Consider the following 53,542-nt stretch of genomic DNA (forward strand, 5'->3'; position numbering starts at 1 on the left):
CATGCCAAGTTCACCAGAATATGTATAATTGGTCTACGATGATGCTGTGTTCTTAACTCAAGTGACATGCCAAAAATGACGGCTTACTTTGGAAAACTGCAACATCCAATACATGCAGTACTGACCATGTTCATTTCATTAAAAAATAATCCATCTGTTGTCAATTACATGTCAAACTCTCTTTTCAAATCTTTGCAAGAGAAGTTTTTTTCCTCAAAGCTATACAATCTAAATTACTTTTAGTTTCATGGTGGATTTTTAAGGAATTGTTTCCTGCCCACAGTTGAGTGGAGCAGAGAGTTTCCTCACAATTCTATTCATCTGCTGAAGCTTGGCAATAACTCCATATCAAGAGTGGTTGAGCAGAGAGGCTGTTCACACTGCGTGCTTTTGTTAACATCAGTTTTGAGATCTATAGATGATCTGAATACAGGCTTTTGCTTCAGAAGCCACCAGTTTCTGGTTAGTCTAAATGCTACTCACAGTGCCCCAAGGCTTGAGTTCGTCCTGGACCAGAGTTGGCCCATGGGGACCTGAAATCCACTCAGGCTCACTGAGATGTGGAAAGAAGTGCCCCCGTGACAGAGGTAAGGCTTTAAAACCTTTTCCTGTATGCTCTTTGTAGCCAGAATTAAGTGCCACTTTCAGTAGTGGTGAGAGAGGCAGCCTGCTATTCTCCTCCAAAAACTAAATACTAAAGACTGATTGGTTCCCTCAGTATTCTTCTCTTAAGATAATCCCAACTTCCGTAACCACAAAGTTGTGTTTTCTGGCCTTAATTAGCTTTGTTGCTGTAAGATAACCCCCTCCAGTCCATCTTGAGTCTCTCTGATTATAGAGCATACAGGATGGTGCTTGGAGAAAGAATGGACCAGACCCAGGGCTGAACCCTTCCCTTGAGCCCTCTAAGGATGCCACCTTGGGCCAGTCACCTCTCTCTGGCCCCCAGTTTATCCCTCTAAATTGTGGGGATTGAATGAGATAATTTTGTTACAGAAACCATCCACCACTGTGTTTGAAATACAACTCTCAAAAATGCTACTTTCTTTCCCCAAATCATTACTGTAGTGAAAGTCAGTTGTCTATAACTGTGTGTCTAAAGTGATCATCACCAGCCACTAGTGACTATGCATATTTAAATCAATCAAAATTAAATATCCTTTAAAATTCAGTTCTTCAACTACACTACCCCCATTTCAAGCACTAAATAGTCACCTGTAGCTTGTGGCTACCATACTGGATTGTGTAAACATAGAACATTTTCATCAGAAAATTCTATTGGATAGTGTCAGTTTTATTCATTTGGATTTCAAGGCTTCCAAACATCCACATCAGTCTTTACCTAAACTACATCATGGGAAATCTTTCCTTTGGTAACAGGAATAAATGCAAGCCCTTTGTTTCCTATCACATCTCTTTTAGAAGAAAACTAGTCTCCAGTTGTGTATCTCAAAGAACTCAGCCTCACTGGATTCAGGCTAGAAATGCTCTCTCCTTATCCTCAGAGATTCAGAAAACAACTATTAGCTGTCCCACCACAGCCTAGACCTATATCTAGGGTCATGGGCACTGTAGCCTCTGCATTGTCCTTGAGAGTCTGGGGGGGTGTGGGCACAACATGGAAAGCTCCAACCCTTCTCTTGTTCCCAAAGCAAAATGCCCTCTCTGGGGACTCACTGCAGCCAGTATGAACCTCAGGTAGCTTATGAGCCCCTGTGTAGGACATGGTGAGTCCCCCACAAGTCCCTGGCACCCTCAAGGGAGAAATGAGGAAGCCACAAGTCTAGGACAGCAGATGGAGTGACCCAAGGCTCTGTTCTTTCCACCACCAGCAAAGCATCTCCCTCCAGGGGTCTCAGGAGAGACACTGTGGACCACCGACACAGCATGGAAAATGTGGAGGTTTGCAGGGTGAACCCAAACAGAAGTGAAGAGGTCACTTGGAGCATACAAGATCGAACCCAAAGAACCAGGTGAGCTGAATTTTCTCCACAAGCGTTCCTAGTTCCAGGGCTGCAGATAGGAGCATCTCAGTCACACCTGAATTGAACTGAACTATGATGAAGCAGCTTTCAGTAGCCAAGGATTGATTATGCATATTCTTCCAATTCCACCAACATTCACTGATACCAGGGAGAAGAATAAAAAAGGAATATAGACTCAATGTCAGTAGCTCCAATAAAAGATAAGAAAAAGGAGGCCAAAAGTAATAGCTGAAATTTTATTTAATGACCCAGCAGTTTTTAGACCCTGCTATTGCTAAAGCTGCAACTCCAGTACTTTGGCCACCTCATGCGAAGAGTTGACTCATTGGAAAATACTCTGATGCTGGGAGGGATTGGGGGCAGGAGGAGAAGGGGATGACAGAGCATGAGATGCCTGGATGGCATCATTGACTCGATGGACGTGAGTCTGAGTGAACTCCGGGAGTTGGTGATGGACAGGGAGGACTGGCGTGTTGCGATTCATGAGTTCACAAAGAGTCGGACACGACTGAGCGACTGATCTGATCTGATCTCTCTACATCATTTGTGAAAATTTCACAGCTGATTGCATTAGTTTCAAGATTACACCTCAATTTTTAAAGTAAATAATAATCACAATCACAGCCATTACTGTGAAATGCCTTACGTGTGTGTAGATATTAGTGCCCAGGAGCCTCACTGACAACCCTGTGAGGGAGGTCATACCCCCAAGGCCTGGGGTCGGGGTGAAACAATTGGCCTCAGCTCACACTGGTGCAGCTGCTCCTCACACCGGGCAGCCTAGCTCCAAGTCTGAGCTCTGAGCCTCTGTGCTGTCTGCAAATGGAATAGAAACGAACCAAAGACGTACAGTTTGAATACGCCCCTCTTTCCCCAAGCTCCCTTCTACTGTTAGCAGCTTCTGACTGTCCTAGAGACGGTCTGGGCGAATGTCAGGATCCAGAAAGGAGCAGTTGGGGTTTTACATCATGTGTGTGTGTGAGCTAAGTCGCTTCAGTCATGTGCAATTCTTTGCGACCCCATAGCTCCCCAAAACCTGCCAGGCTCCTCTGTCCATGGGATTTCCTAGGCAAGAATACTGGAGTGGGTTGCCATTTCCTACTCCAGGAGATCTTCCCAACTCAGGGATCCAACCCGTATATTTACAGCTCCTGCATTGGCAGGCGGGTCACTTGTGTATAAATTGATAAATTGGGGGTTTTCATCTTTACTGTCCCTGAAGTCAACTTTGCTCCCCAGGCCTCCACGGGGAAGAAAACATTATCATTAAGGATACTCGAGATACCCCATCTGCCCCAGCAGTGCTCATGGATCCTACTCTGAGCCACAGCCTGGATTCCAGTCTCTATCTTAGGGGTTCCTTCTCTTCCCCAGGGTCTTTCCTCCCTCCCATTCCTCCTGAGCCTGCTCTTCTTAGAGGAGAGCCTGAGGCAGTGCAGCTGACTGCTGTCCAGCCTAGGAACAGTCACTTCTCCTCCCGGCTCAAAGCCTGGCCTGGCTCCCATAGCTGGAGAGGTAGGGAGTTGTTGGGGGAGAGGGTCTCCCTTCACCACCTGGTTTATCCCAGTGTTGGTGGAATCTGCCAATACTGTCTTCTCAGGTCGGAGGGAGGTCAGGTGTTCCCTGGCCTGGCATGAGCAGACCCCCATGGGGCAGCCTTAGAGCTCTTTGGTTCCTGCCAGTAGTACCTGCCTCAGCAATCCATTAGAAATTTTTCAACTGGGACAGCAAAATCATGCTTCAGTTAGCTTAAACAATAAAGTTGACTCACTGGTTCCTATAACTGAAAGGTCTGGATAGGGCAGGCTTCAGGAAGATCACGAGCCAGCAGGTCAGTAATGTCTCAAGGACCTGGCTTCTTTCTATGCCTCCTCTCTGCCTTCATCCTGACTCCCACTCTCCTGAGGATGGCAAGATGGCACCAACAGCTTCCGGGGCCATGGCTTCTTCTCAAAGTCACAGCAAGAGAGGGAAGAACATGGTGTCTTAGAAGAGCACAAGAGCTCCTCTCCAAGACCCCATCAGCAGCTCTTCATGATTCACTCTGTGTGGTCAGGCTGTTCAAGATGGCTGCTCTCCTGCTCTCTGTCCATCCCCTGCTTGACCAGTTCCTGCTTCTCTCATATCACTATCTAGTCTCTTTAATCATAAGGCCCAATCAATAACTGTCTGCGTGCTTGCCCCTTGTCCCAGCCACTGGTTTCCCTGGTAACTGATGAGCCAACTTGATGTTAATTCCCCATGTAAGCGTCAACCTCTTTTTTTTCCTCTTCCCCATAGCAAGACTACAGCCGTGTCCTGTCTGCCGTATGGGGTAGGGGGTGTCTCTCCAGGACATAAGGCTTCAGACTTAGATAAGCTCTGCTATCTGATAACCCCTGATGTCTTGCTCTCTGTATTCAGGCTCTTTCTTCCGTCTCATGGCTGGGCAGCTCCAAGGCTTGCAGGCCTGCAGGATGCAGCCCAGCACATGCCCAAATAGGTCCCCGAGTCTATGCCGAAACCCACACACGCCCAGGGGTGTGAAGGTGGAGTGAAGCATGTTCAGCAGCATTGGGGAAGGGCAGGGAATGACGAAGATCAGAGCAGCATCACCCAGAGGAAGAGGAGTCCCTGCTGGGAGACCCCAGCCTTTTTTGTCCTTTTGCTTTTCTTAGCTACAAAAGATGTTTTCCTCCATTTTATTTGATGACATTTTCACAGAAACATGTTAGTATTTACTAATAAGTCAGTAAGAGACTGCTGGTCAAAAGTCAAACTGAAAGTTTCATTAACAATTAATTTACAAACCCCCCATTGTCCTAGGGATCCCAGGGTGGAGAATCTGGACAGTATTCTGGGCTGGATCTGTAGAGAAACAGAGCTCTTCCAGCTTCTGTAACCTCAGGTGACAGCTCCTCTGGCTGAATGCCCACCTGACTCCACCTGTTCTTAGGTGTATTCTTGGGGCTTGGATAAAGAACGGGGGGCCTGTAGCTCGTGGAACTGGCTCCTGAGTCCTCATACACACCCTCTACAAGCTGGGAGAGCTGGGGATGGCCATGGCAGTAGGGTCACCTTGCTCTTCTCTGCACATCACAGCCCAGGCCCCTCAGGCTGCTGTAAAGGCACTTCAGCAAGCCTGTGTTTAGCTACCCGCAGGGAAGGCACATCCCAGCTCCTCCTTCCTGGAAGAGGGGAATCAACAGTTAATGCCTCTCAAAGCCCTCCCACTTAGCTCTCTTGCCTCTTACCACTCAAAGGGACAGGAAGGGGCAGGGCAGGTGCCCAGGGCTGCTGAATACCTCGACTTGGACAATGAACAGCTGCCCATCCTGCAGTCTGTTCAATCAGAACTCGGGTCTCCTGGCTCAAGACTCTGCCCCTATTAAAATGGCAAAACCCCTGAAAGAAGCAAGGCAGTGAACTGTGGCAGTCATTTACACCACAGTATGAATTAGCTCTTTGGCTCCTGTCCTGGATAGTCTAATGAGGGGAAACGTGACTGGGCCAAAGACAGAAGAGTGTTGAAAGGTGAGGTGCAGATGGAGGAAGACAAGTGCAAACTGCATCTATAAGCTGAGGTCATGCTTGCTCTGGCTGTGCTGAGTGATATTAATAGAATTGTAATGTCCCTGTAGGAATGGTGATGAAGGAACTGATAGGAAAGGCACTCATACACAGAATTTCATTTATTTACTTAGAATGGGTAATACATGTTAAAAAACACTGCAAAAGATTATATAGTAAAGAGTTTCTCACACTCTTGTCCCCCATCCCGTTATTGCTATTTTCTTATAAACTTGTTCAGACATCTTTGCCTGTATCCACATTTCTGTATATACTCATATCATGGCAACCCACTCCAGTATTCTTGCTTGGAGAATCCCTTGGACAGAGGAGCCTAGCAGGCTACAGTCCATGGGGTCACAAAGAGTTGGACATGACTGAAGCGACTTAGCAAACATGCATGCTTATGTTTATATAGTTTGTTTCTTTTTTTTTTTCAGGTTGATAATAAAAATTTAACAGTAACATCATAAAATAAACAAACATATAAAAATCAAATATTTAGTTCTGGATGTTAGAAATAATATGAATCATGTAGTAGGATAACTTCGACTTTCAGCAGATGTCTTTGAGTTGGAAGAATTACTTCCGTTTTGAAAAACCTACCAACAGTTTTTTATTTATGCATTTAAACATGACTCTTTTTTTCTGTCTACTTGTCATGTCCAGCAATTCTGGGTTAAATAACCTTTTCAAGGGCTATATTTAAATCTTTATTTTTCAAAGATGGACCTTCCAACCTTAAAACATGTTTTCTCAATCCTTTTTCAACCAGTGTGTCTCCTGAACTAGCTCAACCAAAACAGGATACCAAAAGAGTCTTAGAAATCATTGAAAGATTTGATTATGAATGAATAGCTAACATGTATTTCCTGATAATTATGAAGTTGGTTCATTAGTTCCATTTTTACTAGAGGACCAGAACCAGGAAGTTTACCTTTAAACGTAGTCTGTGGACTTGAGCACTGACCTAACATATAGCATAAAGTTGCCCTTTTTGTTTTCAACTTTCTCTCATGCATGTGCTTTTTAATTGAAATGCAAAAGGAGAAAGGAATCATTTTTACTTTAACACTGTGACAGTTTTGGTAACTAGTATTCCAAAGTGGGAAAATGTTCACCTCTTTTAATTACATTATGAGGAGATTTAGTTAGATCATTAAGACAGTGGTTACACAGCTTCAGTGGCAGTATGCCAGGTAATACATCATTAGAGACGTCTGAAGTTCAGATGCTTTTTGTAATAAAAGCAGAATATTGGAAACCCTGAGAACAAAACAGTCTGATTGACATAATATATAATTTGAACCATAAAATCTTATCTTGCAGCACTATCAGTACTCTGCTGAATTTATTATGTATATTATTTTAAACAAACAGTAGCATACAATTTGCCCTACCCTACACCTTGCTGTCTGTTAACATTATACCTTAGAGATCTACACGCCTGGATCTCATTCCTTAATGGTGGTAGAGTATCCCACTAGATGGAGGTACCATAATTATTCAGCCATGAGACTTAGATTTTTCCAGCTTTTACTCTTCATTCTTTCCTAAAATTTGTACTGATGCTTATGGTATGCCAGACATTGTTCTGGGGTGGAGAGCAGAAAATGAGACATCTGTAAAATGAATTTACAACCTACATAAGAGAGAAACATTCTCATACATCTCTGTGTACAGTGTGGATATATCATTTCTATAAGCTATAGAGGTAGGTTTGCTGGGTCAGTGGGTACATGAATTGCTAATTTTGATTGACATTACAAATAGCCTGGAAAAATATTATATCAATTTTCCTTCTGAATCTTTTCATAAAATTATATCTAAGTACATATATGATGATTTATACCAATATATTTCTTAAACACAAGCCAAATTCTCCATTATAAAAATGCTCACAATCACCTGAGCAATGATTAAGGAACTAGAAGAAGAAAATAGCAACCCACTCCAAGATTCTTGCCTGGAGAATTCCATGGACAGAGAAGCCTGGAGGGCTACTGTCCTTAGGGTTGCAAAGAGTTGGCCATGATTGAGCTAACACACACACACAAACATGACATAGGGGACATTCTTGGCGGGGGGTGGGGGGAGGTGGGGTGGCCAGTCCCACTGGCTAAGACTTTCCTCCCTGCCTGCAGGGCAGTCCTCCCACAACACCAGGGAGGCCGGGGGGGGGGATCAGCCCTGCGACACAAGTTCAGGCCCTTTGGCACACATAGTGCGCCGTTAACATTGCCCGCGCACATGGCATCTGGCAACAAGGAACAACACACACACAGTGTAGAAACTTAGGGGAAAAAATATTAGTGATTCTTGTGACACATCTTGGCCTGCAAGTGAAAATCGCTCAATTAAAAAATTGCTTAATTATGTCTGACTCTTTGCGACCCTGTGGACTTAGCTCTCCAGTCTCCTCTGTCCATAAGATTCTCCAGGCAAGAGTACTGGAGTGGGTAGCCATTCCCTTCTCCAGGAGATCTTCCCAACCCAGGGATCAAACCTGAGTCTCCTGCATTTCAAGCAGATTCTTTACCATCTGAGCCACCAGGGAAGCCCCATTCCTTAGTGTTTAAAGAACTTCTATAAATCAATTAGAAATTCAACAATCTCACAGATAAATGGACAAAGGACACACACACATTTCTCAATCAAGGGAATCTTCTGTTCTAGAAAATCTGTTAATAAAGTGAATAGTGTAATTAACTTTTGAAATGTGTGTTCCTGACCAATCTGGCCCGAGTGTAGTTACTACCACTATTATAAACAGCTGACCTTGGAAGAGTTCTCTGTACTCAGGCAGCTATGCTTGTTCCCTCGTGTGACTATTTCTTCTTAGGCAAGAATATTAGAGTAGGTTGCCATTCCCTTCTCCAGGGGATCTTCCCAGTGCAGGGATCAAGCCTGGAGCTGTGTCTGGAGCTGTGACAGCCATTCGATAATCATGGAGCTACAGGTGAGTCTATGGACAAAAAGCCAAACAGCTGAGGAGAGCTGTGCAGAAGGATGGAGAAAGGCTGAATCCTTCAAACCATCAGGGAGACACCCGACTCCACACCACTGCAGAGTCCACAACGTTGATGAGTTTTCCCGCAGTTGAAAGCTGCCCAGCACCCACTGGGGGTGAAGCACTGAAATAAAATAAGGAAAATTTAGTCTTTATAAAACCTGGAAGTGATAACTTCTCAAGAAACCTACCATGATAACCCCTTGGAGAAGATGTTCTAAGAAGATAATTATTTGTGTTAGGCTGCCTCTGAAGGCAAGAAACGGAACCTCCAGCTTCAGTGAACATAAGAAATGAGCTCCAGGATCAGCCGATTTGGGTGCTCAACGTCATCAGGAACCCGGGCTCCTCATCTCTCCTCTGCTCAGCCATTCTTCAGATGGGCTTCATCGCGAGACTGTTGGCAAGATAGGGGCGCACTTACATGGGGCACACCCAGACACAATATACATGCTCTGCCCGTCTTCCCATTGTCCCTCAGACCTGGCGTTCAGTTGTCTTCTCCTTGTCCTCTCCCTCCAGCTGCATCTGCTCGCACTTCTTCACACATCCAGTGGACTCTGGCCTCGGGGCCTCTGCACTTGCGGTCCCCTCGACCTCCAGTGTCCACCTGGCTCTCTCATCTCTCCTTCAGGTCCTTACTTAAACATTACTTTCTCAGTGAGGTCTGCTTTGACTACGCTATTTTAAATTATAACCAACTCCCCATCCTCTTTCAGGTTTACTTTTTCTCCACAGCGTGTAACTGCACGCAACAAAGGGTTCATTCCCTTGCCTCTTGGTCTCCGCCTGCCTAGAAGGTGTGCTCCAGGAGCATGGAGACTTACAGATTGCCCCCTCCTCACTTCCCTCAGGCCTAGCAGGATGAGTGTTCCATGAATACCTTGGAGAAAAGACGGGCCGAGACGGACAACATCCAAACGAAGAAGTCGGGGAGGAAAGATGTTTTCAAAGATGGCGTCCCCATGTCGCGCACCCCCACCCAAGCCTTCCCCCACGCATATCTTATCCAGATTCTTTTTATGTGGGGCTTCAACCAGTAACCAGCAAGGAGAAGGGACTTTCTTCGGCTCCTCGGTAGGGATGGGGTCAGCGAGTGTTGGGGAGGGGCAGACCCCTGAACAAACTCAAGACAGGTGGGAGAACGGGTGCTGGGAGTGCCTCTAATTCCGAGTTCTCCTGGGCTTTCTGTCTGTGGCTTAAGAACAATGGCCATCTCTTCCTTCACTGCCATGTGTCTAAAAAGAGTCGTCAACCCTTGCTGCCTCCACAGAACTACAGCCCAATCCATGCCTCACTTCGCCGGACTCTGGTTTCCACGCCCATCTGCGCTCCACCACGGTTATCAACGTTTCCAAGTCCAGTGGGGCCTCTAGGTTCTTATCAGCTTACCACCGCAGCCCCCTCTCCAGCCCCAATTCTCTGGGTATCTGGCTCACTTCAAAGTCATTGTACTATAAGGACCCCCATCAATGCCAGCGTCACGTCCTGTTCTCCACCCGTTTCCAATTTCTTCTTCTGGGAAATAAGCTCCAAGCCTTGAACAACTGAAGCAGGTTTGCTGTGAAACCCTGAGGGCTTCGAAATCACACCAACCGCAGCCAGAAACCAGGTCCCCGAGCTAGGTTGTGGGCGCGGGGTGGCGCCGACCTGGCCGCGCTCCCTGGAGAGAGAAGTCTCCACTGCCCCTTGTCCCCCTGCCCGCGCGGCCCCGGCCAGACATCCCCGCCCCGCGCCGCGGAGGCGCCGCCGCGTCCGGGTACCGAGCCGGGGCAGCTGGAGCTCGGGCGGAGTGGGGCGGGGCGGAGGGGCCCAGGGGTTGCGGGAAAAGCCGAGAGGGACCCGGACGCCCTCCAGCGGGCCGCCCTGGGGGCGGGGGGGAGGGGCCCGCCCGGCCTTATTTCCTCAAGCGCCGGCGCCGCCTACCCGAAGCTCGCACCGGTCGAGCGCCGCGCCAACCCGCGTCCATGCAGCTCCGCAGGCAACCGCTTTCCGCTCCCCGGCCGGGGGACACGCGCCCCGCAGCCCAGCGGCTCGCGGTTCCGCTGCTACTGCTGCTCGCCCTCCAGGGGGCGGCGGCGTCCGGGGGCCCCGAGGACTCCGGGTGGCTCCAGGACGCGGAGCCCTCGAGCCGGCTCCTCTCGCAGGCGGCGCGCGCGGCGCTGCACTTCTTCAACTTCCGCGCCGCCTCGCCCAGCGCCCTTCAGGTGCTGGCGAATGTGCTGGACGGCCGCTCGTGGGTGAGTACCCGAGCAGCACGGGGGGCGCGCGCGGGGACCGGCCGCCAGCCGCGTGGGCGGTGACTGCCGTATGCGCGCGCCCGTGCTGGGGCTCGCCGGCGAGAACGGTATGCGCCAGGTGCGGAGACAGCCCGGAACAGCTCCCGCGCTTGGAAGGGCCCGTCGGGGCGCAGAATCCGCGGAAAGCGGACTTGTTCTTTGTGACATTTACAAGGACCTAAAGAATTTTCACAGGGTAGCTCCCATACCTGGGAAACAGGTCCACAGGAACAGGCCCTAAAGGCCAGGCTTGGTCTTTCCAGAGTTGGTTGCTATGAGGTGGTCGCCGAATGCACGACCCACCAGTGGCTTGAGAGTCAGTTCTGGACAGGGTTTTTCAAAATCCAAGCCAGTTCCCACGCCGAACCGTGGACGTTCCCTTGTCAAATGGGTTTAGGATAATATTGCAGTTTACGCGTTGGCCTGGCCAGGAACCTTCTTAATCCTGGCGTCTGCTTTAATCTAATAAGAGTGAATGACCCAGGGCTGTTGTGTTTGTAAACGGAATGAATGAGAATTTGGCAGCTCGTTGTTTGGTTGCTGATTTCAAGGCTGTAGGTATCATTTTGTGTCCGTGGAGCTACGTTGCTTTTTCAAGTAGAAGATGACTACGAAAGTTACAGAACTACACTTTGTCCCCAAAGTAACGATGCTCTTTCCAGCAACCCCCAATATTCCACAAAGCCTGTAGACTCATCATTGAAGAAGCTAGAGTTTAATGAAGAGGATAAAGAGAAAATTTTAAGGAGTGGCAGTTGAACTTTTAAGATAGTTCTAGACGTGGTGTTGGGGGTGTGAGAACGCCATTTGGAAGAGAACGCCTTGGTTCTTCAAAGACTTAACCCTGCACCCAGTTTGGCTAGATTTATTGACTGGTGAAAGCATTTTTTTTTCCCCTAGAAAAAGGCAACCTGCGCTTGTCACTTGTAACAGACTTTGCTATCTCAAGGAGGTTCAGTTTAACTCCCCCCCGCCCCCCACTTCCCAGCAGACAAGTGAGGGAATAGAACTTGAGAACTTTCTATCAAAGTGGAGAGTAGCCACGTCCCAGAGCCCGAACAGCAGCCCCCCCACACCCCCACTCCCCGCCTGGAGATTTGCTCCCTGTTTATCAGTGGGAAGGTTTCTCTACAGAAAGCCAAGCTCAGATTTCTAAAGTGCACCAGGAATTTTTCAGCCTCAGAAAAGTTTTTCTTCCTTCTGACCATTAAATAATTGAATAATAAAATAATTTGCATTTTCATGCATTTAGTTATCCCCTTATTTTTTATTTATATAATTTTAAAATCTTTTTATTTTAGATTGGAGTGCTGATTAACAAAGCTGTGATAGTTTCAGGTGAACAGCAGAGGGACTCAGCCATACACGTACATACATGTATGGCATCCATGTACATGTATGGCATCCTCCCATCCAGGATGCCATATAACATTGAGCAGAGGTCCCTGTGCTATACAGTAGGACTTTGCTGGATACCCCCTTTTAAAAAAAAATAAAATTTGTGGCATTTTTCACAAAATAAACTAGCTCTCAAAATCCAAGTGAGTGAAGAAAATTTTTCCTTTCTTATCCAGAGAGCTCAGTTACTCTTTTCATCTGTAATAATATAGTCCTGAAGTTTAAAGGGATGCTCCTTTTTGGCCTAAAAAATCCCAGGGGATAATCAATAAATTAGATATGCATGAAAGGGAGGAGGAGTTAAGTAGAAGAACACAGAGCAATGACCCTAAGAAAGGATACATTGCTGTGATCTTCTGGTTTACCTTTACATTTCCTCCCAAAATGATTATAAATGTTTTAACATCAGGGAGCCAAGGAAGAGAACTTAGTGACTTTCAGGGCCAAGACTCACAAGAGACTAAAGTGGTTTCAGTTTCTATGGAAATTCAATGAAATTGCTTGATTGAAATCACTTGATTGATTGAAACTACTTGAATGAGAAGAGACCTTTAATGCAAAGAATTTCTGCTTCAATTACATGAGCAGTTGTATCATTGACAAGAGGTGGAAAATGATAGACTCTCAACTACTTTATCCAGTCAGTGCATTGGTAGAATAAGTGCTGAGTTCCTCCAGGACTGACTCTGAGTTTAGCAGGTGGCTGGGTGAGTGAGAGAAGTATAGCTGGTAGCATCCTTCTCCATCCTCTGGGTTATTGTGTCCCTTAGTAGATGAGAGACTGGGACCAAATCAGGGTTTTTCAAGCTAATGGCACACTGGTGGGTTATGACATCTGTTTAGTGGTTTCAGTTGTTTTTTGTTTGTGTTTAATGAAACAATTGGGAATACAAATTGTTTAGTGTGCATTGCAGAGTAAAGGTAAGTAGTGCCTCAAAAGATTGCGAACATACATGTAGGAAATGGTTCATTATGAAGTATGCAGTTCTTGTGCATTTCAGTTGAAAAAAAATTGAAAGCCTGTGAACCAGATGATTTTTAAGACCTCTTCCAGCTCTGAAATTTCTTAATTCTAAGTGATTTTTTGGTTCTGGTCGAATCCCTTATTTTAGGAACACTATTGCCCTCTAGTGGTAAAATGCAGTAACAGCTATGGTAGTGAAAGTGTTAGTCACCAGTCTGTCCCACTCTTTGCCTCCACATGGCTGTCCGTGGAATTCTCCAGGTAAGAATAATGGAGTGGGTTGCCATTCCCTTCTCCAGGGGATCTTCCTGACCCAGGGATCAAACCTGGGTCTCCTGCATTGCAGGCAGATTCTTTACTGTCTGGCCACCCGCGATGGTAGTAAATGCAAAGAAGTATTGAGATTCTCAAGTCAGAACTAGCTGGTGAAACCACTTGTGAGTATTCTGTTTTGTTTACTGATTATAAGGAGAGATTGTAAGGAGAGAGTCATAGTGAGGGACACAGGCATCCCTCACTGCCCCTGTCTGATGACCTCTCTTTCCCAACCGTACACTACCCTTCCATGACCAGAAGGCTCCTGTTTCTCTGATGCCGCAGGCCCCAGAGCATGGAAGGTTGTGGTGTTGAGAGCTCCTGTGCTACCCAGGGTACCCTGGATAAGCCTACTTCTGACCACCTGGGGCTGTCCCCTACAGTGAGGCAAGCACGCTCAGGACACTTGTAAGACCTACGACCACTAGTCCCTGCCCCAGGCAGCTGGTGAGAAGCCAGCCTTTCCCTGGCATTTAGGAAGACTGGTGAGATCTTTGTGTGCACAGACTTAAGAACAAAGGCAACCCATTTGAAATCAGCCTTTATTTGAGGATTGCTCAGAGGACCAGGCCACGACCTGATTGGAAACATTAATCAAAACATTTGACCAGAGGTAAGGCGGGGGGAATTATGCCCAAACCTTAACTGCTTCAATTTAAATGAAAATCAGCAAATATAAAACTATCATCTGTCTTTTGGTGTAGCGTGAAGGACATTAATGGACACTCCTTGCAGTCTTTCAAGCAAGAAGATCCACCCATAATGGGCATCTGTGACTTTCACTTTTGTTTATGTATGATGGCAGAAGCACTTGCAAAGAATACAGTTCACAATCCTCTCCTTTTACTTCTGACTTTTCTTGCCTAACCCTGATTCACTCATACCCAGTTAACCAGCAAGAGTTTTTAGAGGCTTTATCAATTCTTTTTACAGTATTTAACTTGGATTTTGTGGACTTACGTTTTTTCCTGCCTACTCTTCACAAGTTTACTTAACAATTTTGCAGCTAGGTAATGGGTACACCTGACACAGGCAAGTTTCAGAGCAAACCAGCTAGCTGACTTCTGTTGATCATCCCTCCCCCTCCCCACAGGTGGACTGGCTGCTGTGTGCCCCCACCAACCCCAGTGTATGGGCAGAACAAAGCCTGTCCATTGAGCCGACAAGACAGCTGGGAGAGCGCCTAGTATACTAAGAAAAAGCTTCTTCCTTTATCCCTTTTCAATCTATAAAGCACTTTAATACAGCATAATTCATCTAATTACTGTTCTCCTTGAAGTCTTCTCTCCATTAATGTCAATAATTCAGAGGTGATAGTTCACAAGAATAGAAAAGCAATGCATCAAGCAGACCATAGAAAAGAAAAACTGGAGAATGAAGAAGGCTGCAATGAATATGGAGGGGAAAGATATGTAATAAAACCCTAAAGTGAAAAAATCTCTCCTTTCACACAAGGAAGGCTTCTCAGTGCTTTTACAGCCCCCGTGAAAGAACCACAGGGGGATAGCTATTGGCAGGGTGAAGGTGGTGCTCCTCAGCGCCCTCTGCTGTGTTAATGAAACATAACAATCCAGAAAGCACAGAACAGAGACCTTCCAGGGCACTGCACCTGCTGAGATGGCACCAGTGCCCCCCATGTCTCTGCCCTCCTTCCCCCACCCCCCGCCCACAGCGCCCACCTAGCCTGCAGGCTCTGACTGCAGAGTTTGGGTCCAGCACCGAAGTGAAAAAGGCCCTGAGGTTAAATCTAGCCTTGGCCTTCCCGGCCTCGTCCTTCAGTCATCTGAGCCAGCTACAAGTGAGCTGGCAAGTAAGAATGCTTTTAACCAGCTTGTAAGAAGTTGCTTTTGAATCACACACTTTTTTTTTACCAGCCCACAACATTTCCACTCATCTTGCCACACAGGGTGTCAGAGCCAAGGATGCGTGTGATCACAGAGAGTTAGTCTTGGCCCCAAATAAAGATCACTGTCATGAATTTAACCACCAGGAGTCTGGCTTGGTGGCATGCTCTTCCTGAACAACCTAGGTGGTTCTGCTGGAGACAGAATGTAAATAGCCCTAAAGTGACTGATCTTAAAGAGACACAGAATGTTGAATACACACACACACACACACACACACACACACACACACACACAGTCTCCCAAATCCCACCCGACCCTTGATCTCAGAGCATCAGCATGAATCACCTAGAAATTCTTTCGCACTTCTGCAGGCTTGGCGTTTATTCGCCTTTGTGATGGTCCCCAGTTTAAGAGGTTTGCACAGAGTTAGTCCCATAGTAGCAGTAGCACTTCTCCACTTTGGGTTACTTCTTAGAATCGTTCAGGACGCCTCTGGCCAGTCAAGTTGAGTTGGAAAAGAGCCTTGTACCGTAGTTGTGTAGATGATGTGTCCCAATCTGGATGGCCCCAAGGGAGGTGTCCACACAGAACACTAGGAAGGATCACAAGTAATTTTGTATCTATTGATTTCACTGCTGTGACAAATGACCACAATCTTTGTAGGAAAAAACAACTCCCACAAATTCATTCTCTTACGATTCTGGAGGTCAGAAGACTGAAATCAGTCTTCTGGGCTAAGATCTAGGTGTTGAAAGGGCTGTGTTTCCTCTGGAAATTCTAGGGAAGAATCCATTTCCTTGCTTTTTCCAGCTTCTGAAGGTTGCCTTCACTCTTTGGCTCACTGTCCATCCTCCATCTTCATAGCCAGCAGGCAGCAGCTGATGATAACACTTGTAAGGACCCATGTGAGTACACTGGGCCCACCTGGATCAGCCAGGATACTCTGTCCAGCTCAGGGTCCTTAACCTGATCGTACTGGCCACGTCCCCTCTGCCTTGTAACATGTTCAGAGGTTCAAGAGATTAGGATGTGGACCTCTTTGGGGGCCACTCCTCAGCCCACCACACCCAGCTTCTGGGTGACTGTGAGCTGATGCAAGTACTTGCCACACTGCCAGACACGTGACTCTGCTCAAGAAAGGGCAGCTCTGGCTGATCTCTGCAGCCCCAGTAACAACCTCACCCCCCAGTACGCCTGCCCTTCATACTCTGTCTTGACTGGCACCTGACTGTAGGCTGCTTTGTGCTCCTGCCCTGCACATGTGTCAGCTTCTACAGGGTGGAGGGCATCCCTTCTCTTTATCTCTTCCCCTGTACTGACGAAGGGACCTGCTAAAGACAATAGAAAGAAGTGCCCTGCTGCTGCTAAGTCAGTTCAGTCGTGTCCGACTCTTAGCGACCCCATGGACTGCAGCCTACCAGGCTCCTCCATCCATGGGATTTTCCAGGCAAGAGTACTGGAGTAGGGTGCCATCACCTTCTCTGAAGAAGTGCCTTAGGAGGTGCTGATTTCCCCATCTTCAGCCAAATGCTGAATAATCAAGTGTCAGTCAATTCTGTGTTGGCAAGAAGTTGAAAGTCTCCAAGTCTAATATTTAATGATTATATCCTTGAAGTTTTCTGACTACAAACCCCAAAAGAAAAATATTTAAATATGTAAAACATAGTAATTAAGATATTAAAATTAGATGAAAACAAAGGCAGCTGGAGGGGTGTTGGGACCACTGGGCACCTGGAACAGGAGGAGGCCAGGCCAGGACCCAACCCATTCCCAACCTGCCTACAACAACTCGAATCCCTCTCACAATCAGCCTTTCCTGAGGAGCCCCATCCTAGGCCAGAGGGGAACACTGCCTCTGACCACTCCCCAGCTCTTTGGGGAGGGTCAAGAACTCATACCCAGAGCTGACCAAACAGATTAACACAACAGTAGTCTTCCTGTCTCTCTCCACTACCCCTTAGCCTGAGAGTGTCCAAGGCAGAGATCTCCTTCATCCCCACAGGAGGATAGGGCCTGATCTGAAGGTCACTGACTTTTGCTCCATATGTTGCATTCACCTTATCAGGCATTGCCCGAGAGAAGGAAAATGCAATGAAATAACTCCAGGGTATAATGTAATACACTAATGTTCTCCCTGTCCAGAACATAAGTGCAGCGCAGCAATTTTTATCCACAAATGAGTTGTTTACTTGTCTCCAACTAAGCCTGACTCATAAAACTAACCTTATAAAATGAAGAAGTTTGCTTTTCCTGGAATGGCATGACATTTATGTTTTCTTACCAAACGTGAAGGCTGGAGGGGACATTTAGAAGCTGAGTCTGTTAGGTCACTGAAGCTCACTGTGCTCCCGAGGGGAGATCAGCATCAGCTTTGAGCTCTCAACAACTGGCCTGTCCCCGCCGCCCACCCCCTCGGTGTGGGACATGAAGTTTAAGGCTATCACTGCCGGCTCTAAGGCCGCATGAAGGGACTGTGCCTGGAAACCAATGGCAGAGGGGAAAAACATGAGACAGTCTTTCCCTGAAACGTAGAGTTTTCTTTTTCTTTCTTCTTTTTTTTGGCCACACCGCATGGCATGTAGGATCTTAGTTCCCCAACTAGGGGTCGAACCCACACCCCCTTCAGTGGAAGTGGGGATTCCTAACCATTGGACAGCCAGGCAGTTCCTAAGAGTTTTCTTTGTAGAGGTGAGTTTTGGGCAGAATTGTGTCTTTGGAGACTCCCAGAGTCACGGCATTTTTGCAGCCCCTACAGCAGCTGGCAGCAAGATTTCTCTGGGTACCTGCCCTGCTCCTCAGTTTGCCCAGGTTTTTGTTGGATTTGATTGAGTTTAAAGGGGATGTTAGGTTTTTAAAATGTGCTCTTAGAATAATAAACACCTATTCTCCATCCCTTATTAGGTTCCTCAGTTTTACATTCAATACTCACATCCCATATTTCAGTGACTTTTAAGCAAGCAAGCATTGTATAGTATCTAATATAATGATAGTGTGGACATGTGCTGGAGGAAACATCTTTGATCCCACTGACATGAAAACAAAAGCTTTGTGTTTTACAGAAACAGCTTTTTACTGAGAAATGAGACACAACTTAGTGGAGTTGCTTTTGGAATGTGTGATTTTTAACTTCTGAATATAAATTGTATTACATGGCCAAGTAGCTACCCGTGCAGCAGGAAGCAAAGGAGTGAATTTTCTTCAAAAACAATTTTAGGGACTTGCCTGGTGGTCTAGGGACTCCCCAGGTGGTGCTAGTGGTAAAGAACCCACCTGCCAATGCAGGAGATGTAAGAGACTCAGGTTTGATCCTGTGTTAGAAAGAAAATCGCAACCCACTCCAGTATTTTTGCCTGGAGAATCCTGTGGATAGAGGAGCCTGGCGGGCTGCCGTCCTTAGGGTGGCAAAGAGTCAGACACGACTGAAGTGACTTAGCACACATGCGTGTACTGGTGGTGCAATGGATAAGACTCTGAGTTTCCAGTGTAGGGGACCCAGATTCAATCCTTGGTCAGGGAGCTAGACTCTACATACCGCAGCAAAGGTTGAAGATCCTACATGCTGCGACTAAAACCCAGTGCAGCCTAAATAAATAAATATATCAATAATAAAATAAACTTATCTCCTTTAACCCTTAGGACAACCATAATCCATTCATTTCTTTTTAATCCAGACTACCTACTCCAAATATCCCTGCTTGAAAAACAGTACATCCTATGTCATCATGGAGTTTATCAGTTGCATCCCCTGAAAGAGAGGGTATACCTGTCCCCTGAACTTTGTAAGGCATCATGACCTGATTTGCCAGAGACCCCAGGTGGATCAGAATTTACGATAACACTCCTCCATTTCATTCAGTCTCATGATAGGAAACTCCTCAGGCCTTCGGAGAGAAATGATGGTCATGTCCTTCATCCCCTGGTCATCTGTCTTCTAGTGACCACCTCTGGTGTTTACTTCCTGTCCCTCCTTCTGAACTTCAGTGCCAGAGAGTTCTCAAAGTGTGGTCCCTGGACCAGCAGCCACAGCATCCCCTGGAACTGGTGAAAATGCAGGGGCTTCGGCCCCGCCCCTGGTTTACTGAATCAGAACTGGAGTGGCCCCATAAGACACTGGTGGGGCCAGTGTCTTCATTAGCACGCCCTCCCGGAGATTCTGTTCCAGCTCAAGTTTGAGACCCATTGCTCTAAAATAAAGTCCCTGAAGACACCTTCTCTAACCTGGCCCCACCCATCATGGTAACCTCCACTCCAAGTATCCCCATCACTAACTTGCTGGTCTCCCCAGCCTGGCTGCTCACCTCTCTTCCTGTCCTGAGGGCCCTCACCCTCTCTCTCCCAGGTCGTCTCCATTCCCTCCTCCTCCTGGAGATTCCTGTTCATGTGCTGCACTGACTCAAGTGCCCACTTCAGCCTTGCCTGAAAGGGTGTATACAGGGCCTCCTTCCAGAGTCCTGGATGATCCTCACTTTCATACTTCTGTGGGTTATTGTGCCCACAAAAAAGCTGTGTTGAAGTCTTAACCCCTCTATCTGTGATTACAACCTTACTTGGAAATAACAGAGTCTTTGCAGATGTAATTAAGATAAGGCTATATTGGGTTAGCATGCGCCTTAAACCCAGTGACTGATGACCTTATCAGAAGGTCATGTGAAGATAGAGAAGAACACCATTTAAAGACAGAAGCAGAGACTGGAGTGATATAGCTGCAAGCCAAGAACACCAAGGTTTGCCTGCCACCACCAGAAACTCAGAGAGACAAGAGGGGATTCTATCCAGAGCCTCAGAGGGACTAGACAACACCTTAATTTTGGACTTGTAGCCTTCAGAGCTGTGAAAGAGTTCATGTCTGTCCTGTTAAGGCACAAAGTTTGTGGTACTTCATTACAGCAGCCGTAGGAAACAGAAATACCCTGCCTGGCCGTCTCCCTTCCAGAAGGTCTTCACTGTCTTGTCTACAGGAAGCATGATTATTGACAGTCCAACTCTGTCAGTCTCTCTGTCCCTCCCTCCCTTTCTCATACCTCATGCACACACACTTCCCACACATACCCCAGGCAGCTTTCCTTCTGTCCTCTCTTAAGGGGAGTGACTGGGTCTATATGTGTAACCTCTGCGCTATTCAAGGGAAGAACAGGGGTCTGGAGCCAGGCTTCACTACTTAGTACCTCTGGGACTTGGTGTAATTCCTTAACTTTGGGCAAGTGCCTCCGTCTTCATCCTTAAATGGGGATAAGATCAGTATTTCCCTGAAAGGACTCTTGTGCTGTGTTAAGTACTTCCTGGGCACTGTGTTGAGCCACATGAAGCATGTAGTGAGAGTTCAGGATATTTGACATGTATTTTGTAGCTTTTATCATGATGCTGCCCAGTGGCTAGCAGGATGCTTTATACACAATCTCTGAATAAATGCTTGACATTTTGATAGATATTTGAGGAGCATTTTTTTGTTTATAAAAAAATACCTAGTGAGATGAGTTGTACTTTGAAGGCATTCTCTGGTACACTTTATTAAACAGGACTTTTAAAGTGGCCTGTTTCCCTCCCAGATGACTCCAAGTGAAGAAAAGTGTTAGTCTCTCAGTCGTGTCTCATCCCGTGGACTGCAGCCCCCCCGGCTCCTCTGTCCATGGAATTCTCCAGGCCAGAATACTGGAGTGGGTTGCCATTCCCTTCTTCAGGGCATCTTCCCAACCCAGAGATCGACTCTGCATCTCCCGCATTGCAGGCAGATAATTACCATCTGAGCCACCAGGATTGCCCCAAATCAAAGTGCTAGTCACTTTTCTAAGGAGCCTGTCCTGAGAGAGGGCGGCTGCGGGGGACTATCCTTGTTCATGGCCTTTGGGGACAAAAACCAAGAAACCAAGAAAAATCTACAGAACACACAAAAAAACTGGTTAGAACATGAACCACATCATTGGTGGTCCATGACTACAAGCATTTACTTCTAGGCTATAGTAAATAAGTCCTCTTTTATATGTAATTAGAAATCTGTAGCAAAGAGTTGCCAATTCATTCCTTCAGGTTATACAGCCACACGGTCAATTGCTTTGTTTACTGATTTGTTGTTGATATAAAAAGCCTCATTCTGGAAAAGATTAGAATGAGGTGCTGTGCCCCAGGCCATGCTTTAAGAGAGGGTTGTGGAGCTTCCTAATCTGTTCGCAGATGGGCAGTTTTGGCAGCGTGATGATGGGAGGAACAGAGCCCTGAGATCCTCTCTGTGGGAACACGCCTCACATCAGGGAAGCCAGACCTGCCTGTCCCCTTCCCGACAGACCTGGCTCTTAAAAAAGGTTCAGCTTTAAAAAAAACATCTTTTAATGAATGGATTAGCTTTGAACCACGTGCTTTGTACCACGTACCACGTGTAGCAACACGTGCTCTAAGTGTAGGGAGGACCACCTGAACTTGAGACCTCGGCTGCATCCCAGGTGCAGAGCCTCTAGATTCAAAATCACGACAGTGAGCAGTTTATTGCACGCACAGATCTGATCACACCAATATGCAGGTCAAAAGCAGAAGTTTAAGATCCAGGGTGGAGACATCCGTACCAAGTTACTTTGGACTTGACTTCTTGCACTTGTTGGTCCCAGGCACAAAGCTGAGGGAGTAATACCCTCATTACCTTTGCTCCCTGGAGACCCCTCTCTGATGATTGGTTATTCTTTTTTATCCCCTTTCCCATTGTCAACTGAAAAAACAAACAAACAAACAAAAGCAGAACCTGGAAGTTGAGAGGTTTGTTTTATTCGGTGGACTTACTGAGGACTGTAGTCCAGATACAGCTTCTCAGATTGCTCTGAGGGACTGTTCCAAAGACGTAAGGGAAGAGCTAGGAGATGTAGGAGTTTTTGCTGGAAAAGAACAAACAAATATTTGGTTGAACATCCAAAGATTACTGCTGATCACTAAAACAGAGACCTCAAGTTAATGATTTTAGTGCTTTTCTATGTATGGGAAGATGCAGGAGTCTGGGATCATTGAAATCATTCCTTTGATAAACATCTTAACTATCTAGGAGCAATATCCTGTTTTTCCCCTCCTGGTTTCCTCTCAGGGTCCACTTTTGGGGTCTTAAGGCTGCAGTATTCTTTGTTTACTGAAATGGCAGGCAGCATTCTTTGTCCACAGTGCCTGTTCTTGGTCCTAAATTGACCAACAGTTGGGAGGCATTTCATGACCAGTTTGTCCCATGGCTCTAGGAAAGCTCATTCCTAGATCAGATGAGGATTCTGTTGATAGGCTACTCAGTGTGCTAAATTTTTTGGACAAGGCCCTGTTGATTATCTAAAATCCTCGGAATTGCCCGTTTTACTAGTCAGTTATCATCCAGGAAATGTTTTCCCTTGTTGCTTCTTCCCATATCTAGAATTTTACTGTTACAGTTATTTTATATAGAGTTATATATGTGATCAATTGCCTCAAGACATTTAGCCATCATTAATTTTTTTCAGTGGCCTGGTTGTACATTGGGTAATGAGAGAGACAATAGTCTTGTGAAATAGAATATAGGTAATACAGCTAGTAACATTAATAAAATACAGCAGAGAAAGACACAAGGCATAAATAATTTGAAAACAGCAAGAGAAAAAATTAAAACAATGATTAGTGTAACTAGTTGTAATCTGGTCGCAATAAGCCATCAAGTTCACAGGGGAGCCAGCTGGATAAGCCAAATTTTGGAAGGATCATGTAGAGAGAAAAAGATAAATATTTCACCTTTGTTTACAAAGGTATATTTTATCAGCTTGTTGTAGATAAAAAAGAGTATAAGAGGAAAGATTTTCTGGAAAACAAACATTAAAAATCAGAATATTTCAGAAGTCATAAAATTGTAAATCATATTTATCAATTCGTTCAGTTCTGTGTAATTCCAGTTGATTTGTATGAAGTCATCAGGTTTTCCATTAGAGTTTTGTAATTTCTTACTGAGTTCAGTGGTATGATCTCAAAGTTATCAGAAACAAATTTGTCAAAAAGCTCTTTTTATGAATCCTCTTGAAAATCCTCATTTTGTAAAAGCATTAGAGTAAAACAATGATTGTCTATAAATGACAAAAGACTTAAAATGGCATGGTTAAAGATCTGTTCACAATATAATTGACAAGAAACTTACTTTTGTGGTGAACAACCTTTAAAAGATAATGACTAGAATTATAACTGATAACAGTGTATTAGGGCACATCAGATTTTTAGGAATTCTGTATAACTTTTGGAATGACTACATTACTGACTTTCACCCATAAAATAAGAAGGTTTTGCTACACTTAGTTGATGGTGCTACCCATGTAATTTAACATGCCAGATAAACCTAATTCATCTCTCCGGGACGCTTCAGGGGTCCTTTGAAACATCCCAAAGTTAGCTGGGGGTCAAAAGAATCTTAATTAGAATTTGATACTTGGGAAGTTTGTTCTTTTTTTTAAAAATGTCAAGTTTTTAAACACTTGATCAAATAGGATCATAGGTCACAGAAGCAATGCTTATTCACTCAACTAAAGAGACAATAAAAGATATTTAAGGCAAATGACAGATCATGTAGAAGGCAGAGCAACTCACAATCTGTAACCAAAAATAGTTCATAAGAAAACTCTATTCTCATAAAAGAGAGAGAAAATCAAACTCTAGTCTTGCACCAGCCCACCCTCAACAACAAAATTTACTTACCTAATTAAATTCAATCCAAACGGAACCATGCACAGAATAACTTTGTCAGAGCAGCCTTTCTACAATTCTTCTACAGCTTTCTATATCCATTTTAGTTTGTCCCTATAGACTACCTGGGTCAGGAAGCCCCCCCTGGAGAAGGGAATGACAACCCACTCCAGTATTGTCTGGAGAATTCCACAGACAGAGGAACCTGGTGGGCTACAGTCCATGGATGGCAAAGAGTCAGACACAACTGAAAGTCTAAGAAAGGAAAGATCTTTGATGTACAGGTAGATGCAACAAAGCTTAGGGTGACAAAAGCCCCTGAGAGTTGCCTCAGCCAGACGAAGTCTTCTCAGAACCCCAGTCTATTCCGTGGGTTGCCAGTTGTGCACCATATGTGTACCTTCCAGATGGTAGAGACCAAACTGCCAACACACACACACACACACACACACACACGCTTAAGAAAATCAGGTAGAGCATTTACATCTTAAAGACACAGGGAGAGAAATGCAAGTTTCTCCTAGAAGGGCTTTTGTTTCTGAATTCTGAAAAGATATTTTATCGAGTAGGCTCTTTCTAGCTGCATACACACTTAAAAATGAGTTTCAGAATGTTAAAAGAGCCCCAATTTGACCATTTTGGGTTGAGAGCTCCTAGTATAGTTCTTCCAGTCAAGTGAGTATTTGCAAGTCTAAATTTCCATATGTGTTGTACATGAACCTGGCTGGGGTGTTAGTTGGAGGCTGGCCATCTATTGCTCTTTTGTTTTGAAAGCTTTGGTCCCCGTTGTAAAGTCAGTTTGCCCAGATAAAATGCTAGTGGCAATCCTGTCGCGGACCTGTGTGCCGTTTGCAAGCTTAACTCCGCTAGATGTCACCCCAGAGTCGATCCAGCTCTCACGTGTCTCAGTTTCTCCTTCTGGTAGTGTAAGACCACTCTGAGTGCTCCGGTCGCTGAGTGGCCAGCTCGTAGGCTCATCCCTGGCAGAGCAAGTTTTTAATTAAAATGTGTGGGTTTCCCTATAGGGACAGCTGCATGGTATGAGGACGTGCTTCCAGCACTCCCACAAGTTTCTCAATTGCCTGAGAAAGCCCACTGGGAGATCTCCTTCCTTGGAGCTGAAAGCTCTCATGAGATATCTTCAATTTTATTCTGAAAAACTCTATTAAAATAGCCAATCCAAGTTAAAACAACAGGCGAGCTTCCCACCTAATTACATAGTCCAACCCTACTGAGTGTCTTTCAACTGAGGATAACCCAAGTACCTCTTCTTGAAACTAAGTTTTCAGGATAATCTTGGAGGCAAGAGGAGGTTAACACCACCGAGTAAAACTTAGGACCCTCAGCCACTGCTGGGAGAGCTACAAGCCAGGAGAGATTCACCCACATTTGTCTGTACTCTTGTTGCCGGCCAGAATCTTAGCTTTCTCTGCCCACTGAAGCCAAACAAAAGATACAGAGACAGAGCTTCGAGGAAGTAGAAAGGTGGCTTTAATTCTCAGCCGGTGGAGAGGGGAACGCAGTAGGCTTATGCCTCAAGATCTGTGCGCCCCCCTCCCCCGCAGCCTGCGCTATGAGGAGTCTAGGGGCTTATGTAAGATGAGGGCTCGCAGTCAGGAGTCGGCGGTGAGGAACAAAAGGGTTAGCATCGTGATTGTTTCCTCTTGCATTGTTTCAAAGACAGTCGTAGTCTGCGTCAGTAACCCAGTCACTGAGTCTGGCGGTTGGCTGGCTCTGTGGCCTTCTGTAAAAAGAGGAACTATAAGGGGAAGAGGGTTGTAGGGGTAAACACCAGGTCCAGGATGCATTTAGCATAGAGCCAAAGGAAAATAGGTGTGAAGTATAGCTCCTGCAGGGGCTTCCCTGGTAGCTCAACTTGTAAAGAATCCACCTGCAATGAGGGAAACCCCGATTCGATTCCTGGGTCAGGAAGATCCCCTGGAGAAGGGATAGGCTACCCATGCCAGTATTATTGGGCTTCCCTGGTGGTTCAGATGGCAAAGAATCTGCCAGCAATGCAGAAGACCTGAGTTTGATCCCTGGGTTGGGAAGATCCCCTGGAGGAGGCATGGCAGCCCATTCCAGTATTCTTGCCTTGTTCAAAATTCCCAAGGACAGAGGAGCCTGGAGGGCTGCAGTCCATGGGGTCACAAAGAGTTGGACACGACTGAGTGACTAAGCACAGTCACAGCACAGTGGCTAAGCACAGCTGACACAGCACCACTGCAGAGTTAGAAGGCAGAAAAGCAAACTTATTTGCAGACCCGCAGAGTTAGCAGTTAAAGTAAAAAAAAAAAAAAAAAAAAAGCTAGGGGATGTTCAGGCCTGGTCACTGTTGTGCTTAGTCTTCTTTGTTGTCAGGAAAGGGAAAGAAAAAAAAACTCACTCCTCTTCTTGTCGTTTTCACTGCGACTCTCTCTGAGGAGGCAGGCTGGACTAAGAGGCCACTGCTGCTACCTCGGCTCCGGATCCTGGTGAAGCAGAGAAGCCTGCCCTGGGTCCCTTCATTGGCCACCAGATCTGTCAACTGAAGAAATACATAACCTAAGAGTTGAGAAGTTTGTTTTCTTTGGTGGACTCACTGAGGACTATAGCCCAGGATACAGCCTCTCAGATTGTGCTGAGGGGCTGTTTCAAAGAGGTGAGGGAGGAGCCTGGAGATGTAGGAGTTTTTTCTGGGGGGGAAAATGTCAAATATCCAAAGATTACAAGATTACTGTTATTCACAAATACAGACATTTCAAGTTAGAGTTTAGAGCTTGTATATGTATAGGAAGATGCAGGAGTCTGGGCTCATTGAAATCATTCCTTTGATAGACACCTCAACTATTTAGGGCCAGTGTCCTGCTTTTCTCCTTCCTGAATCCCCCTCAGGGCTCACTGTAGGGGCTTTATGGCTGCAGTATTTTTTGTTTACTGATAGGTAGGCGACTCTCTTTGTCTACACCATTCATCCCCCTCCCTTGGGGAACTTGGAGAAGGGCTGATGTATCTTCTTCTGTCTTTGTTTTCTTCTCTTTAATTTGATTGCGTCAGGTCTTCGTTGCAGCCTGTGGGATCTAGTTCCCTGACCAGGGATCAAACCGCATGCCCCCTGCATTGGGAACACTGAGTCAGTCACTGGACTACCAGGGAAGTCTCTGTAAGTGTTCTTATGAGAGATACTGTTGCTGTGTGTGCAAATTTTTATTTAAAACATTTTCGTAAGTGGTATGCTGTGCATTTTCCTGTGTCTGCTGTTTTCACTTCCTGCCTTGAGGGTCTCTCTTAGTTGCTCTAAGTATGGCTAGTTGGCTACCTCTCCCCGCTGTAATCTGTGGTGGTTGTTCAGTTGCTAAGTTGTGTCCAGTTTTTATGACCCCATGGACTGCAGCATGCCAGGCTTCCCTGTCCTTCACTATCTCCTGGAGTTTGCTCAAACTCACGTCCATCGAGTCGGTGATGCCGCCCAACTAGCTCATCCTCTGTCTCCCCCTTCTCCTCCTTCCCTTCTGTGTAGCACCCCCATTCTACCTGCCTACCCCCCAGGGAGGCACAGCAGATCATCTCCAACTTCCCACCGCACACAGAATGCCTCAAGGAGCATCCTCCCATAAGTCCCCTGTTACAGTATCACCGTTTCTCTGGGATACACACCTGGAAGTAGTTATTGGATCATAAAAGCATGCATAATCTTGATTTGACTGAGTCATTCAGACTGCCCCCCAGCCGGGCTGCACCGGGCTACCTCCCACCAGCCATGAACCCCCAGCCCTGGCCAACAGGTTGGCCTTATGCACTTTCTCATTCATTGCCAATGTCACAGTTGCGCAGTGGTCCCTCCCTGCTTCTTTAGCTGCGTCTCATAATTACTCACTTGTGTTCAGGCCTTCAGAGCTCTGTTAACCCAGGTAAGACATGTGATATGCTTAGAGCCACACCCAGCACAGGCCCTAGAGGGTATATGTTATTGTTCTATAAATATAAGCATCCTTTAAATGATGGTAGATTTAATAACGTTGTCCTAACACAAACTGTGAATTCTAGTGATTATTTCTGACCTTGAATAATGTATTTGGCTGACCATGTTGGCCTGCGAGTTCACATCCACATCTGTCCACCATACACTTCCCTGCATTTCTGCCATCCCCACCTTGGTTCATCCCACATCCTTCCCTGTGGAATGTTTGCCAGCCACTCACAGTCATCCTGCTTCCCAGATGGCACAGATGGTAAAGAATCTGCTTTACAACGTGGCAGGTTTGATCCCTGGGTCAGGAAGGTCCCCTGGAGAACGGAATGGCTATCCAGTATTCTTGCCTGGGAAATCTCATGGACAGAGGAGCCTGGTGAGCTACAACCCGTGGGGTCTCAAAGAGTCAGACACGAATGAACATGTCCATACATACCATGATTCTGACATCCCCAAAGTTAATTCCTTCCTAACTTCAGAGTTCAGCTTAAATGTCACTTTTCTGGCCCCCAGACTAGATCACTTCTCCAGTTATCCTTTCATAGCTCCTAAGTCATCCATGACCACATAATCAGCTGTACCGTGAACTATTTGAAGTCCTTCTCCTGTGCCCTGACTGCCCTGAGGGCAGCTGTGACAGTCTCTTCCCTGTCCTCCTGCTCCCAGCCCTGTTTCACGTTAGGAACTCCTGGGGTGCATGTTGAACTACAGAGACCTCTTCATCACAGGATAGTTTAATCAGAGACAGCCAAGGGAATACACAGCCCTAAAGTGGCCTGAGGAGCGTGAGACACTTACCCCAGATGGCCCTGACTGGTCTTCCAAGGCTGCCACCTTATTATCTCTGGAGAACCAGCCACGTGGCCTCAGAGGAACTGGTGACTCAGAGGAAGGGAGCCGGGAGAGGGCTTTAGGGGAGATAAAGGGACTGAGTCTTGATAAATGATAAAGTACAACCACAAATATAAAAATCCTGTTTGGGACAAAATGTAGATGTTCTTGCTGATGTTCTTAAGAGTGCCTGATTAGCAAATCGGGAAGGAAAATTACTCTTCAAAAGGACAGCTCCATCCTGACTCAGCTCACAGCCTTGGTAACTCCAGGTGTTTCTTTCCCCGCAAAGAGTAGGTACTGATGCTGTAACTGGGAAGGGTTAATTTTGAATTTACTCTGGATCTGCTCTTGCGACTTTAACCTTTATTTTGCAGCTTTTATTGTTATAAGCATATATGGTGGTCTGCCTCAGGGAAGTAACCTGAGCCGCCCACCTGTGAAGGAAGTGAGGCAAAAACATGGCCCTGCCCGAGGCTTGCCATTCCAGGGCACATTTACAAGGATTGAATAGCTTTTTACTTTGTTTCCTCATCTCCCCCCGGCCCCCCATCTCTGATCCATAAAAGAACCTGCCAGCCAGGCCCCAAAAGATGGTTATTTTGAGATGCTAGCCTGCCATCTTCTCAGTCAGCCGGCTCCTGAATAAAATCCCTTCCTGATCCCAACACCTCGTCTAGGATTCACTGACTCATCTTATGGTGAGCAGAGCGAGCTTGGACTCTGTAACCGCTCCTCATTTAGCCTCCATGTGTTTTCAAAAAAAAATTACAGAGTTAAATAATATCTTAAGTACTCTATTTGAAATATGCACAATTATATCAAGGTTATAGCAGGCTTTTGTGAATTTCTGTGGATAGCAAACAAGTGTGTCCAGTTTATTAGTTATGGAAAGGTGGGTGGTCCTTAAGATTATTCTCAGTATTACCTTCCCGGGGGTATGACAGGAAATGCCACGGCTTCAACCACCACCTCCACTGAATCTCCTTTTATGACATCCAGCTGCTTCCTGGCCTTCTTCCATGTCCTGGAGCATGAAGGTGGTACCACCAACTCTGCTGACCTCTCCTCTTCTTAGCACCTGTGGTGCTGACCCCCAGATAGCAGCCTGAGGGGCATCCTGACTCCTGTGAAGGGGGCTGACCCCAGACCCCTGAGTGGAGGTGAAGGGCAGACTCCTAGGCCATGCGTGGAGCAGGTGGGAGGTCTACAGGGCTGGCGCAGCAAGCAGGTCAAGCCTTAGACCTGCCAGCACACGGAACTGCTGCCTCTGTGAGTCTCAGCTGTTGGTGTCCGCGTGGCTTAGGGGAGTGTTCTATGTGTTCTTCTAACTCAGGTCAGGTGTTGAGGAGACTTGGAGACAGATGTATGGGGCACCTTGTTCAGCTACCTTCATGCAGGTCCCATTTATACTCTTTAACGGTTCTCTGTGAGCTCCAGGCAGGAGAAAACCAAAGTAAAAAGAAATGGTTGTTTTTCAGTTGCTCAGTTGTGTCTGACTCTTCGTGACCCCATGAACTGCAGCACTGCAGGCTTCCCTGTCCTTCACTATCTCCCAGAGTTTGCTCAAACTATTGTCCATTGAGTTGATGATGCCATCCAACCATCTCATCCTCTGTAGTCCCCTTTTCTTCCTGCCCTCGATCTTTCCCAGCATCAGGGTCTTTTCCAGTGAGTCAGCTCTTTGCATCAGGTGGCCAAAGTATTGTAGCATCAGATTCAGCATCAGTCCTTCCAGTGAATATTCAGGACTGATTTCCTTTGGGATGGACTGGTTGGATCTCCTTGCAGTCCAAGGGACTCTCAAGAGTCTTCTCCGACACCACAGTTTGAAAACATCAATTCTTTGCCGCTCAGCCTTCTTTATGGTCCAACTTTTCCATACATGACTTCTGGAAAAACCAAACCTTTGACTATAGACCTTTGTTGGCAAAGTAATGTCTCCACTTTTTAATACAGTGTCTAGGTTTGTCATAGCTTTTCTTCCAAGGAGCCAGTGTCTTAGTTTCATGGCTGCAGTCACCATCTGCAGTGATTTTGGAGTCCAAGAAAATAAAATCTTGTCACTGTTTCCATTTTTTTCCCCTACCTATTTGTCATGAAGTGATGGGACTGGCTGCCATAATCTTAGTTTTTTGAATGTTGAGTTTTAAGCCATCTTTTTCACTCTCCTCTTTCACTTTCATCAAGAAGCTCTTTAGATCCTCTTTGCTTTCTGCCATAAGCATGGTGTCATCTGCGTATCTCAGGTTATTGATATTTCTCCGGCAATCTTGATTCCAGCTTGTGCTTCATTCAGCCCAGCATTTCGCATGATGTACTCTGCATATAAGTTAAATAAGCACGGTGACAATATACAGCCTTGCTCGTTCTCTGCAAGCTCCAGACAGGAGAAAACCAAAGTAAAAACAAGCTGTTGTTTTTCAGTCGCTTGGTCATGGCTGACTGTGTCACCCCATGAACCGTAGCACACTAGGCTGATGTTTGAAGCGGTCTGTTGTTCCATATCCGGTTCTAACTGTTACTTCTTGACCTGCATGCAGCTTTCTCAGGAAGCAGGTAAGGTGGTCGGGTATTCCCATCTCTGTTAAGAATTTTCCACAGTTTGTCGTGATCCACACAGTCAAAGGCTTTACCATAGTCAATAAAGCAGAAGTAGATGTTTTTCTGGAATTCCCTTGCCTTTTCTATGATCCAACAGATGTTGGCAATTTGATCTCTGGTTCCTCTGCCTTGTCTAAACCCAGCTTGTACATCTGGATGTTCTCAGTTCACATACTGTTGAAGACTAGCTTGAAGGATTTTGAGCATTACCTTGCTAGCATGTGAAATGAGTGCAGTTGTGGGGTAGTTTACACATTCTTTGGGATTGGAATGAAAACTGACCTTTCCCGGTCCTGTGGCCAATGCTGAGTTTTCCAAATTTGCTGGCATATTGAGTGCAGCACAAGCTAAATGGAGTCTGGATCTCAGCCTTCCATAGTCTCATCCTTGGGCCAGACCCTACTTCCCAGCACAGTTCTAGCTCTCCCTGATGTGATTTTTTTCGGTTAATTTTTATTGGAGTATAGTTGATTTACAATGTTGTGTTAGCTTCTGCCATATAGCACAGAAAATCAGTTATACATATGCATATATCCACTCTTTTTAAACTTCCTTTCTCCTGTAGGTGATTATAGAGTATTGGGAAGAATTCCATGTGCTGCACAGTAGGTTCTTATTAGTTATATATAGTAGTATGAATACGTCAGTCTCAGTCTCCCAGATTATCCCTCTCTCCTCATGTGCCCTTTGGTGACCATAAGCTTGTTGTCTACATCTGTGACTATTTCTGTTTTGTAAATAGGTTCATTTTGATCATTTTTTAGATTCCACATACAAGCAATATCGTATGATATTTGTTTTTCCCTGACTTACTTCACTCAGTATGGCGATCTCTAGGTCCATCCCCGTTGCAGTGAATGATAGTATTTCCTTCTGTTCATGGCTGAGTAGTAGTCCACTGTGTGTATGTGCCACGTCTTCCCCATTCCTCTGTTGATGGACATTGAGGTCGCTTTGTAAACAGTGCTGCAGTGAACACTGAGGTGCAGGTATTTTTCAGATTAGGGTTTTCTCTGGGTATATGCCCAGTAGTGGGATTGCTGGGTCATATGGTAGTTCTGTTTTTGGTTTTTATAGGAATCCCTATACTGTTCTCCATAGTGGCTGCACCAGTTTATATTCCCACCAACATTTACAGGTGGGTTTCCTTTTCTCCATACCCTCTCCAGCATTTATTGTTTGTAGACTTTTTGATGATGGCCATTCCGACCAGTGTGAGGTGAACACTCATTTGCGTGTCTCTAATAATTAACAACATTGAGCATCTTTTCATGTGCTTTTTGGCCATCTGTATGTCTTCTTTGGAGAAATGTCTATTTAGATCTTCTGCCCAGTTTTTGGTTGAGCTGTTTGTTTTTTTTGATATTGAGCTATATGAGCTGCTTGTGCATTTTGAAGATTAATTCTTTTAATTCTGTGTGGGCTTTTCGAGCTGTGGCATGTGGGCTCAGTAGCTGCAGTGCATAGGCTTAGTTGCTCCACAGCATGTGGGATCCCAGTTTCCCGACCAGCAATTGAACGCTTGTCCCCTGCCCTGGAAGGTGGATTCCTAACCACTGGACCACCAGGGAAGGTACCTGTAGTGTAGTTTCAGATCAGGGAGCCTGATTCCTCCAGCTCCATTTTTCTTTCTCAGGATTGCTTTGCTATTCAAGGTCATTTGTGTTTCCCTACAAATTACAAAAATTTTTGTTCTATGAAAAATGCCATTGGTAATTGATAGGGATTGCATTGATGCAGTTGTGATTAGGATAGTTTCCTTATTTTTTTGATCTTTCATTGTTAGTGTGTAGAAATGCAAGATTTCTGTGTATTGTATACTGCAGCTTTTCGGGGAGGGATGGTGTGCCACCGTATGTGACTTGTAGGATCTTAGTTCCCCAACCAGGGATTGAACCTGGGCCCTCTGCAGTGAAGGCACAAATCCCTACCACTGGACCGTCAGAGAATTTCCATGTATCCTGAAACTTTACCAAATTCACTGATGAGCTCTAGTCATTTTCTGGTGGCGTCTTTAGGATTTTCTGTGTATAGTATCATGTCATCCACAAACAGTGACAGTTTTACTTCTTTTCCAATTTGTATTCCTCTAATTTTTTTCTTCTCAGATTGCTGTGGCTAGGACTTCCAAAACTATGTTGAATAAATGTGGCGAGAGTGGACAGCTTTGTCTTGTTCCTGATCTTAGAGGAAATGCTTTTAGCTTTTCGCTATTGAGTATGATGTTAGCTGTGGGTTTGAACAGGTTTTAATAACAATACAAATAGTGAGCACTGGACTTTTACCCTGACCAAGGCACCATCTAAACTCTGTCGCGCTTTACTCTGCACAACAGCCGGAGCGCTGCAATATGTTTACTTTACTGGGGTTCCCACATACTTTGGGATCAAGTTCCAAGTCCTCTTTACAAAAAATGCTTTCGTGACCTTGCGCCAACATCCCCAGACAGCCTTTTCCCTAGCTTTGCAGCCTTCCCTGAAACGCCAGCCCCTGCCCTCCCTTCCCACTTCTTTGCCTGGCTCCCCTTTGCTCTAGAAAGCCTCCCTAGAGCAAGCGCCCAGCATACATGCCGCTCTGGCCGCATAGGAGAGCTGCACTGCGTGGCTGTTGATGTACCCTTTCCACACAGGGCGCAAGTTTCCAGTCAGGCTGGACAGGATGTTTAATTTCCTTGTATCTCCCTGGTGCCTGGCATACCAGGTGGCCAACAGTGAATGGCTGAGAAGACAGACACGTGTGTATGAATTTTGTAATTTGTATGAATATCTAATGAAATCAGTGTTTCAGCTTCCACCAGAACTTGTTTCGAGATTGAAAATGAGCCCTAAGCAAACAGCTCTCATGCATGGGCTCTGGGTGCCCCTTGACCCCCAGCAATATCTATACATCCACACATTTAAATATTCCTTATATAAACAATTGCCATAGAATCCTCACTCTCCATTCTCCAGTTTCCCAGAATTTATTTTTTTTTAAACTCTGTGATAGAAATGGATGATATCTTGTCTACTTAAAATAACCATGCTTGGTTTTTGTGTTCCTGGGCTGAAGTTCACAGGAAACGGAGGGAATTCCCTGGTTGTCCAGTGGTTAAGACTCTGCTTCCACTGCAGGGGGACCTGAGTTCGATCCCTGGTTGGGGAACTAAGATCCCGTGCGGCTGTGTTTCCGCCTCACCCCCACCTCCCACGAAAGGGAAATGGCTGTTTCCTGAATAACTTAACACTGTGTGGAATAACTTCAGCTCCGGGTGGCAGAAGCTCCTTTTCTTCTCTAGAAAACATTCCTTTTACTGAATGATCATTGTGCTCTTTAAAAAAAAATGATGGCCAATAACAAAGTTCTTCTGAACAGTCTAATGGTCTTCAGTGATATGGACATGTATTCTCTAAAGCTCTGCATTGGAATCAGTTCAAAGGTTTAAAAAGGCTAAATATGCATTTCCAAAGTTTAGAAGCATGCCTACTCGTGAAAGCTCCAAAGTGGAGACCATGATTGCCGTGGTAACTCACCCTGCCCCAGGCTCAGCCCATCACAGAGCTCTCCCACCTCAGGCCTCTCGTGTAGATCCACTCTGCGCACCCTGCGTCTGGGTGCTGCTTCCGCACTGTCCCTTTGACCTCAGCTGAGGGCTCCTCCCCCAGACGCCTTCCTTAACTACCACTGTCTCTTCACTTACCACCATCTGAAAACCCATCATTTATTACTGGGTGCATCTTTGTCGCCGGATCCTGTTTTCAACTGTAAGTGGCAGGAGGGGGAGCTGCTGAGGCCCGGTGCCCAGCACAGGGCATGGAGGGGCACCGATGGTTGGGGAAGGAAGGAACCCTCTCCTCAACCCTGTGTGCTCACATCTGTTTCTCATCTAGCTGCTCCCACAAAGCCAACTTCTAGTGTCAGGACCAGTTTCCCCCTCTCAACCTTCCTGTTTGTAAGCAGCTGTCAAATCAGCAAGCAGAGTGGCATAACCAGACCAAAATTTGAGATCTTTTCTCCTGGTTAAAAAAAAAAAATCGATTTTATTCAGGTGTAAGTGCTACAGCTTCCACTTGCACGTCATGTTATCCCAAGGAGTAAGCGGTTGTTGTTGTTCCGTTGCTGAGTCTTGTCTGACTGTTCGTGATTCCATGGACTGCAGCACGCCAGGCTTCCCTGTCCTTCACCTCTCCCGGAGCTTGCTCAAACTCGTGTCCATTGAGTTGGTGATGCCATCCAACCATCTCGTCCTCTGTTGTCTCCTTCTCCTCCTGCCTTCAATCTTTCCCAGCATCAGGGACTTTATCAATCAGTTGACTTTTTGCATCAGGTGGCCAAATATTGAAGCTTCAACTTCATAATCAGTCCTTCCAATGAATATTCAGGTTTGATTTCCATTAACAGAACTTGCACTTGGCTAAAATTCCATTTCTGTGTTTCAGGTTAATCAGAAGAAGGAATATAAATTTGACCTGGTGTTTACCACAGAATTCTACAGTGCAGAGGTAAGCTGCCATGGTTCGTGAAGTGTCCCATTAGCAACTTTTATGGATTTTTTTTTTAACTGAGAATCTTAATATTGGATTGGCCAAGAAGTTCATTTGGAGTTTTCCATAATAGATGAACAGACTTTTTGATCAAACCTGTATATAGAGGCCTGGAGATTTACCTGTGTGTGTGTGTTTTCCCGTCATGCTTCATTTTCTATTTGTTCTCAAGAATCGAAGACTAGAGCTTGGCAGGACAACTTCATGACCTTAAACAGGGTTGCTTTTAACAGTCCACACAGCCATCTTTGTCGTTAGGCAAGTGTTTCGCACCCTAGCATCTGCTGCCCCTCCCTCACATCTCAGAATCCCTGGAGTGACTCACTTCTAAATGTCAGCCTGCTCTTTTCCTGTCAGCTGGTGACATTTCTCGTTAGTGGACTGGCGTAGCAGGAGACCATCTCCGGGAGCTGCCCTGAACAGAGGTATTCTGTAACCCAGAGCAGCCTGTCACGCCGCAGGCACCTTCAGCCTCTCCAGTTGTGACCCAGCAGGCCATGATTCTCCAAGTTTCCTTTCCTCTGCTGTCAAGAAGAGAGTAAACAGGAGATTCAGACAGAAATCAGAGCTGGATGAACTTCCCAGGGCTGGGCCGAGCTGGGAGGCATCAACCAGAACCTGGGTGGAGGGAGCAGCCAAATCCCTCTATGTGGCTCTGAGTCAGGGCAGCAAGGGTGGGCAGGCAGCACCAAGGTGTCTCAGGGAGGCAGCGCTTCAGAGAAGGCAGGGCCCCTCCAGTGGAGGCTTCTGGAAGAAAGCTTCGCAGTATTCAGAGCTGACCAGACAACAGTACACCAACTTTGCTTATTAACCTAAGAATTAACATTTTCTTAAAGCATAAGGAGGGTGCTTTTGGTTTCTGTGTTGCCAGTGGAGGTGTTCAGTTAAAGCGAAAGGGAAAATGACTACTAGATTATTTTGACCTGCTGTGCTTCTCTGAAGGGCATGGGGAGCTGATGAGGGGCTGAGGAGAGTTCTTTCATCTTCAGGCAACTGCTTTGATTCTGTGGGGCCAACTGGGTGGAGGGGGAGAAAAATAAAAGAGGACAACACCCATTTCGTTTCTGCTGCCTTGGAAATAGCTTTGACATCAAGAGCCCACGTGCCAGCCCTGTCTTTTGCCCTTGATAAGCCTCTTCTGGAATGCTCCCTTCACCATTTCGCTGCATGGCACTGATGATTAGGAAAGCCTATTGCAGTTTTTGTGGGGTTTTGGGCTTTAGTTCTAGGAGGGGGAGCTTATTAGGTAAATCTAATCTTGATTACAATTTGTTTGTGGGCTTTTTTTTTTCTGGTTGTTTTAACTGGGACTCTGCCCAGTTCAAATGACTGTAAAAGGGAAAAGAACTTGGTCAACTGACCAAGTTGTTACAGGAGTTAACTCGGGCCATGAACTTCCTCAAATCAAAGACCCAGTGGATGGTTTGAATGAACATACATTTTTCTGGGAAGCAGTTCCTTGGCTTTTATTGTTAGATTAAGGAATCAGTGACCTAAAAGAGTAAAGAACTGTCCCAGAAATGAGTCGTGCACTTGACGTCTACTTAAAGCATCCAGCTACCCAGCTCCACGTGTCTCTGGGGGAGATCCCAGAACACTCAGTGTGTCCAGGTTTCAATGTGAGTATAAGCCGACAGCCCTCAGTCACGTGGGTAGTTGGAGCAGCACCACTGGGGTGGTTTGTGCTTCTCCTTCTTCCAGATTAGATCTTGGGGCTCTCACAGAGCTAGGGCCCCAGCATCAGATACAGCTCAGGTCCTGGCTGACCACTTACCTACTAGCTGTGACACATGGAGGAGGTTCCTCTTTAAACGTGAGTCTTAATCTGTAAAATTGGAGTAGGAGGACCAAATTCATCTGGCAGCATGATGGTATTGTCACTTGTGTTCATGGAGATCAGCTTCCTCTTGGTCAAAGTTTGCAAGCTTGAGCTCCAACTGAGCATTACATTGGTCCCAGAGAGCAAAGTACCTGTCCTAGAGTTTTGAGTTGAGCAGCACTCACAGCTGTCAGTGAGTATTTCTTTGGAAAAGGCCCAGCCTTCTTTCCTAAGGGCACCATCAGAAAGCAGGAATTTAAAAGACAGCAAAGGCGAAGATTGTTGTGTTCAGTGTGAGCCCCAAAACCACACTCTACAAAGCAGACCATTACATATGCAGGCCAGGGCATACCTGCCATGTACAGGGAGCTCCCCGGTCTTGTGTTTGTATGTTGGGGTGGGTGCGAAGTGATGAGGAACCATCCTTTTTAATTCCAAAATCTTTATTTCAGGAAGGTGAGAAACGTCTGGGAAAATGTTCTGCTCAAGTATTTTTCAGGAATGAGAAACCCAGACCAGCCGTTAATGTGACATGTACTCAGCTCGTTAAGAAGGAGAGGAGACAGGAAGAGGATTACCAGCTCTACAAGCTCATGAAGCAACTTAAAAGCCCCTTGAATGCAGTCAGCATTCCTGGTATATACCCATCTCTGGAATTTCTATATTCAGGAATGAGTGTCATTACTAAATCTCAAGAAGAATGATTATCTGAAAATTTATTTCCCAAATGGCACTTTAATGACAGAAGGTGGTTTACCTCATTATTTAAACAAAATTCAGAAGTATCCTTTTCTGGTTCTTCTCCTCCAGTACAAGATAGTGACTCCATCAGGAACTATCTGTGCCTGCCCACTTCCACCCCAGACATGGGCAGGGCAAGAGCTCGACTCCAAAAGAGGTGGAGGTCTTTGTAACAGGACCCACACACAGAAGTGCAGTTTTCAGGGTTGAGTCCAGGAGCCAAGGAGACGTTTCTAGAGGTTTCTGGTGGTGGCTTTGGGAACTTAAAGTGATGAGACCCCATCAAGGGCCTTGGCTATGCCCAGCATCGCGTTCTGCACCAGGGCTGGGCGAGCCGACTGTCTCGGGGCCTTGCTGGGAGGCTGTAGTGGAGTCGAGCTGATCTCATTTTATCCAGAGCTAATAATGGGCAGTGGTGCCGTCTCTTCTGAGAAATGAACCTTGCCTCTCCAGTGACTCAGCTGAAGTGAAGCAGAGCGCATTTGCTCTGGTACTCAGAGACTCAGCACTTACTGGCAAATCCAATTTCCAAAACTGCAAAGTCATCTCTGCACCTGCACTTAGGCATTAGACTTGACATCTGACCACCACAGTGCTCCCTGTGTCACTCTCTCAGCCTGCTCATTTGCCCGGAGGCTGTGAGAGGCCCGTTTCAGCGTGGAGGCCCTGCGGTCCCCATTCATTACTGCGTATGTGTCCCTCCATTACAGGGGCCGAGTGTTCTGACAGACCTGGAGGTAGGATCCTGCTCTTTGTGCTTCTCAAATGCAGAGCTTGGATCGTTCTCATTATAGGTCTCTGACAACTTGGATTAAATCCTGTTCCAAAGAATCAGAATCTCATACTGTAGTAGAATTTGCTTATATTTAACTGCCTGCAATAAGGGGGCCACTGACTAATGCTTACAATCTAGTTTTTTAGGGATTGATCCCCTGCTTGGCTAAGTGCAAATGGGAAGAAAAGGGGGCTTCCCAAGTGGCGCTAGTGGTAAAGAACCCACCTGCCAATGCAGGAGACATAAGAGACGCAGGTTCGACCCTTGGGTCAGGAAGATCCCCTGGAGAAGGAAATGGCAACCCACTCCAGGCTTCTTGCCTGGAGAATCCCATGGACAGAAGAGCCTGGTGGGCTACAGTCCCTAGGGTCTGTAGTCCCAGGCGAGAGTACTGGAGTGGGTTGCCATTGCCTTCTCCACGTGTTGCTATGAAGATTCAAATAATTTAATAGAGTGCACGTTTTCATCAATGAAATCTACAAGTTCTCTTGTCACTTTAAATTCAGCAGAGACATTTAATGGTGCTATTTATAGCCTGTATATATAAAATTATCTACTTATAACTGAAAAGGTTTGGTTTTGGATAAAGTGAATCAAAATCCATGTTGGAGAAGGCAATTCAACTCTCAGCAGATCCCATTATTTAATTAACCCAGGGTTTTTGACTGTTGAGCAGTTTTCTCTACAATTGGTGAGTGAGAAGATCTAATCCATTTTATGATATCCTTGCTCTGCACTGTTTTTCCCCTAAAAAGTAATTGTCTAGTTTTCATTATGAGTAAAACTTTCACCTTTTCTGATAAGTTCATAAACTTCCTATAGCTGAGCCCAATATGTTACATATAAAAGACTGGGGAATAACCAGCTAAAGTCCAAAGTGACTCTGCATCGATGCTAATGAATTCACGCTGGACACAAATTCGGTTGCTCTCACTATTCGCAGTATTTTGTATAACTGATTTTTCTTCTGTGGTTAATTTATCTCGAGATTTAAACCCAGAGTGGCACTGTAAGAGGAAGGAAGTCTGTCACTCTGTCTCACATGCGTGTGTGCGCACACACACACACACAAGAATTCAAGGCTTAGCTCAAATCTCATCTCTGTGACATTTTCCCCAACTTCTTCAGCCCAAAGAAATCTCCCCGTTCCCTGTGCCCTCCTCTCCTCTCTAATCTTCCCTCTCTTAAGAAAGGTGTCAGCTGCCTTTCTACACTGTCAACAAGAGGAGGTAGGGTCTCTCTCTCTATTGCCCACAGCACCCAGGCAATCAGTGAATGCCTTCTGAGCTGATACTGTTGTAAATCAATCAAGTTCTACCAACACAGAGCAGAATTTATGCAAAAGATTATTTTACCAAGAAGGGTTCATTTCCTAAGTGAGCTGTTAGTATTCCTCACATATTAAATTATTATTGGGCTTTAATACAGACCAGGAATCTCTCTTTCAAACTACATAAAGGATGGTCCATGAACAGCTCATAAATAACTTGCTAAAATTAGAGTTCCTAAAAGTCACAAAAGATAATTAGTCATTGTTTCCCTACCTATCCCAGTATCTGATATTAAGTAATTTAAAAAAAAATAAATGCTGAATTTAAAAGATTACAGTTCCAAAAACAATACCACAGGAAAAACCCACTTGATTTTTTTCATTTGGTCAAAAAAAGTGACAGATGCTGCCACTGATTGGCTTTAACGCCTAGGATCAGAGAAGGACAAAGACATTCGCTAGATTGGTAAAGACCAGCACACTCACTGTAGAACCAAAGTAGAAAGTGATGTGGAGAATATAATGATAGATATTCCCATCTAATTAAGAGATTGAGGATTTTTAGATTAATCATTACAGCTCTTAGTGTGCATTTATGTAATACAGCAAGTAGCCCTTAAACTGTTTTATAGTAGCTTTACTTACCAGGCAAGCTGAAGCTTGTAAACCTCTATACACTGTAGACACAGATACGAGTCCTGTTTGACTACTGAAACTTCTAAACTTTTGTCCTATAAATGTCTTAACATGAATGCACTTTTTTTGTTCCTTCAGACAGTCATGGATATATTGCTCCATCTCTGAGACCCATCTGGGACCTAGCTTTTCTGGGCAGCTCTTATGTGATGTGGCAGAAGTCAACACCGTTTCTACACTACTACATGTCACAGATTAGCAGTGTCAAGCAGTGGGTAAGAAAAACAAAAAATTAACTTGTAACCCAAGGGGTACAACCAGTGCAATGTTCTTAGAAAAAATTAATATGAATTTCTAGATTTGTGGCAAGAGTTTTAACTGCATTTCATTCACTCAATAAATCTGTGAATGTCAGGTACTGTTTGGGGAACTGAGGATATAGCAATGAACAAAAGACTCAAATGTAGCTATCTGTATTGGGACTAATTCTAGTGAGAGAAGATAGTGAACTGATAAATAAGAAAATGTGTATCAAATGGTGATAAGGGCTATGGAGAAAAATAAAGTAGGGAGAAGGGAATGTGGGGCATTGAGAGAATTATACTTTGGTCTAAAGTAAGGCCCCTCTAATTTGAGCAGAGGTCCAAGAGAAGTGAGAGCGAGCCATGCCTCCAGATGAGACGGGGTTTCAGGCAGAGGGACCCGAGGCAGCAGTGTGGCTGATGGGCTGGATGAGTCCACACAAGGCCTGGGAGGCCATCAGAAGGACCTTGTCATTTACTTACTATAGGACTTTTTAGCAGAAGAGTGACAATCTGACTTTCAGATTGGATCATTTTGGCTGCTGTGTTGAGAACAGACTAGACAGACAAGGGTGGAAGCCGGCAGAACAAGAGAGTATTGCAGTGACCTAGGCAAAGTCTGCTGGTAACTTGCACCAGGGCGGCAGCTGTGGAGGTGGTGAGAAGCGTTTGGATTTTGAAGACGGACTAACAGTATTTGCTTATGGGCTGAATGTGGAATGTACGACAGTGAGAAAAGTTGAGGATGATTCTTAGATTTGGCGTGAATAACGGGAAGGCTACTTTTCATTTACAGAGGAACAGACTTGGGTAGAAATTAGCTTGATTTGGGGCATTCTAAATTCCAAACAGAGAATTTGGATAGTCCTCTGAACGTAAGAGTCTGAAGTTCAGGGGAGAGGTCTGGGTTGGTGTCAACAGCAACGTGGCTGTTTAGTCGCTCAGTTGTGTCTGATTCTGCGACCCCATGGACTGGAGCACACCGAAAGAAAAGACTCAGCCTGAGTCTTGCTCAAGCATGAGTCTTGTTTGAGCTTGCTCAAACTCATGTTCTCATCTTCAGATGGTGAAGGACAGGGAAGCCTGGCGTGCTGCAGTCCATGGGGTCGCAGAATCAGACACAACTGAGCGACGAAACAGCAACGTTGCTGTTGACACCAACCCAGACCTCTCCCCTGAACTTCAGACTCTTACGTTCAGAGGACTGTCCAAATTCTCTATTTGGAATTTGGAATGCCCCAAATCAAGCTAATTTCTACCCAAACTTGTACCCAAATTTATAACCCTGGTGCAAGTTACCAGCAGACTTTGCCTAGACTTTGACTAGATGGAACTTTGTTGGCAAAGTAATGTCTCTGCTTTTTAATATGCTGTCTAGGTTTGTCATAGCTTTTCTTCCCAGGAGCCAGTGTCTTTTAATTTCATGGCTACAGTCACCATCTGCAGTGATTTTGGAGCCTTAGAAAATAAAGTCTGTCACTGTTTCCATTGTTTCTCTATTTGCCATGAAGTGATGGGACCAAATGCCATGATTTTCATTTTTTGAATGTTAAGTTTTAAGTTAATTTTTCCACTTTCCTTTTTCACCTTCATCAAGAGGCTCTTTAGTTCCTCTTCACTTTCCTCCATAAGACTGGTATCATCTGTGTATCTGAGGTTGTTGATATTTCTCTCAGCAATCTTGATTCCAGCTTGTGCTTCATTCATCCCAACATTTCGATGTACTCTGCATATAAGTTACATAAGCAGGGTGACAAGATACAGCCTTGACGTACTCCTTTCCCAATTTGGAACCAGTCCATTGTTCCATGTCTGGTTCTAACTGTTGCTTCTTGGCCTGCATACAGATTTCTCAGGAGGCAGGTAAGGTGGTCTGGTATTTCCATCTTGTTAAGAATTTTCCAGTTTGTTGTTGTGATCCACATAAAAACTTCAGCGTAGTCAGTGAAGCAGTAGTAGATGTTTTTCTGAAATCCTCTTGCTTTTTCTATGATGCAGTGAATGTTGGCGATTTGATTTCTTGGTCCTCTGCCTTTTCTAAATCCAGCTTGAACATCTGGAAGTTCTCGGTTCATGTACTGTTGAAGCCTGGCTTGGAGAATTTTGAGCATTACTTTGCTAGCCTGTGAAGTGAGGGCAATTGTGAGGTAGTTTGAACATTCTTTGGCATTGTCCTTCTTTGATATTGGAATGAAAACTGACCTTTTCCAGTCCTGTGGCCACTGCTGAGTTTTCCAAATTTGCTGGCATACTGAGGGCAGCATTTTAACACCATCATCTTTTAGGATCTGAAATAGCTCAACTGGAATTCCATCACCTCCACTAGCTTTGTTTGTAGTGATGCTTCCTAAGGCCCACTTGACTTCACATTCCAGGATGTCAGGCTCTAGGTGAGCGATCACACCATCGTGATTATCTGGGTCGTGAAGATCTTTTTTTTTGTATAGTTCTGTGTATTCTTGCCACCTCTTCTTAATATCTGCTTCTGTTAGGTCCATACCATTTCATTCCTTTATTGTGCCCATCTTTGCATGAACTATTCCCTTGGTATCTCGAATTTTCTTGAAGAGATCTCTAGTCTCCTATTGTTTTCCTCTATTTCTTTGCATTGTTCACTTAGGATGCCTTTCTTATCTCTCCTTGCTATTCTTTGGAACTCTGCATTCAGATGGATGTATCTTTCCTTTTCTCATTTGTCTTTTGCTTCTCTTCTTTTCTCAGCTATTTGTAAGGCCTCCTCAGGCAACTCTTTTGCCTTTTTGCATTTCTTTTTCTTGGGGATGGTTTTGATCACTGCCTCCTGTACAGTGTTATGAACCTCCATCCATAGTTCTTCATGCACTCTGTCTAGCAGGTCTAATCCCTTGAATCTATTTGCCACTTGTACTGTATAATCATAAGGATTTGATGTAGGTCATATCTGAATGGCCTAGTAGTTTTCCCTACTTTCTTCAATTGAAGTCTGAATTTTACAATAAGAAGTTTATGATCTGAGCCACAGTCAGCTCCCGGTTTTGTTTTTGCTGACTGTATAGAGCTTCTTCATCTTTGGCTGCAAAGAATATAATCAGTCTGATTTCGGTATTGACCATCTGGTGATGTCCATGTGTAGAGTCTTCTTGTGTTGTTGGAAGAGGGTGTTTCCTATGACCAGTGCGTTCTCTTGGCAACACTGTTAGCCTTTGCCCTGCTTCATTTTATACTTCAAGGCCAAACACAACACAGAAGGCTTTTAAAGCCACAAGAGTGGATGAGATCAGAAAATGGATGTAGACAAAGGTCATGTAAGGACTGAGTCCTGGAACACTTCTAACTTTAGAAGTTGGAGACAATAGGAAATAAAGTCTTTCAAGGATGAGGGCTGATTGTTTCAAATTTTCCTGGGAAGTCAAGGAAGATGAGGACCAAGAATTGGCCATTTGATATAGGCAGTTGGCAAGCTTATCAAGAGTTGTCTCACTGGCACAGTGTGGGTGAAATCTTGACTGGAGCAGGGTAAGGAAAGAATGGGAATGGAAATGGACACTCCTTGTCTCAAGGAATTTAGCTATAAAGGGGAATTTTTTAAAAAAGAGACTGGTACTGGAGGGTGGGTCACATGGGTTTTCTGTTGTATTTTCAGGTGGGGAGGTTTAGCAACATATTTGTATGTTGATGAGAAAAATCCAGTAGAGAGGGGTGAAGGAGAACTGTAGGGAAGAGAAGGAAGACTTGATGGAGTTAGTATCTTTGGAGAGATATAGAGAGGATAAGGTCAATCCAGGAGAAGACCTTGGTCAAGGGCACAGGGTTCACCTGGAGAAATGCAGACAGGTGTGGCACAGATGCTGCTGGGAGGGCTGATGTCATGTGGCAGCTTGTGGAAGTTCTATTCTGTCTCTTCTCAGTGAAAAATGAGGGAAAGTCACCAGCTGAGAGCAAGGATGAGACAGGAGGTGATGGGGTGTGTGTGTGTGTTTGTGGGGGTTGAGGGGGAGTTGTGGATTTGAGCATCACACAGCTCTGCAGGCCCTAGGTCTGTGGTCATGAACTGAAAGTAGGGCCAGTCTTCCTCAGCTGGTTGGGTGTTCTCTGGTGGCTCAGATGGTAAAGAATCTGCCTGTGATGCAAGAGATCCGGGTTTGATCCCTGAGGAAGAAATGGCAACCACTCCAGTATTCTTGCCTGGAGAATCCCATGGACAGAGGAGCGTGGTGGGCTACAGTCCTTGGGTTCGCAGAGTTGGATACAACTGAACGATTACTGGGTGTGGACATGGAGAAGGCTGAGGTGAGGTTTTCTCAGCCAATTATGATGTGCAGGAAGCAGAGGGGCATTTCCAGAGTAAACAATATCAACTATTCTGCAAGAGGCAACTGAGCCAACTTTAAGTACAGATTTCTAAAAATCATTTTCTTCTCGGGTGGGTGAAGCAGTGGATTCGCTGTGGATTGCTCAGTGAGTATCTTCTGAGGACAAGGATTTGCCCAGCATCCAGTCAGCATTATTAATGCCAGTAAGAGCTTGGTGTGCCTTTCAAAGGTCACTTGTAAAGTGGACAACTGTTTGAAATGTATTTTCTTTACTTATTGAAATGAACACATTTCTTTCCCCTATAGAGCACTTTTTAATAGAGATGACCATTTAACTGAGAGTTGTTACATTAGGGGTCTGGATACAGCACTAAATCTTTCGTTAGGTCACTTTCTCTCATTTATCAAGACAGTCATATCCTCAACACAAGACTTTAACTGAGAAGTTAGGGGAAATTTTTTGTTTAGTGTAGAAAATGGTGTCAAAGTAATATAAATAATTTTAATGAGTGTCAGAGGAAAACTCAATAGGAAGAGAGTAACAGAGACAAAACAGAAAAATTAGTGTCTTTTAATGGCAGTGTTTTCCATTTTTTGCATTTGTGTATCTCACATCACCAAAGTCACCACCAGTTTTTGCTGTGGTTCAAAAACAGCAGCTCCATTTCTGGCTCATTCTAGCCAGTCTTGATGTCTATCATCTGTCCCTCAATATCCTTTAACCAGCCTACAAAGTGGGAAAGTGGGGACAAATATAACTGTAGGGTTAGGGAGATCAAACACAGGGGGAGAATGGTCACTGAGTAGTTTTAGATTTTTACTCTGTGGTATTTTAGATAAATAATAATTGAATGTGCAACTGCTCGCTGGGTCACCTGAGGCAAATCACTTCTCTTAGGACTATGAAATGAAGATTAACAAACTTATTTAGATTTATGTTAGCTTCAATACTGAAGCAACTTGGAAATTTGGTTTAAGGTTGATAGCGTTTCAGATTGTTGTTGCTTTATTGAGTTATGTCTGACTCTTTTGTGACTCCATGGACTGTACCCTGCCAGGTGCCTCTGTCCATGGAATTCTCCAGGGAAGAATACTGGAGTGAGTTGCCATTAATTTCTCTAGGGGAATCTTCCTAACCCAGGGATTGAACTCATGTCTCTTGCATTGGCAGGTGGATTCTTTACCACTGAGTCACCTGGGAAGTCCACATTTCAGATCAGAGCTATCTTATTTTTACAGGCAGTCTCCCATCCAAGTACTAACTGGGCAAGACACTTGTTAGCTTAGCTTCCAAGATTAGAGTTCTCTTAAAGAAAAGTATGCACTAACCCTCATAGATTTTCAAATTCTATTCGGTAGCCACTAAAGATTTTTGTGATCTTTCAGAAAAAAAAACAAAACAAAACCAGCAAGAAGCAAAACAAGCAACATTTTTTTTTTTAAAAGTCACCAAGATCAGAAAGTCTCGGGACTGTCCCTAGGAGACTATAGCCAGGAAGGCAGGGCTGACAAAGCCAAGACAGAGAAGCAAGGAGTGACTGGAGGGGCCCCGTGGCCCAAGGTAGCTCAGGAAACTACAAGGGTTATAGTTTTACTGAAAGCTTTCTGGGTGGGAATTACTATCTGTACACTCAGGGATGAACTCACCTTTTAATCCAATTGTGTAAGGAAGTGCAGCTTTAGAAACTCACAGCCTCAAGCAAACACAGCCTGAGAGAAAGTGGGCTAAGAAAGCCGAACTACAAATATAAGACCCATCTTCCTGGCAGTTACTGCCTTACAACTGAAGAACAGATGTCATTCTCAGACCATGAGGACCAAACCAAGGGCAGTGGAAATATCTGTTGACCAGGGAGAAAAAAAAAGATACAGACCTACTGACATCCTTAGCTATACTTTTCTCAATTCACATTAAAGGCTGTTACTTTTCTAGCATTGTTCCAAATGATATTAGTACTAGCTATTGTCGGCACCTCAAACTACCTAACCAGTAGCAGTCAGTCAGTCAGTACAGGTCTTCACCCTAACTAGAGGCCCCCATTGGCCAACAACAGTATATTACAGAAACCATCTTACTTACCTTTTTTATTCCGCTAAGAAAACCACTATTGACCTAAATGTAAAACATGACACCATAAAATTCCTTGAAAAGAATGCAGGCAAAACATCCTCTGATAAAAGTTGTAGCAAAAATTTCTTCAGTCAGTCTCCCAAGGCAACAGAAATAAAAGCAAAAATAAACAATTGGGACCTAATCAAACTTAAAAGCTTTGCATAGCAAAGGAAACCATAAACAAAATGACAACCTATGGAATGGGAGAAAATATTTGCAAATAATGCAACTGACAAGGGCTTCATTTCTAAAATGTACAAACAGTTCATATAACTCAATATAAAAAAAAAAAAAAAACAGACCCCCAAAATATAAGCAAAAGAGGTAAATAGACATTTCTCCAAGGAGGACATGCAGATGGCCAACAGGCACATGAAGAGACGCTCAATCAGTTCAGTCGCTCAGTCGTGTCCCACTCTTTGCGACCCCATGAATCACAGCACGCCAGGCCTCCCTGTCCATCACCAACTCCCAGAGTTCACTCAAATTCATGTCCATCGAGTTGGTGATGCCATCCAGCCATCTCATCCTCTGTTGTCCCCTCTTCCTCCTGACCCCAATCCCTCCCAGCATCAGGGTCTTTTCCAATGAGTCAACTCTTCACATGAGGTGGCCAAAGTACTGGAGTTTCAGCTTCAGCATCAGTCCTTCCAATGAACACCCAGGACTGATCTTGCTAGTTTATTACAGAAATGCAAATTAAAACTACAGTGAGAAACCACCACACACTTCTCAGAATGGCCATCACATTTCAAATGTCTACAAATAGAAATTCTGGAGATTTAGAGAAAAGGAAACCTCCTAAAACTGTTGGTGGGAATGTAAGTTGATTCAGCCACTATGGAAAACAGTATGGAGGTTCCTTAGAAAACTAAGGAATAGAAAACTAAAAATAGAATTACCATATGATCCAGCAGTTCCACCCCTGGACATATATCCTGAGAAAACCATCATCCAAAAAGATACTCATGCTCACAGCAGCATTATTTACAATATAGCCAAGACATGGAAGCAACCTAAAATGTCCATCAACAGATGAATAGATAAAGAGGATGTAGTATAGATACACAGTATTAGTCATAAAAAAGAAATGAAATTGTGCCATTGGCAGCTTCATGGATGGACCCAGAGATTATCATACTAAGTGAAGTCAGTCAAATACCATACAATATCACTTATATGACGAATCTAAAATATGATACAAATGAACTTATTTATGAAACAGAAAGACTCACATAGAAAACAAACTTATGGTTACCAAAGGGGAAAGGGGTAGGAGAGGGGTAAATTAGCAGATACAAACTATATATAAAATAACCAACAAGGACCTACTGCAACATAGGAAGAAGAATATGTATATCCATGTATAACTGAGTCACCTGGCTATACACAGAAACTAGCAACACTGTAAATGAACTACACTCAATTAAAAAAGTTTTCATAGCATATACTAATAACCTAAGCCTGCTGCTAAGTCGCTTCAGTCGTGTCCGACTCTGTGCAACCCCATAGACGGCAGCCCACCAGGCTCCCCCGTCCCTGGGATTCTCCAGGCAAGAACACTGGAGTGGGTTGCCATTTCCTTCTCCAATGCATGAAAGTGAAAAGTGAAAGTGAAGTCGCTCAGTCGTGTCCAACTCTTGGCGACCCCATGGACTGAAGCCTTCCAGGCTCCTCCGTCCATGGGATTTTCCAGGCAAGAGTGCTGGAGTGGGGTGCCATTGCCTTCAACCTAAGCCTACCTATTCTCTACTAAAACCACCCTGGTTCTGCCAGGGATCATTCCTTTTTTAGAGGTGAGCAGGGCAGTAGCGGGTAGGGTGGGTCATGAGTAAGGAAACCAAACACTTCAGTCTGTCTCTAGGAAGATTACGGTGCTGAATTATCAGAAAATGTGACAGTAGGTCATCAGTTTGGACTAAGGTTTTGACATATGTGATTTCAACAAAACTAAGGGATTATTTCTGAATAATATTAAAAATGATGGCTTCCTGGCAGACAGAGCCCTAGGTATGGGCAGTGCACCCTGGATACTTTGCCAGGTTCATGGATGTGCCTTGTCTGGGCTGCAGTTCTTTAATAAGCCTAATTTCAATCACTTTATTTAATTAAATGTAGAGAGTGTCCAAGCATTACAATAACCCAAATTTTTGTTTGGATTATTAACTGGATTAATTGGAATGCCATTGTTTATTTCAGGCCTTTTCCCGTTTTGCCATAAATCTGGAGATTGCCACTTTCCTTCAGAAATGCTATTTTCAAAAACAAAGAGGCACTGCCCTGAAAACATACATATAAGACCAGTTTTTTTTTTAAATTAATTTATTTAAATTGGAGGCTAATTACTTTACGGTATTGTAGTGGTTTTTGCCATACACTGACATGAATCAGCCATGGGTGTACATGTGTTCTGTGATTGATCCAGGCCCACTCTTTTTCCCTTATCCCTCCCTCCCTTTCTCGACCTGATGGAAATTTCATGGCTTGTAAAAAATCTTCATCCTGAACCCCCCAGACCAATTTTTTTAGCTGTAGAAATATATGGTAAACAGATCTCGAGAAATCGTGCAGGCAGCACAGAAGTCTGAGACAAGAATTACGCAGCACAGCAGCCAGCTGTGTCAATAGAGCCCAAGGTCAAGATCGCCACCAAATGAGTCAAACAGGCTAACTCCAACCCCAAAGCCAGCAATGCCCAACTGACAACTGGGGCCTCCAGAAGCTGTTCCTTTGTAGAAAAGAGACTCTACATGTTCTCTTAGGAATTCTCTGACTGTGCAGTCTGTCTTTTGGATATGTGCTTTTACCATTCATGGGTATGCTGCGAGGCAGAAGGCAAACCTACCCAATGATGAAAAGCATCACAGAAAAGCAGTCAATTTGTGATTGATCCAGGCCCACTTTTTTTACCTTATCCCTCCCTCCCTTTCTCCACCTGATGGAAATTTCATGGCTTGTAAAAAATCTTCAACAGTTTAAGCAAAGGGAAGACAGAATGTAGTATCAAGCCCTTTTTGTTTTTGCTTTTTCATATTCTTAAATAGTCTCAACGAAAGCCTGGTGGATTAAAATCACAATCCAAATTAGTTTAAATATTTCTTCCCTTTTTTTTTTTTTTAACTAAAGGGATAAGCTCTTTTGTAGCCCAAGCAGTTACTGTCAAAATACAGGAAATTGATTTAGTCACTCATAACATTTATAAAAATCAAATGACTAAAAGAGATGTGGGAGACTGCCTGCTTACCTGGAAAATGTGCTGATTTTAGAAGCAGTGTGGTAAAACATGAAGGATGTGGGTGATGGAGTCCATAGATTTATCTGGGTTTGAATCCCCATTTATCACCTACTAGCTGTAACCTCACGTTACCTTCCCTATAAAACTAGGGCTTACCTGGTTGCTCAGATGGTAAAGAATCTGCTTGCAAAGCAGGAGACCCAGGTTTGATCCCTGGGTTGGGAAGATCCTCTGGAGAAAGGAACGGCAACCCACTCCAGGACTCTTACCTGGAAAACCCCATGGACAGAGGAGCCTGGTGGGCTACAGTCCATGGGGTTGCAAAGAGTCGGACACTACTGAGTGACTACCACTACCATAATACATATTCTTGCAGGATGGGAGAATTCCATGAGAAAATGTATGAAATAAATGCCTAGCACAGTACTTGGCCACAGTGGCCTTCGAGAAATCCTGGTTGCCCTGCCCTTGTCTTAACTGCCTGGCATAGCAGGTCTACATATCAGCTTGAGGTGCATATATGAGTATCAACAGATTCTCCCTATCCTCATAGACCTTAGTCTCCATGAAAACCTGTAAGTATTAGAGAGAAAAAGTGATAGAAAGATCTTACTAGATTTTCCTGACTTGGTGGCAAAACAGTAAGAATCCATGACTTCTACATCTTGATGTAGGATAGCACCAAAGGAGATGAGGCTAGACTCAAAGAGGTGGCAGGTGATTCAAGGCACCCATTGAAGAAGTTATGTAAGACGAGCCTTCCAAATTCTGAGCTAATATAAACCTATCCTATCTGTTGCACTAAATCTTTTTTTCTTCTTCCAGAAAACAAATGATGATGCAATTGATTTTGATTATACTGTTCTACTCCATGAATTCTCAACACAGGTAAAACATAATGGTACATAGAATCGCTTAAACCAGAAGTTTTGGCAGATCATAATCTTTAGAACTCTTGTTCCCCAGGAAATTATCCCCTGCCGTATTCACTTGGTCTGGTACCCCAGCAAACCACTGAAAGTGAAGTACCACTGCCAAGAGCGACAGACACCAGAAGAGGCCTCTGGAACTGAAGAAGGATCGGCTGTGGCACTGACGGAGCTTAGTAATTTCTGAAAAGCAAGAAAAACCTGTCTATACCACATTCTAAACAAAATGACTGTACTCTGCATTAAATAGCCTAAATCATTATTCTAGTAAAACAGCCAAGTATAAGGCAAGCTAATAATTTAGGAAAGCCTGTGATTACAAATAAATATTCAAACATTAAAATATATTGGGATTTTTATTTCTTGATGGGTATGGTTTAGTTTTTAACTCTGGGAATAGGTGCATACTGAACTCTGCTCGGTGACCCCACAGGTTCCTCAGGGTTTCAGCCCCGAAGTATAAAATCTAGTTAATTAGTATATACCACAGCCGGACTAATAAGTATTTATAACAAAACTGATGGTCGCATCTCTAAATCTGCATTTCTCAGTAGTTTTAACATATTGCAGGCAACTAACGTGTACTGTTAAATTGCTTCTATCTAGTATGTAAAGACATGGACTCTTACAAAAGAAAAGAGGAATTATACTATTGTTTTTTAGCAGGTACAGTTTATGTACTGCTCCATTTAAAACCCCAACCCTTTGCATTCATCTTCTCAACATCCACTGGATTTAAGAATGATAAGTTTTCCAAAGCATTGGAAACAGTCATTTAAAGAAAACATCAGATCCCCAACATACATGATAATGCAGAGAAGATACTTTAAGATTTCAAATGCAGAGAAAATACTTTAAGATTTCAAACAATCTAGTGATAGATAAAGTAGTAAGCTCCTCTAACTGGTTTCCTAAATATTTACCAAAAAAAAAAAGTGCCAAGAGCATTGCGAGCACATTCAGTGTCCTGTGATTTCTAAACTTTCAGTGTCATGTTAAGAAAGGGGTTTCATCTTTCTTGTCTCAACTGTCTAAGTCCTCTCATCCTTGTAAAGGCATTTTTAAGTAGTGAGATTAGACTCACAAATGTAACCTTTAATCCAACCAGGTAAGGAATCTAAGGTAACCTTTTAACAGATTTCAGGGACTTCAGTGTGGCTCACTGTGATTGCAAAAGGCAGTGGGGCGAGGTCTGTGTGTGGACTTCCCTATGGCTCAGATGGTAAAGAATCTGCCTGCAATGCAGGAGATCTGGGTTCGATCCCTGGTTCAGGAAGATCCCCTGGAGAAGGAAATAGCAATCCACTCCAGTGTTCTTGCCTGGAGAATCCCATGGACAGAGGGGTCTGGCGGGCTACAGTCTATGGGATCACAAAGAGTTGGACACGACTAAGTGACTAACACACACATATAAAATAGATTATAAAGGTGAATTCTACCCTTACAACATACAAAAAAATTACCTAATTTATAGATTTACACAATCCACAAAAGTTAAGCCTACTAAAAGTTTCT

General features: G+C 44.6%; 1 protein-coding gene and 1 long non-coding RNA gene across 3 annotated transcripts; one reads left to right on the forward strand and one right to left on the reverse strand.

The window, feature by feature from the left end:
• Window positions 1-8,214: 8,214 nt before the first annotated feature.
• On the reverse strand, window positions 8,215-10,557 carry LOC113893019. Of its 2 annotated transcripts, none has more exons than XR_003511196.1 (2): window positions 10,471-10,557; window positions 8,215-8,668 (listed from the first exon to the last, which is right to left on the reverse strand). It is a non-coding gene; the product is annotated as an uncharacterized LOC113893019 (long non-coding RNA). The 2 variants fall into 2 exon arrangements; XR_003511194.1 differs by lacking the exon at window positions 10,471-10,557 and adding an exon at window positions 9,428-10,019.
• RARRES1 (retinoic acid receptor responder 1) lies at window positions 10,449-52,374 on the forward strand. The gene is made up of 6 exons (XM_027542614.1): window positions 10,449-10,784; window positions 35,811-35,873; window positions 38,187-38,370; window positions 41,295-41,431; window positions 51,924-51,986; window positions 52,065-52,374. The coding sequence occupies exons 1-6, from the start codon at window positions 10,512-10,514 to the stop codon at window positions 52,212-52,214; spliced, it is 870 nt and encodes a 289-aa protein (XP_027398415.1). The 5' UTR covers window positions 10,449-10,511; the 3' UTR covers window positions 52,215-52,374.
• Window positions 52,375-53,542: the final 1,168 nt, after the last annotated feature.

Source organism: Bos indicus x Bos taurus, chromosome 1 (genome assembly GCF_003369695.1).
Source record: "Bos indicus x Bos taurus breed Angus x Brahman F1 hybrid chromosome 1, Bos_hybrid_MaternalHap_v2.0, whole genome shotgun sequence".
Taxonomy (NCBI): Eukaryota; Metazoa; Chordata; class Mammalia; order Artiodactyla; family Bovidae; genus Bos; species Bos indicus x Bos taurus.

What these genes read in the sequence shown, in the direction of transcription:
- RARRES1 (XM_027542614.1), top strand. Translation starts at nt 10,512, where the DNA reads ATGCAGCTCCGCAGGCAACCGCTTTCCGCTCCCCGGCCGGGGGACACG. An exon ending in TGCTGGACGGCCGCTCGTGG is followed by an intron (nt 10,785 to 35,810) that starts GTGAGTACCCGA and finishes TCTGTGTTTCAG; the next exon opens with GTTAATCAGAAGAAGGAATA. An exon ending in GAATGCAGTCAGCATTCCTG is followed by an intron (nt 38,371 to 41,294) that starts GTATATACCCAT and finishes TTGTTCCTTCAG; the next exon opens with ACAGTCATGGATATATTGCT.